Genomic DNA, 62,712 nt, shown 5'->3' with positions numbered 1-62,712 from the left:
CTTAATGATCTTCCCATGGTTAATGAAGATGCAGGTAGCCTGACCTGTTCTTTGTACATCACAGTGGTGCGTTTGATAGAGTTGATCACAGCACTGTTTGATCAGCTACAATGCTGGGACTAGTCTCTCAGGCTCTGATTGGTTCCAGTTCTACCTGAGAGGACAGAAATATTAGGTTGCACTTATGCAGCATGCCAGAGTCTTGCTTTCAGTATTGAGAACACCGTTTAATCTGTTTATGCTTAAGCATTTCCTTGCAACTGTATGCAGATTTTCAAACACTGCGTGCGTCACAAAACTAAATTCCTTAATATCAGGAAGGGCAGACTAAGAAATGCTGCACTGGAACACTTAGAGTACCTATCTGTGCAAGTTAAAACCCTCAAAAACCTGGGTGTCACCTTTCACTGTGATTGCACTTTAAAAACCAGTAATTAAAAAAGAAATATTGCAAAAATACACTGAGAAATATATCCAAAATCTGTGATATTCAGCTGATAGCAGAAAAATGTATGCAGGATACATGGAGCATATTTTACCTGTGCTCACTACGTGTGCTCTGTAGATGAGTTTAAAGACCTTCAAATGCTTTCATGGTCTTGCTCCATTCTACATCAGTGAGTAGAAAATTAGATCTGCTCATGCAGGACTAGCGATGTGCTCCTGCGATCTACCAATGGTGACGTAGACACACTGGCAGTCTCACTTTGAGCAGCAAAACTGCACAGTCTTCTGCTCATGAGCTCTGGAGTTCCTTTCCTAGCAACCAGAGGGCTCTTGATGATCTAGGCACTTTTAAGAGGTGGGTGAAGATTTGTTTAGATTAGCTTTTAATTAACCTGTCACTTCCACACATTTTACTGCTGTGTTTTATTCCTTGTTTTATATTTGAGCTTTTCATTCATATTGTATTTCCTTTTTTGGACATGGTTCTTTTATTTTGTCTTAATTTATTTACTCGAATTTTATTTCTACTTTATAAAGCACTTTGTAATGTTACCCTTATATTACGCTATATAAATAAAAACACTATATAAATAAAAACACTATATAAATAAAAGCGCTATATAAATAAAGTTTGCAGAGTGTTGCTCATCATTTCTTCGCTGTTGCATTTACCCACATTTGCCCATCATCAAATATCCCCATGATGCACAAACAACAAGGTCTGTAAGCTCCTTGATCTTGCGATTTCATGCATCACATCCTAACCAATATTTGCCTTGAGAGCGCTCTCTTAGGTTCTCCTCTCTCTCTCTCTCTCTCTCTCTCTCTCTCTCTCTCTCTCTCTCTCTCTCTCTCTTATACACACTCTTCTTGCAGCATGTTTGTGTGCAGAGGGAATGATTCATCCTGTCTGGGTCTGCATGCTAAAAGGAGTCTTAAATGTCTCCTACACGCCTCTCATACACTCTCATCCTTTCTGCATGCGATGGTCTACCGGCTTGGCGCAGGGCCAAGGCCCCCTGTCTCAAACTTTATGGCAGACATTCATAACTAATCCTTCTCATCACACCCTGTCCCTCCGGCTTCCGTCTTCCTCACAGTAGAAGAGAATCTACCACAAAACAAAAGTAGGTCTTCAGGATCCTGCCGTCAGTAAGATAAGAAGAAAACCTTCGTGCTGACAAATTTAGGCAAGCAAGATGATCACTCTTAATATAGTATTATGGATTTGATGGGAAGGAGAGCAAGGAGATCATAACTCCAGCAGGGAGGCACTCTAAAACATCAAATGGCTACACCCCCAATCTGTGGGTGGCTAGCAAAGTTTCCCTGCAGGCTTGTTGGGGCCACATAGGCAAATACGCTTCTCATGCTCCTATCTGTCCGCCACACTTCCATTGTTACGGGGCGTCTAATATCTCCACGGCTTCTGCTTGTTTGAAGAGCTGCGCTGATTAGAGGCCCTCTTTGTGGGTGGCTCTCACAATTTATTCAGCCGCCCCAAATAATCTCAATGGCCAACTAACTTTCCCCTTCAGGATGAAGGCTGCCATGTAACGGACGATTAGGAATTCTCTTCCCCTTATCTGTCTAATTACACGGCAGTCAGCTGTGTTGGCTGGCTGCCTTTTAACGATAGAGATCGAAATGGTCAGTGGTTGTGACCTCAGCTCAGTTTACTTGTCAGTTGTCGGTAGTCCGTTGGGTTCCACACTTCTCTTTATCCTGTAAAGCACTTTGGGCTGTGTGTATGAAAGGTGCTATACAAATAAAGATTATTATTATTAAGATGTAGCATAATAAAAGCATTCGTTGGAATGTGCCTTACACAGCAGTTCACTTATAATGTCATGAGAGGAAGGTGCATATACTCTATTACATTTCCTTCACTGTTAATAAAATGTCAGCATTATTTGTACATGGGTTAAATAATGTTTAATTTAGGATGTTTTTATTGCTCTCATGTCTAATTAATAGTCTACAATATCCCTTAAGCTTCTTCTACTACACTGGCACGCTGAATCCGCTTTACATCAAATCTATGTTTTAGGCATATCGCTTCTTATGCAGACAGTATGCTCACTAGGTCCAGTTGCAGTCAGTACTGATGCAGTGTAGTGGCACAGACCAATACCCTGGAAAAAGGTCACCCGATAGATAGTGTGTCAAACCAAATTATGGTCCTGCAGTTTTGGGCATGTCCACAGTGTGCTACTCATCTGTCTCCCTTGGGCCTTCTTTGCTTGACCAACGGACAATGAATGAGAAGCCAGAAAAGGCCCCAGCGGACTAAGGCCCTTGGTTGTGGAGGTTTAAAAAAAAGCATTTTGCAGTGTGTAAAGTATTTGTTAAATGTATATGTAAAATTTATTTTAAAGTAACCCTTAAAGGGCATAAGGTAACATCCTTAAGAAGAGTCTGAGACCTAAACTAAGGTGGGTTTCCAGGAAAAAAAGAGATATTTCTAGCTGTGATTTCCCATTCCCATTACCAACATTTGAACTACCATCTTTTCTTTTCCATATGTATACCATATACTGAATCTTTGAAGCATGTGATTTTGCATATGTATGCATATGTGTAGCAGAGTGAAAATCATATCTGCTTGTCTAAGGTGGTGATTTGCATGTGGTAGAGGGGCCTGGGAGGGGTCCCTCCGCACGCCGCCTGCAGGTTTAATCATTGGCTTGCTGTTCAGGTGCCCCGTTATCACCCCATGATTAACAGTCTGTGTATTTAGCCTAGCGCTGTGGACAGAATTGGCCAGAATACGGGACCTCGTTTATCAGGGGCTTGATTATTAAAGATATGACCTCAAAGGGGCTTGTGTCAACAGCAGGTGCTAGCCATGCGGCTACTGTAGAGGCCCTCCGCATTTGCGACCTTTGTGCTTTCGGACAAAATCAGTGCTAGCATCATACTGAAAACCTGATGATGCCAGTGGAATCGGAGCAACTTCGGTTCATTAAGAAACTTTAGAATACATAAACACAAATACAAGGTTGACTTTGTATTTAATGGATGTTAATGTTGTATACAACCCTATTGGTGTAAAAGTGCAGAGACTCCTTCTAGTAGTTTTATTTTGACAGCTCTTAGTCTTAAAAGTAGGCCTATATGTTTTTGGATTAGTTTTATTTAGAATACAATAAGAAAACCTTGTACATCATTGCCTATTCATCTATGAAAAATGACTTACACACTGTCTATAAAAAAAAGCGTCTGATTCTGTTGACACAACAGCATCTTCAGGACAGAGAACACACTCAACATTCATAATGCAATTAGGCAGAGCAAACATTTATTTCTTTTCAAACAGGGCCCAGTGATGAGTCCATCTGTTTAGCAGGTCATTTCCTCACTTGTTTTGTTTTTTCTCTTCACTCTACTGTCTACACACACTCGTGTATTCTTACTACCAATATTTACTTCTGCCCGTGTGCAATTATACGCATCACAATGCATCTGCTCAGTCAACGTGGTGCATTTTCAAATATTTGACTATTCAACTCTTACCAGCATCCTCTCTGCTTGCATGTTAAGAGATTTTTTTCCCATCCTGCAAACACTTCTTCACAAATTCTTATTGCCTTTTATTGACCATGGCCAAAAAACCTCATGAAATTCAGTTTCTAACCAAGCCATGCTCTAATGTTTTTTGTATGGCCTCTCTTATTTTCTCTCTCTCTCTCTCTCTCTCTCTCTCTCTCTCTCTCTTTCTCTCTCTTACTCACTCTCTCTTGCTCTCTCTCCTTTTTTCTCTCTGTCTCATTATATCAATACCTCCTTTGCTGCCTCCCTGTGTGAATGAGGAATGGGCACAGAGGCCTCGGGTGGAGCAGAGAGGGGGTGGAGCAGCAAACAGGCTTGAATGGTTTCTGGGTGGGGGTTGGTGAGGTACTGGGGGAGATGGACGTCTGAAGTGTCATGGTAGTTGCTGCTCTACATAAGTATTTGAGAGCCCTTCTTCAGTTCTGCTCTATAGAACGGGTCCGATCTTCCCTGCATCAGTGCCTTACTCAACCGTCTAATTTCTTGTGACAAATTAGGCATCGTTACTTAACATAAATCATCCTGGAAAAATTAAGAATTAAAAGTAGCTTCACAAAACTCTTTATCTTCCTCTTAAAGTGTCCTGTCTCTTAATGTGCACTCATGCACTCTCCCTCGCTGTTCAGATTGGACCAGCTTGCATATTCCGTTCGCTCAATTAGATCCCTTCTGTTTGGAGTGGAATCTGGAGACCTAGAGGCCTCTCCCATCTCAATGTCGAGAGATAAGTCTACTGTTATGCAAATAGCACCCTTTAAAAACTATTAAGTTTTTTGTTCCTAAAACTTTAATTTAATTTTTTTTAAGCATGAGCTGGATGTTTTTTTTGTTTGTTTGCATTTTTAATTAAAAGTGGGAGTGATACACCCCCACCCCCCCCTCCCACCCAGATATTGTTTATTCACCAGGAATAATACAGAGAAAAGCCTAAATGTCTGCAGGGCATTTGTGCTAGACAGAGTCACATTTGCCTTTTCTCAGGTCTGTAGTGTCGGGGTCAGGGGTTAGGTCATGGGACGTTTGTGGGGGGAGAGGCTGCGGTTGGCTGGAGTCTGTGTGTCAGCATACGGGGTGGCGTTGTACACAGCACAGGTGACTGAACCTCAACTCAACTGTCAGGTCTTCACCTCTGCTCTCAATATAAGAAACCTATTAGTCTCTCATTCTCTATCAATAATGTGAGAGTGAGAGTATAGTAAATCAATACATAGACAAAAGCATCCAGTGTACATTACAGTTATAGTCCCATTCCCCTTTTATGTGTTACTCCATTAGACCCAGCTTAAGTAAGTGCAGCTAACTGATACAAAGGAATGCATGTTTAGACGTTTGCCCTCAGCTCTGTTGACACTTGAGACAAGAAGTAAACCGTTGAGTAAAGAAGCAAACTGAAGGTGTTGTCATGAGGGCACTCATTTTGTGGAACAGGATGTGTGAATTATTTGCGATATACTAAATTTATGAGCACAGCAAATAATGATATTATAGTATATTGCACAAATTGACAAATAACGAATAATAAAGAATATTATATAATCTATGTGTTTCTGGTATAATCTTTCATAAACATTTGCCAAGTCATAAAAAAGGACCAAAAACCCATCCAAACAAACTAAAAGGGTCCTGACCAAGCTATGCTCGTTGAAGGGGCCATCTCTAGGTGAGACCGTTGTACTTTCATGGGTGTCTGAAACATGTTCGCAATTTAATCTGTAGATTATTCAGGATGTTTGTCTCAAACAGGATATACTGAATGTGCATAAATATACCCCAAGCTTTGTTTTTGTCAGTTTCTTTACGCAGAATTACAACTGCATCTAACTACATAGAATCCTGACTTCCCAAAGAAAGTCGGACATGATGCGGCATGTCTTGCATTTTGGCTGCCTACCAGAAACCATTAACTCTCCACCTCCTGTCATTTATGTCAGCTATGTTCCTTATGGCGACATGCTATCAAAATATCTGTGAATCTCATGCCACGCTCCGATACTGATTCATTCTTTCATCATACTGCGGATTATTATCAACAACAAACCTCTATTTGCGTGTGTGGGGAAAATAGCAGGCAGTGTTTGGGGAAGCCAGCCTGTTTCCTGACGTGTGGTAGCAGCCCTCCAACAGTCACTGCGAGCGTGGCCCGCCAGAGTCTGAGGCCATGTTTAGAGTCAGTTGTACTCGCTACTCAGATATGGATCTCAAACAAAACAGGACGTTTGATGCAACTGCCTGTACTTGTTCTCTGAGTGGCTCCATGCCACCTACACTGGGCACTTCTCCTTTCTGTGGGACACACAGCACACAACACAATACACCAATACACAAATGAGCTGCATTTTAGCATTACACTTACATTATTCTCATTTTATTATGAAGTACATTTACATTGTGCCTTTCTCAAACCCAAGTTTTACAGACAGAAATTATATTTTACAATCAAATCACACATACCGATGCCTACAGCAGTGCTTGTAAAGCAGTGACATAGAGTTTTTCTGAGAGTTATATTTTCCATTAAGGCCACGAAATGATCTCTTGGTCTTTTCATGCTGTGGTATTTTTTCCTGTCCTTTCTTGCATTTTATGTAGGTGCTCATAGACTTTATTGTGAGTGTGGGTTTTCTGTGTCCTGTCTTTGTTAGCACACTGCTTAATTCAGTGCCTGTACACACTCTTAAGGTCCTGTCCTCTTTGCTAGAAGCATCGGTGCTGGCAGATGGTGGCAGGCAGCGGGAGAAAGACCTCCCGCCGCCCGCCCCCATTCACCCCCAGCACTGGCGTAGCGGCATGCGCACCGCCCTAAAAAAAATCCCAATATCCCCGGTACAGGGGCCCAGGGATTCAGAGTGTAAAACTTTGTGGGGGCCCACAGAATGGTGGCCAAGTTTTTTCCCCCCTTGCACCCCTCAAAGCACGTGGACCTAATTCCTCCACCTTCTCTTGGTCCTCAGCGGCAGCTCTTTACAGAAGTTCACCTTTTGGCAGGCCCTCTCCCTTTTATTTCTCTCTCCAGCTTTCCTCATTCAGGCCCCCGATCGCGTACACAATAGACGGGGCCGAGGGGCCCCTCTCGTGGGCTTTGACCAGGCTGAGAAATCACATCCTGTCAAATGGAGACCAAAGAGCTGGTCGCTGCATGATGATATGTGGAACATGGAGGGCCCATCTGTCTGTTTCTGGAGAGAGGTGAGGATGTGAGCAGGAGTCGCTTTAAATAAAAATAAGTTAAATTGAAAAATTTGATGAAAATATACAAGACTCATAATGACTGCTGGAGATAAAGGCAGCAGATTCACTGCAAGTCTTAAGTCTTTCCACCAGTATGTGAACATACCTCTCTTCACAATACGTGTTATCAGATGCACACGGTTTTAATTGATTTTCAACCAAGCTCTGATGCTTGTATGCATTTGATATATTCACTTTTAATAGGAGAGTGAAAGAAGTCAGGGTGATGTCAGGATGGATCTTCATACACATACATTTTTCCACATCTCTTCAATTGCTCCAACATCCAAGTTCAGTTTTAGGACAATCTCTCTCTCTCTCTCTCTCTCTCTCTCTCTCTCTCTCTTTCTCTGTCTTCTTCTGCTTCTTCTTCTTCTCCCAGTGTGGCCCAGACACCATACCGTCTGGAAGCTGTCCGCCCCATGTCCCCTTTTAAAAGCTTGGAGGAACTGCAGGGTAATGGCCATTGTGTGCTCTCATTGATCCCTGACTGGCCATATTGTGGCCCAGCAGGGTTTCAAAGGCACAAAAGCAGCAAGCTGCAATTGTCCTGCACTCCCAAATGAAGAAGTCCGTCGTCCTCCCGAGGACAGACTCTGGAAATGTCAGCAGTGAGAGGCTCTGTGGGAGGGAGGTTAAGGGGCAAACGGTTAATTATTAATGCACCAATACAGTTCGCCAACAGGAGCTGAACTCCCTGCTAATTTAGACAAAAGACAATGGAATGCCCATAGACTTACACAGATGTTAGGGCTATTAGGGCATCTGTACTTTCATAACGTTTTTGGCTCTACCTATACAAAGTACTGTGCTCTTTTGTGAAGTTTCGTGTAAAAGTGCGAAGAACTCATCAATAATGTTCAAATATGATCTAAAAGCTGGTGATTTGTGTTTAAATGGACTAAGAGTGACAGAAAGGCACGCACTTCCATTACCACAACTTTACTGCAGTTGTTTGAACACAGGCAGTACCAACACAGTACACTGGTGCCATTTTGAACCATTTTATAGGATACCATTTTATAGCATACCATTTAATAGCATGGGAAGTACAGTTCATTGTTGTACCTTGGTTGTGTTTAGTGGTCCATGAAATCAGAGTCGGCCTCTCGGTGGAGCTGTCATAGAGTTCCTTCTTTTTTAGCTAAGAATTCATTGCCCTCACTATGAATTCAGCAGCAGCGCAAGGTCACCTAAACAATCCAAGAACTTCTCAAGCGTTCAGGAAATGGTTTGCCATCTCTCGGCCCATTAATGAGCACGCATCCTTACGGCTTATCACTCACTGGCATCGTCCCCTGGACATTTATCTCTTCCTCATTAGCTGTTCAGTTGGCAGTCTACTAATAAAATTACTGACAATGTATTGGTGTATAAAGTACTGTTAGTCATATATTAGGATGATTATTATTCAAGAGTTAGCGGTTAAAATATATTTAACGGTCTAACGTAAGTTTGAACATCTACCGGCATGGTTTGGTTGAGTTGCTGCATGAGTGCATACCTATAGTTACAGTGGTGCAGGCGGTGTGGTAGCGCTCTCTCCATCCCATAACTCAGCCCAGGGATTCTCCTTCATCTTTCCTCTCCTTAATGAACTTGCTCTCTCCACCAGCCTAATCCCCCATTCATATGAAGGGTCATTTGGTGCAGATGCACCTTCAGCCCTTTCCAAAGTTTAATTAAACACCCCCCCCCCACTACCCCCAACCCACCCTCACTTTAAGCCAGACAGCCCTGTCCCTGCAGGCCTGCTCTTCACAATGGACCAAGCCATTCATTCAGCGCATTGTAGAACTTAATGGCGTCCTTGTTTGATTTGAATCCGTCCGTTCACTCTTTCGTGGAGAGAATGCCAGGCTTTCTCATGGTCCAGCAGGGCAGGGAGGTTTAATGAGTATGCCATGCAAAAGTCTGTCCCAACAATGCACGCCACAGCAACACTCTGGTGTCACAGAGCCATAGGATACAAGCAGCTTTCCCAATGGAGGAAGCCCATTATACAAAGAACCCACATGCGACTCCACTGCCTGGTTAATGTGGACTACATAAGCACATAGAAAACATGTCCTCATTAATATTTTGGTTTTGGGCAACAAAATTTCAGTTTTAAGCGATTTATTTGGTTGATTGAACGAGTCCCTAATTCTACTCTAAGGTAATAATTCAGAGCACACTGCTCATTTATTACCATCTAAATGAACCAGTTGGTGTGGGACATTTTGCAACCTTTGTAATCTTCTTGTCTCATGCCTTAAGTTAAGCAAATCCTGGCCTTTCACTGATTATCACAGCACACATAAGACAAAAGTCAAAAGAAGGAAAAGCCCTCAAAAGAATAAATGCTCTTTTTCTTTTGCGTCAATTCCATCTCTTATCTTTCCTTACCAGTGCAAGGCAGCACACAGAAGAGATCATACTCTTCACTGCCTTGTGACTGCCCATGCTGTTTGGTTGTGTTTGTTGTGGGTCACTAGATTCCTCCTGCATTGTTTGTCTCTCTATTCTCCCCTTAACTAGATTCAGCATGTTTGTTTTCCAGGGTTGACGTGTAGCGATTGTCGGGTGAAAAGCCCCGGTTGGGTCTCAGGGGGCTTGGATTGACCGCTCAGGCCAGCTAGCATATGGAAAAAAGACTGGCAATCAAATTACCTTTATCTTTATCTTTTCTCCCTCTGGTGAAATGAAGCGGCCTTTCGGACACCAGAGCTCGGAAGAGACCAGCTCAGCCAATAATGGACCCAGATTCCATAGGTGCTAATTGGTAAATGAAATAATTGGATCATCTTTCGCTCATCTATCAAAGGTTGCTTGGAATAAGGTTGAAAGCTGTGAACTGTGGAATGCCCCAGGGTGACCAGGTCCTTTTCAAATGCCCCCTCTGTCTCTCCAAAGGGGAAAGAATAATCCAATCATTTTTATGCCTTTATGAACAGTCCTGAATAAGCTTGTAATCTACAAAAGTGTTTGATCCACAACCTCTTTTCTCACCTTTATCTTAACCCTATTAACCAAGCCCAGCAGCAAGCCTGCCAACACCGGCAGCACTGCCACAAATAGTGACAGATAAAAACCATGACAGAAAAGAATACCATGGGCTGTTTGAATTAGAAAGTCTCTATTTTGGGGCAGTCACAGTTCTTGCATACGTGATGCCTTCCTTTCTTTAATCCTCTCTTTTCTGCCTTTTATTATTATTTTTTTTGGGGGTGGGGGTGGGGGGGGGGGGTGGACCTTGGGATCAAATGTGAAAGGTGAATGGCCATAAGCCATGGGTGGCCAATTAGGAAGGGTGAGGCGAAAAGTCTCTTTGTGCGGTTGTCCCCTACCTAGCATGCTTTTGCATTTTGTCCATCCATCTCTACACTGCCCATAACCCAATTACTTCACAATGCTTGAGTCAGGCCTACCATCTCCTATTTGGAAAAGTCATAGTCTTTCCTGCCGCACCTCAGAAAGACACTGTTTACACCTGCCATTGTCCTGATCTAAAATGATTATCATACTGGAAAAGTGTTCATTTTTGACACTCACTATTGAGAAATATTTTTATTTTGCAAGAATTTTTATTTTGAATCTTACATTTTCATAAGGTGTATATATATATATATATATATATATATATATATATATATATATATATATATATATATATATATATATATACATACAGTGCTGCTTGAATGTTTGTGACTGTGGTTTAGATTTTTCTGTTGTTTTACCATAATTCTCTTGGTAAAACACCTGTTTTTGTATATGAAATGTCAGGTTTGTTAGGTTTGCTAGCAGAGTAGACCACATGAAATATGATCCACAGCTGTACAGATAAGTAAATAAATTAGGTAAAGGACTCGGGTGAAACACATGTGGGTGCTCAAGTAATAAAGCAGACCGATCAAATGAGACATCCTTGGGAAAAGATTTGAGCCACACTGGTCAAAGGGGAGAGGAAACCATACAAACCCCTGTAATGTCAAGATATAAAGCACACAGATCAACAATTCTTTGAAGAAAGGAGAACTCTAAGGACATCAGGAAGAAGGTGGTGACAGCCCCTCAGTCTGGGGAAAACTACAAAATCATATCCAAAAGATTACAGCTCCATCCATCCACTGCAAGACAAATCATTTACAAATAGAGGGCACTCAGCATCACCGCAACTCTGCCCAGAATTGGATGGACATCAAAATGTACACCAAGAAGCACCAGGAAATAATTATTTAGTTAAAGGCCAACCAACACATCACACACACATCACCTTTAGAGAGTTGTAGACATCGCTGGCAGCATCTGTGATATATGTACATGCATCTATAATCAGGAGAGATGGACTATTCCATCAATAGACATGGAATTGATGAGAGTATTGTTTGTAGGAAGCCTCTGCTCGCAAGAAAGAACAAAGTTGCCCATTTGGACAGATGAGTCCAAAATTAAATAATTTCACTACAATCACAGGCACCATGTTTGGAGAAAAGTCAACACTGCATATAAAGAGATGCACCTCCTCGCAACAGAGAAGCATGGTGGTGGAAATGTGAAGGAAATGTGAAGGAAGCGTTTCTGCTTCCGGACCTAGACTGCTCCATGTTATCCATCAATTCCCAGGCCAATCAACAAATTCTTGATCAGAATCAGTCAGGGAGATTATCCAAATAATCTTATGAAATGATTTGTGTGATTTCTAAAGCAGACCTTTTTTTTTTAGAATGTTTGGGTGGTTCACAAACAAACTTTCAAGCAGGACAAAAAATGAGAACATGTGAAAATGTGTTTAGAATAGTGTAGTAGAGGTTTTGTCCATGCTCAGTGGGACTGGGGACAGTATCCCCAAGCCCCGGGTCTTTGTGCTGAAATGGCAGTGGGCTTGACTTTGAAGGAGTGAAGTTGGGATGGTACAAAGCTTCCACATGGTTAACCATATCTGCACCAAAGGAACTGATTAGCATGAGAAAAACGATCTGGTATTACTGAACAGCTATAGCTCTGCGGTGGATGGTCTTCTGAAACTAGTGAAGAAACTCTACGGTCTGAGGCAATATGTACTGGTATTTGGAATAAAATGCCGTGAAGAGACACGAACATCACCAGATACAAACACACACAGATTGTTTTAATTTGTTTCTTAACATTTCCTTTCCTTTCCAAATATAAATTTTGTTAAAACATTTTAGTAAAGAGAAAAGGAAAATAAAAAGAAATAAATATATAAATGAGTCATTAACAAAGAGCAACCTGGTTGTGTAAATCTTTATAAGCATGATAGAACACGTTACTATTTAAAGTGTATACACTGACAAAGCAATCTCGAATGTTATCAATCTAAAACTGCATAACAAACCAGTTTTCTCTTTCTTAGAATCTCTTGACCACCTCACTCCAAACCCTGAAACAGCAGGATGATTCGTCATTGTTTGGGTTCACAACACCAAATGAGGCATGTGAGGGAAAGAACACCAACTCGTTTGGGTTGTTCGCAAGTGGAGCCTCATTGGAAGCCCTTCTGATAAGGTATATTTAAGGCCACACAGAAGTGTTTATTCCAGTATTTGTGTTTCTTTTGCTCAGTGTTTTGCCTCTGCATTCTTAAAACCTAAAAAAGTGCTTTTGATTACAGGGGCTCCAGGCTCTGGAATTATCTACCTCAACGTTTGAGATCAAACATCAAATGTTTAGACCTAGTGCTTTAAAAAACTATACCAAAACGCACTTATTGAATATTGCATTAAATTAAGATTTCTGTTCTACCACTTTGTCTTTTGTTTTACTGTATTACTGTTATATTTCTATTTTTTTTTACTGTTAAGCACTTTTATTACACTTAAAAAAATCTCTTTAAATTTGTACATTTTATAAAAAGGTGTAAAATAACAACAATAATAACAACAACTACAACAACAACAATAATAATAATACTAACACTAATACTAATAATTGTTTTCTTATTTTTATTAAACTGTTCATGTTGGAATGTGACATGCAGCCCAGAAGCTGTCCCACCTGACCACGGCTGGTGTATTTCTATCTGTTGCGTGACCCAGGAAATGTCCCAGCATGTCCATTTTCCCACTTAACACCTCTTTCTCCTTCTCTTTCAATGCGGCTTGAGGTCTTATTGAGGTTGCATGGTGAGCAGTCACTTCATAGCGCCTGCTGGGGAGTACATTAACAGGCCAAAATCCACAGCGACTCCAATAAGGATTCCCCAATCACTGCTGAGAGTTGCCAGCGCCCTAAGTCCTTTAGAGAAGGATTTAAAAGCCCAACTTGCACTGTGTGCTGCAGCCCACAGATTAGCGCAGTGCAAGGCCTGCTGCTCCAGCCCCTGGCCAGCCCCGTGTTCCGGTCAGGGCTGGGGTGAGGGGCCCTCCTTTGTCCCAGCAGAGGCCTCTCTCTGCTGGAGGAGCAGCAAGGTCTTTGTGTGCTCCTGGGCTGGAGAAAGGGCCGTAGAGATAATAAGAGCTGTGGATTACAGGGCTGAAGGCCTTCAGGCCTCAGTGCTCGGGAAAGACAACGATAATTATGCTGCTGTTTGGAGTGAAAAAGCTGCACATAGGCTCAGCCAGAGGGCAAGAGGTCGCGGGGTTGACCCGAGCGTGTGGCTCAGGTGACCCTGACAGTAGGCTGTAGAATGGGTTTACAGCACTCAAGAGCCCTGAGCACCGCATGCCCACGGTACCATTGACATTAATGACATCAGGGCACCAGGGGTCAACACTGAGCATTTCAAATGATTTTGTTCTTCAACATATTTGTGTTGCTCTTATGTGTGATTAAAACACAGGATCTGATGTTTTGCAGTATAGGTCTGTGCGATATAGTAACAATACTGTATGAAGACTTTTGGTGTAGCAAACACAACCACGCATGTTTGATACGGTGCTTGTAATGACTTCAAATGTGGTATTTGAGACATCACATTAAATCACATGAGATCAGCTCATTTAGTGGGAGTAAATTCTGGAATTAAAAAAAGGAACCTTTACACTAAATGTTAAATACTAGAACTGCAGCAGGGATAGAACTGAGCAGAAAACTGAGCAGAGTGGAGGGGAAAAAATCTTTGGTCCATAGCATGACGTTCTGAAAGTATGAGCATGTATGACTTCTGAAAGCTCTTAACACTCATACCGGGTGATGCACTGGAGTAATTAAGCTCTTTGCTCTCAGATTATAATTCACACTGGCAGATTGAGGGGATGTCAGGGTCTCTTTGAGCTTGGGGATGTCACAGATGCCCTGGCACCTCATTTATTTTCATCAGGACCAATGGGCCTTGCAGCATTGTGTATCTACCTCCAACTGAGCCAATACACTTTGCCTAGCAACATGTAGGCCTGCAGGGCAAATACTGGACTACGACCTCTAGCAAACATGCGTGCACACACACACACACACACACACACACACACACACACACACACACACACACACAGATTTAATAAACGCAGCAACTCTAACTACACAGGACAGACCTAATATTTTTATAAGCGTATCTCTCTCCCTCCCTCGTTCTCTCATTCTATTTTTTTCTGCCTTTTTCTCATTCTCTCCTTCTCTCACTCTCTCTCTCTGTCCTATTCATTCATTGCAACCCAAATCACTTTATCTCCCTCGCGCTCTCAAATAACGGTAGTTAATGAGAGGCGTCATGCTCGACAATGCTGAATAATACAGTCCTTTGACCCCGCACTACCTTTACTCACAGACTGCCTGGCCTTTTCATGATGGCTGCCCTCCCCTATAGGACAGCTGCAGCAGGCCAAGACAACCATAGCAAATCCTGAAGAAAGCTCAATCAGAGGGGCTGTGAAAGAGGCCAAACTGGATTTCCCTACCAGCCAATCATACGTTTCCCCCAGGCCCCTGCATACACAAACACTCACTCAGTCACACACACACACATGCACGCAAACACACGCATGGCCATTGTCACCCTCCGCTATGAGTGTGTGTCACCATTCTCTCCATTCTGTGCCACGCAGCAGGGTTCTTGTATTGGGGTTTGGTGTAATTTGAGGTTGTGGCCCCTTCTGTCCAAGTGGCACATGCCCGCCCAGCCGAGGGCACGACGCCGGCTGGATGGCTCTCTGCAGGGAGGGACGGCAGCATTCCTCAAAGCTCTCCATGGTGGGCTGTTTATGTTATCAGTTTTGATGCTGTTCAGATCTGACCACTGTGAAAGGTGGATGTGGCCTGTGTCAGCTCAGTACATGTGAAGGAAGAAATGAGAAATCACGTCAAGGAAACAGCGAAGGCAAAAGGACCAATAAAGCCCAGCGAAATAATGCAACACAATAGAACTTCCTGACAGCTTCAATCATCTTAACTCCCATGAATCCTGGGTTTCAATCCTTGTCTCAAGTTTTGATGGAGTGTCAGAGTAGCACTGCCACAAATGGAGCGGCAGTACAATAAAGTCCGCGGTTAAACCATTCTGCATTGTAATGCATCAGAACAGCACAGAATGCAAAGGCACTTTTCATCTCAAAGCTGCTGATTTCTGAGACACTCCCTCACAAGTCACCCCAAACCAAGACTCTTCAACATCAATGCGCTGAACCCCAGCAATGACCAGACGCTCCGGGCTGTGAATGGACACCAGTCTATTGTTTCGGTATCAGTGCGGTAGGGGGCAGGCCGGGCAAACCCCTTGGAGAGCTCAACACAAGGGCTGCTGCTGGTGACCAGAACGAAGAGGGCCAGAGAAGGTGGGTCCACCGCCCGGGTCCGGACACTCCCCTCTCTATCTGTTCCTGCCTGGTTGCATTGTGTGCAGGGGGCCTCGCACCGGGACAGCACAATGGCGTTCCTGGGTTCGGTCTGTTTTGAGCGCCATGGAAGGGTGTTCGGAGTGAGGGCCGCCCCGGCTCCTTCTCTTGTTGTGGGAGAAGGTGGCGGTGGCTTTGTGGTGGGGGTCGTCTGCGTGACGGATGGGCTTCGGGTCACCAGTGCTTTTGTGGATGGCGGTGTGTGCATGAATAGGGACGTGTTGCCTCTCTCCCTATGTGCCCCCCTGAAACTTAAGGTTGGGGGTGCGATGGGCACGAGGTGGGGTACGTGGGGATTCGATTAAGGCCCTGCAAAAGGGGCAAGAATACAATGACTGAATGTCTAAAGCAGTCATTCAGCTCTGCTGCAGGTTGTAGTCCCTAAAGCCTGATGACAAAAGTGAATATTTAGAAACTCACAGAATAAAATTTTTTTTAAAGATTTTATAATCTTTAAACATATGTAAACTTTTGCGGATAGAAAACCAACTTAACATGATTTTAATTTGTTATTTTGCTTAGTCTGTGTCACTTTTTCATCCTCTTGTTCTTTTCTGTCGTTTTGGTTGGTAGTTTGTTAAATATTTTTACTATAGTCCCACAATGTCTCAAAATTTACTTTGTAAATTGTCCCATGAAAACATTCTGAATATACGGGTCTTTGGCACAATAGGAATATTATTATTACTGTTTGTCAAGTATGAGGTAGTACAGTCAAAGAGTGCAGATACAGACAAACTGTTTTGTTCTTCTAAATGCTTGTTTGATTATATGTCCTATCGGTTTCTAAATTCTGATCTAAAAGTTCAAGTCTCCATATTTACCAAAACACCTCCCAACTTGGGAGAGCAATGTTTGGCAGAGATATGGACAGGCAGCAGTAATGAGATAACATTCATTTGAATGCATACATAAAGGAGCATTCACAGATGAATGAGATAAGCTCCCTATTGCTTAATAAAGGAATGGTTCTCTTACTCTTGTTCCTGGTGCATAAGTCAATGGGAGAACACACTGGCATGCATACTAATAATGAATCCACATCCCTGGGGCCCAACACTTTTGTTCTGGCGGCCCGGGCCACTGTTTGAGCCTCAGAGGTCTCTCTCTTTGACGGGAAATGAAACCATCAGAACCGCGGCGGCCCTGTGGGCATGACGGCGAGCAGGGCAGGTTTGCTTGAGCTTGACGGGCAGACGATTAGCATTTCCCCTTGTCGGCCTTTGTGGGGCGGTGAAGGGAAAGTATGCCTGCCGTTCGAGGGAGAGCAATTCACTGTCCCCTCCCCGAGGGTACATGGATGTCACAGTGACTCCTGACTGGGCCTGGCAGACTTCAGAGCAGAGGCTGGAATGAAGCTCCATGTTACTTCTATTGATGCCAATGACAGGAAATCTGGTTCTGAAGGAAAACTGAAAATTCACAGAGAAGAACGTCCCAAGTCATGGCACTCCACTGTATAAGGAGATGTCAGTAATGTTGAATATGGAACAGTCACAGAATACATATGCCTGAAATAAAATATTTGTGAAAGGTAAAAGCATTCCAACTACTGACATGCTTTGTTTCTGTTCACATGTGTAAATATTGTATTACCTGCAAATTACCTGCAGCTTTACACTTATTCATCAAATTATCTCAACAGATTAAAAAAAAGGTCTTGCTCACTTTATAAATGAAATACATTTGCAACTTGAGAGAAAAATGGTGCCTGTTGATGGGTGGAGGTTTGCAGTGCAAGTATCCTTGCTGGGGTTTGATGGGCAGGTGATTAGCATTTGCCTCGTGTTGTCTTTTGTGTGATGGGCAAAGGAAGGTATGTTTGCTGTTAGGAGGAGTGAAAGTGTAGCGCACACTGACTGTCCCTCTGTGGGGGGCGGTTGCCTGTCACAATGACTCCTTACTGAGCTTATAGACTCCAGAAAACAATGTTTTTAGGTTCCCAGGGATCATGGAATATGTGTGTTGGCTCAGGACCAAAGGAGCTTAATGTGAGAGGAAGTAGGTACACTCCCAAGGGAATGTCAGATGCTCACTTGCCTTCAGCTAGACATTCCTGAGGTACAGGGCAGAAGACAGTTGCAAGATTAAGGAAAGACTCTTCTACAAGATTAGGGAAACACTTGGTAAACCGTGCTTTGTATATGCAGACTTCCAGAATACTGTATATTCAGATCTTGCCAGACAGCTAATGTTTTTAATAATTCTGACTTGCATATCTTGCTTAATAACAGTATCACGATTTTATTGCTTTTTATTTATGTATCTAAAAACTCTACAATTAAGCTTTGCCCCTAAGCTAAATTCCTTTTAATGGTATCTGAACATTTGTAAATTAATATCATTTGCACATTTTTCTCATGGAAGTATACAAACATACATACATATTACATATACATACAGAGATAGATGGAGCACAAATAAAGAAAAGAAAATGGAAAGAGAGAACAATCTAACGAGAAAGGAAATATCAAAACTCTATTACACATGGTACACATGGTGCATCAAACAAAACCACCTTAAATCAGGCAACTGGGAAGAGGCAAAAACCTTGAACACTTTTGCCTTTTCCAGTGTAAGCATAGAATCTGAATCTGTATTGTTATGTCCATGTTTATGTCGATACAGTTATCACTTAATTAAGCTGTCAAACATCAATCATTTGCAAATATTTTGCGAACTTCAGTACAAATATCACAAAAAAAGGTATCACTATGGATCTGCGTTATTATTTCAGCATCTACGCGATGCTGAAGAGGCGTTCTATTATGTTTATATTTTTTCTTAACACAGAGCGTCACCTGGTGGACACATTGGATTTGTTCATTACATTATAATGCAGTAGATGGCAGTGTTAGACACACCACCAACTTTTGTAATATCGGCCTTGGCGTTACAGTCACAGGCCACTTTTATTAAACGTTGTGTTACAACTGCATTTTAAACGTGTACAGTTAAGGACTGTAGCCCATTTAAAGGCTACAGTAAAATCTGTTTTAAACCCTGTAAATCAACACTTGCTAGTTTCTGATCTCCACTGCTGATCAGATGTTATTTGTATGGGTGAGCATTGTCAATCCTGCAGTCACAGACATGACATCATATGATAGTGGGTTTTGAGTGTGCTGAGCACCGCAGGGCTTAGGGATTTCTGTTTATTTCTTTCTTTGCTTTGCATGTCAGTGTTGAAGAGTTCTGTATGCTTTTTAAAAATATCCAGCCATCATTCAGTGCTCGGAAAATGACCACTGATAAAGAAAGTGAGAGGGCTGTTAGCATTGTGTATGCAAACTGATTAGCATGAACTTTGGATTTCACTGTGCCTACAATTACAATTGCTCGTAATATTACATGGGGCAGCATGGTTTTAGGTTTGTGTCACAGATTTCTGTTTAGTGGTAAGAAAAATCATTTTAACATGATCTAACTTTTAATTAGATCAATAAAAGTACATTAGTGAAACAGTCATAAAAAATGCATAGCTGTGAAGAAATATTCACAGCTTTTTACTTTTCACCATAGTGGAAATGTGACAACTTAATTTTTGTCTAATAGGCTGTGTGAGTGGTGTCCTGGGTGCTCTCAGAGGCTGGCGAGTGAACCGTTTATTTCCTCCTTGTTGAATACAGTGTGAAGGCAGAGGAGGACTGCACAAAGGAGAGAATGTGCTCTGTGCTTTTCTATTATTTACTTTTAAGGCTCTTTTGTGTCTCTAAGTGTGGTGGGTAAATAGGGCTCGGGTGGGAGTGATAGAACACGCCGGCCGCAGGAAGTCTGCTTTGGAGCTTTTTGGCTGTTCCTCTGTACCTCCATGGCAACTTGGTGAGAGAGAGAGAGAGAGAGAGAGAGAGAGAGAGAGAGAGAGAGAGAGAGAGAGAGAGAGAGAGAGAGGAACGGTAGAGGTAGAGGAACAGAGAGAATATGTCTGATGCATCTCACTTTGTCTGTGTGTGTGTGTGTGTGTGTGTGTGTGTGTGTGTGTGTGTGTGTGTGTGTGTGTGTGTGTGTGTGTGTTCACAGATGAGTCTGTAATTCCTTCAGAGTGTAAATGCTGATTGATGTTTCTTAATTTGAATACAAGATGCAAGTATGTAGGTCATAGGTTCTGTTAAACAAACGCAATCTAATAGCATTGAGAACAAAACGCAACAATATGATATAAATGTATGGCATCATGAAATTGTAGCTTTGAACTACTTATAGTCCATTTAAAGCAGGCACTTTTAAAAAGCATCATTAAAGTGGTAGAACCATTATAAACAACATAGGTTGAAAGAAACAAAGAAAGAAAAAGAAAACTGTTTTGCTGAAACCAACTCAGTGACCAGTAGGGTGTAAAACGCCATCCATTAGAAGAGCCAATGGCGTGGAAGGTCTGAGAAACTAGTCCCATTATGTTTGCCTCTGGTGAGTGCACGTTTACACCCACAGTAGCGTGTTGCCTTCTCAGCTCACAGTGATAGATGCAGTGCCTGTTCTTGAGGGACGAAGCCAAAGTTCTCATAATGATACTCAACTTCATGAACTTGTCAGGATAATAAATGGGGTCTGTTTGTTTCTACCAGTACTGACTCAAGTTGGGGAGGTGTAACTCTGCCATGTGCACACCCCATAAATTATTTGTTTTCCACAGAGATCAGTAAAAAAAAAAAGTGTGGGTAAAGATATTACTCATACATCACAGACATTTGCTGGGCTATAGTGTTTCTTACAGCAGGAAAATGTTGAGTGAGCTGATGCTTTGTGAACTCTGCAGACTGAGGGAATGCTCTCTGCAGCAAGGCTGGAAAACAGAGCTGGCAGTGCAACTGGCAGTGCAGTTTGAGGTGAGATCTCTGGACTGTTACAGATAACTGTGTCTTTGGAAAGAGACACCAGGATTTCCTCTAACAGCCTTTACCGACTCTGCTTTTCATGTGGTCTTCCGAAAGCTTTGTGGATGTCAGAAATAATATAGACATGTAAAATGACATGACCAAATAGGAATGACCAAAACACACACAGGCAGACCAAATCACTGCATCAACAGAAGAATGAAGTCATCTTTCTTTTATTTAAGCGTAAGAAACTTGCAACTGTATGACAGGCAAATTATTTCCAAAACATTAAAAAAAGTGAGTAGGAGTGTCACGCATCAGTCACCATTCAGCCATCCATGAACCAATAACCATCCACACTCATCCAACCCCTGTCCTGATTTCTAGTAATTCTGTTCACATGTCTCTCATTTCTCATTCTCATACTAAGTTCCGCAGGTACCTCACTCCAGTACCACCTGCCAAAGCTGCTCGTTTCTACTCATTATTGCCCACATATTTCTAGTATTCACCTTACTTACTTGTTTTATTAAAACCCCGTTCTGTATTCACATTCGTGTTTCGCTCTGTGATTGCCAGGTTCTGAGATTACACCCTCTTTTCCTTTTTTTCATTTTCATGTTGTTAAGTGTGAAATGACTTACAACACATACCTGCTTCCACAAATGTGTTAATTATTGAGTCACTAGAATCAGACAACAGGGAAAACAAGGTCTTTCTGTGAGATTTCTGTAATGTAACAGGTGAGTAGGAGAGTAATATGAGGAATATGTTGAATAACTATTTTTACTATAGCAGCAAATGTAAAGACGTGAAGTGTGAGCTCTGAGTTTTACTGCTCTAAGATCTCCTTTTAATTTTTCCTGACAGTGGTGCACTGAGTGCCTCATCTTTGATTTATGGAATGGGGCAGTTTTCATTCCTGCATTTTTGCTTAACATATCGAATATTCTGTCCCATCGCACCCAGGGTTTATCGTCTCACCACACATTTACACTAAATCTGTTTTAACAGTGTAGGTGTGTTGCACATCTCTCCTAATATGGCCATCCCACTTACTTCCTTGAAATTAAATGGATCAAGTTACTTCATTGAAATTAAATGCCTTTTTCATTTTCTTCAAACACATTGAATATATCACATGGGGAAAAAACATTTTTTGTCAGACAGACAGAAAATATTTGACAGAATTGACCTACTGTTCCAACAAATAAATCAACAAATACAACAATAAAAAGAAGATAACCTTGTAATATTACGACTTACTCAAGTGGAACTTTGACACTCTTTTCAACGGGACAGGATAGGAATATAAAGTGTAAGACATGAGATATAGGCCTACAGATATTTTGCAATCGGATTATCTTCAAAGAATTTATACACAATACTGACATCCCCAAAAAAGTATTTAAGTCAATGCAGAGCACTGCCGAAAATGCCTATATAGAGTATCTACTCTGGTCTGCAAAATAGCCATTTGGGATTCAGACAGGAATCCTAACTCTAGGGCATACGGTTCCCTTGCGTGGTAAATTTCAAACAGCCGATTCGCAGCATTCCCAGAAAGCTTCAGTTGAGTTACGCGATGAACAGTTTGTTCCCTGAATATGCAAATGGAATTAAGGAGCGTTTTGTGAAAACGTTCCCACCGGTCGAGCACTCTGTAACCGTGCACAAGACCGGCCTCATTATCGATGAAGATCAAGTCTCCATCAGTACTTTTGAGCAGGTTGTTAGTCGCCCTATCCATAGCGCGCGCGTCCCACTGCAAACTGAAAACGTGACTCACGATTCTGTCAAAGTTCGCCGTTAAATAGTCAAAAAGAACAAGGTCGGTCCACTGCATAAGTTCTCTGAGGTCATTCAGTGTCGCGTTCTGAAAGGTGTGTGATAGATACACACCATTCCCCGTCTCTTTCCGGAAATGTGGTGGGATGGAAACCCCGGTCACGCCGGGTATCCACTGCGTAAGAGAGACTATCGCGTTTGGAGTCCAGTGTAAAGTTCCGATGCTCTCCCTAACCGTTGCCCACTGATGGCTCGAAAGGTCCAGTTTAGACAGAGCCAAAGGTGGCAGGTTAGAAATCCCAAGCAGTGTGGCCAGGTAATACGACAGTGTTTCTCCCAGCACCTGGTCTGCGTCTATGCCATACCGCACGCACGCCTTGGTACCGTCGGCGAAGGTGGCGATGCGGTTCGTGAGCCTACCGCATCCCGCCTCTAGAAACACGACCTGCGCGCCCTGAACTTTCTCTCTCCAGCTGAGCGAACGCTTCTCGTCGAAAACCGGCGACAAAAGGTTTTCAAGCCAAGCACCCCAGATGATTTTGTGCGCCATCACTCTGTCAGATCCGACTGTCGAACTCTTACTGAAAGTTTTTTCGCCGGTTTCGCCCACGCTCGGTCCGTTCGTGGTTCGGTTATGGACGTTAATAATGTGCATAGCAGACACAGGTAAAAGTCTAGGGGCTCTGTTTCCACCCGGTGTCTGTCCAGTGACCGACAAAAAGCTTCCCGTCCAGTTTACTTTTGGAGATAACACACAGGCGACCGCGCACAGGAGGAGTCCGGCGGACAGGTTCACCTTAGTCCTCATGATACGGAATAAAAATAGCAGTCGTTATATAAACCGCCGAAGTTGATATTATGTATCCATCTCTTAATGATTCTTTACAGGGAGGATAACACGCTAAAACTTGAAGCACGAGCCTCGCTGCGCGTTCTTCTTTTCACAGTGATGTCTGCTGCAGTGGGCTACGGCGCTGCTTTAGAGTACATGTCAGTGGACAAGTCAAGTCGCCCACCAGCCAATTGCCTCGGTAGAATAATCAAAGCGGTCGATGTAGAACTGTCCACGACGAAATCAAACCCCATATATATATATATATAAATAGGCAGCTCATACGTGTACAGAAGCTGTGAGTTTGGTGCTTTCCTTTCCTACTTTTATTGGCAAGCATCAACTCTTGCATGTCAGGCCGCCTGTGTTGTCATGCAAGTAGGCACTTTTACACTCGGCCAGACAGACAGCTGTCTAGGTCAGGTTTCACTGCTGTCTGGCAGGAGCAGGAGGAAGCAGTGTTACAAATGCTCTGCTTTATGGCCATCACACACACACACACACACACACACACACACACACACACACGGACTGCAGATAGGAACAGTGGGTGTGCTTGGTTATTTAGATGGGTGGGTTATTGAACTGATCATGCTCAGTGAGTCAACTTCCGCATCTTTTTTCTTCGGTTATTGAATGCATGCAGGCTACTGTGCTTTAAATACAGCCCAGCTCACGTCTCCCTGTCCCTCTGAGTGTCAGTATGTCCTTGTCAAAACTTTCTCTCTCAGGATACACAAGTCTGCGGAGGGCTTTGAGGGGAACATTTATAAATATTTCAGACAGATAACTTGGGTCCCAAGACTACCCTTAATATGACAGGATGTAGAAATAGGACATATAAGACGTACTGTATATGTGTTAGATGATCGAGAGGCATATCGGTATTAAAGACACAGACATGTTTTAAAGACATGTTAAATCTGCATCTAAATGTACCTAAGCTGACCTATCATCTAGTGCTAGTAACATCTAGTATCATCATCTATAATTCAAACAAATGAATGCCTATTCCAGTAGTATGACAGATACACAACATCTTTCGAATGCATGGCATGCATTATAAATCATTAACATATCAAATTAAGCAATAAAATGTAGGCATATTTTTATTAACACCAAATGCAAACATTTGTAGAAACAGAAATAAATGTTGATCATAACCCATACTTCAAAAACACTTTAGCTTTTTAAAAAAGTACAGCTGTTGTACATTCAAAATGTGCCGGATGAGTTGCAGAAAAGAAACGTCTTTTCCATCTTTTCTTTTTTTTGGCGCTGAATAGCTGGAGCGTGAAAGAGCTTACATCATGGAAACTTGGTATCCATGGTGATTCAAAACAAACGAGTGGGATGTTTTAGTGCTTAGTCTGATATACGGTGGCTGCGCAGAAAATAAACAATACACTTCTGCACGTGTAAAAATGGAAAACATTTCTGTGCTTTTATTTAAACTGGAATTTGGTAATCGTTGTCACTTCGGGCTGAATGAGACAGAGTGATTTTAGTATTTAAAACTGTAACTATGCAAATGGGTAAATTGTTGATTACCTTTATGAAAGCCTTATTGAGGAATATCCTTTATGTATCATGTCATGAGTAGATTCGTAAAATAATAGAATGAGACAAATAAAACATATTGAGTTAGTTGCTGTTGTGTCAAAACCCATCATTTGATACATAAACTGTTTTATGAGAATATGTATTTTGAGTGCAAACTTTCTAATGATTATCAGGTCACTGATTGGTCAGTCTGACAGCAGAGCAGATGTGTCTGAAGGGGTTAAAGGTCGCCTTTGTCTCAAAGCTCGAAAGAGCCCTTACGTCATACCAGCACTTCTACAGAAAGACTTTCAGAAGCTGTGCAGAATGGGTGATTTTTAGACAGTAAATTGAGAGTGCTGGTTGTGGAGAGAGTGAGACAGAAGGGGGGGGGGGTACAAAGAGAGAGAGCGAGAGAGGAGGGAGGGAGAGAAAAAGGGGAGTTAGAGAGAGTGCGCGAGAGAGAACTGACTACATAGAAATAAAGAAAGGAAAGTGGGGAGTGTTAGCACAGGAGGGTCTGGGGCAGATAAATAGATCCCTGATTGTTAGAAACGGTAATCTTGGCAAAAGCATGGTGTGTTTTGTAGGAAACAACGGCTCCTGGATGTACCAGCAAGTCTGTCTGCTGCCTCTTCTCCTCAGTGTGCTTAGGCACTGCTGCTCAGAAACTGCCTGGCCACGTGGTAAGAGCAAGATTCCTCCACAGCACAGCACTGTGCTACCTTACACTGAACTCTGCACCATTTTACACCAGTTTTGTGATCTTTAATATCTCCAGCAGAGGAATGTATGATGTAGGCATTCCCGGGTTCAGGGTCATCTTGGGCTTTTTCAGCTCTAGAATTTCTCATGAAAGTTTTTATGTCTGCACTTGTGAACTGCACATGCAAACAGGAGCCGGTGTACACAGGAGTCAGCCCTGCTCCTTTACCATGACTGCATCTGCCACTGATGCCAAGGGGATCAAAGCTTCCTGAAGGAGCCCTGCTGTCACACCAGCTCTTCTACACAAAGACTTTCCAAACCTGTGCAAAATTGCTGTTTTTTATTTTCTACTGTAGGCTGAGAGTGCTGATTGAGAGTGATTAATATGCTCTCAAATCTGGAGCAGTGGTTGGAGGACTGGGGGGGGGATGTTGAGGGGGGTTGTTGGACATAGATCAGGGTAAAGTATTATGTTCCATGTTATTGCTACATCAGGACGGATGAAAACATCTCCTGCTCTGTGAGTCCTTCTCTCCAGATGGGTAAATCAGCTAAACAATACAAGAGAAGATGACTGGGAATGCTCTTTAGCAATGAAGTCAAGAAAGCTGATAATCCCCCCTCTCCACATCAGTCTAGGAGATGCTTCCTCCACTTTCCTCTTGAGGCACATAAAAAACTTGAAGTTTTCTTTCCTAATGGTAAAGTTGGAAGACAAACCGAGTTTTGATCGTTCTTTATAGATCATAGTAACGTCAGGGGAAGCTGTTTAATTTATGATATTCTTCATTTAGATACAGGTATAAAAATCCAGGACATAGCAGCATTTTCATATATAAACAAAACATGCATACTTACTGTATATGAGCAAGAATCATTATGAGACTTTAGATTTTCATTTGTTTCTTCATCGATAAGTAATATTTAAACAATAGAGCTTGTGTGGTATGCATGTGTAAAATTACAGCTTGATTGTATGAGCTACAATGTTGGACAGTGTGTAGGCCTTATACGTGTTTCTAGACGTACATTGAGTACCTTCGTGCTAATGAATTCAACAACTGAATCTGACCTGTTTGGGCCAGACCTCACAAAGGCCACAATGCAAACCACATTATAAGATGACTCATAACGGTAACGGTAGAGTTCTCAAATGTTCCAACTTCATTTCCATACAGTCATTACAGATTAGGAATTAGTATATACTACTGTTAATATTGTATCTTATTTTTGAATAATATATATTAAACAAATATCTAAACTCACAGTGTAAAATGCACACATTCAGTACTTTCGTGCTAATGGATTCAGGCACTGAATCGAACCTGTTTAGGCCAGACTTCACTAAGTGCAATGTGTAAACCACATTACAAGATGACTCATAACAGTAACGGCAGTGTTCCAATGCTCCACCTTAATTTGCATACAACCATTACTGAATGGCATTAGGAATTAGTTTATACTACTGTTAATATTTCATCTTATTTTTAAATATTAAATATTAAACAAATATCTTGGTGCACTGTGTAATATTATTGGAATAATACATTTTCTAATATTCTACAGCATAGATGCCTTGTGTGTGTCTGCTCTAGGGTCTGGAGCCCAGGAGGATAATTGCCCGGGCCCTCGCTGGAATGCCATGTGTCGCTCGTGCTGTGAATATCAGCAGATCCGTTGCACATGTCCGTCTCAGAGAACACGGGTCGGCTACGCCGTGCCCTGCTGCCAAAACGCCATGCACCACTGTGACCCTTGCATCATCCACCAGGGTAAGGTTGACCTCCAACCCCAGGCCCCATGTCTTCCACGGTAGCGCCGTTTCCCAGGAGTCCGGCTCCAACGCGATTGCGCCTGGCGTTGGTCCAAGCTGATTTTAAATCCTGTGCAACCAAAAGCCAAATCCGGAGAGGGATTAATGTAACTGCCAGACTGTGATGTGGTCTGACTCATACACGAAACCGCTGAACATTGGCACACGCCATGTCTCTGTTCCTGCTCTCAGGGTGCACTGTGTTTGATAATTGTAAGAGATGCAATAACGGTACATGGAAGGCAAAGGATGACTTCTACATCAACCAAAGTTACTGCACAGAGTGCCGTCAGGGCTGGTCCGGAGGAGACTGTCTTAGTAAGTGCTCATTTTGCCACAGGAAGTGTTTTTTACTTCATCAAAGCTTGAAACACTTGTAAAATCCTTTGCATTTAAATAAATTAAAAACTAAAAGACATTTTCTTAAAAAAAGTCAGAAATTGTGTTTGTGCGTCTGTGTCCACTTTGGTGTTTTCTGTCTAGCATGTGGAGAAGTTATAAAGAGGTCTCAAGGGCATGTGACACTAGAGAGTTATCCAATCAATGCCAAATGTGAATGGACACTGCAGGTCAGCAGAGGGTTGACCCTGGAACTCAGGCAATTCCTTTATTATTATTATTATTATTATTATTATTATTATTGTTATTATTATTATCATTAATAGTAGTAGTATTATTAGTATTATTATTAGAATAATATTTAAAACTATATTTTATACAAAAATATTTAATATTTTTGTATAAAACAATTTTTACAGCTCCTCATTTTATTTGTTTTACAGATTCACAATGCTCAGTTTGGAGTCTGATCACAGTTGTCGCTATGACTATGTACAGGTCCGAGACGGCGACAGCCTTAGCTCACGTGTGATTGGCAGATACTGCGGGAATGACATCCCTTCACCAATCAGAAGCTCAGGAGACGCGCTGCATATTCAATTTGTATCGGATGGCTATAACAATTATGATGGTTTCTCTGCCACATTTCAGGAACACTCAGGTGCAGTTTACAAATGCAGGTGCCTGTGTGCCTGGGTCAAATGGCAGAGTGTGTTTATATCAGATAACTCACTGGACCTGCGTGACTTTGTGCCCACAGCATGCAGCTCGAACCCCTGTATGAATGGTGGCATGTGTTCACTAGACCCAATGAAGACTTTCCACTGTGTTTGCAGGGAGGGCTTCACAGGCTTGCGCTGTGAGGACAGTGAGTCTTAAATTTAGTGTGTGTGTGTGTGGAAGGAGGGACACAGCACAATAGTTGTGCAAGTGTGAAGTTACAGTTTGAGATGATGAAACAGAGGAGTGCATCCTCTTTACATACATGTAAGCGCTGTGCACACCGTATGTATGCAAACCTGTGCGGCCCATAACTGTTACCGTCTTCTTCCTAAGAGCAAGCCCAGTCTGGCTGTGCTGACCCTGGGAGGCCTGCTCACGGTGACCGCTTCCTGCAGTACGAGGATGAACACATTGCTACTTCGGTTCAGTACCTCTGCTATAAACCCTACAAACTCAGGGGCGCCCCCCGGAGGACGTGCCTGTCCAACAGCAGCTGGAGTGGGACGGCTCCCACATGCGTCAGGGGTACACCACACTAGAAGTGTTTTGGAGCAATTAAAACATGTCTGTATGCGCTGTCACCCGCTGATTCTTGCATTTCACTCTTCCGTGAAAAACAGAGAAGGAACCGGCCAGGAAAGTCTGTTTGCCTCCACCACAACTCCATCATGGCTACTCCACAAACGATATTGGCCCAGATGGGGCAATCAAGAGCATGAAATTCTTCTGCAATATTCCTTATGTTCTGCAAGGAAGCACAAACAGAACGTGCCAGGAAAACGGCACCTGGACAGGCATCCGGCCACAGTGCATCAGAGGTACAGTATGTGCTTCTGGAGATGAGGGCACATCTATCTTCCTCGCACACTGCGTGACCACATCCACTAATGCGAGACCAGTCATGTTGCAGTACGATTGTTTTGCTGCTGTGTTTCAGCATGTCGCGAGCTAAAGATTTCAAAACTAGTGCGTCAGACGGTGATGAAGCATCAACATCCTCCCAGGTATAACACATTTTTAAGACAGGGCTCATAAAGTCGTTTCGAATTTGCGATATTAAAAGTCACGGGCTGACATTAACATTTCTCTCTTGCTACAGAAAGAGTCCATTACATAGGCTGTACTCTTTGACCCAGCTGAGCCCTGATGACGAAGTCGGATCTAGTAGTGTGGCCTCTGCACTGGGTGAATTACCTCCAGGTTTTCACCATCGACACACTGTTATTGAGTACGAGTGTGCCTCTCCTCTCTACCAGCCTTCTGGAAGCACACGCAGAATCTGCCTGAAGACCGGAAAGTGGAGTGGACGCCATGTCTCCTGTTCACCAGGTGGGGGCAGCACACACACATTCATAAAAAAAACAGGAACTGGTCCAGCTTTGTTTTGACATAAAATAGCACTATGTCACGTCGCAGGCATAGCACCAGGACATGAATTCCATTTTGAATTTTGTATCCAGGAAAGTGGAATAGGTTTTATGCTTGACATACCTGATATGAAATTCTCCTGTTTCTTTTGCAGTTTGTGGTAAGCTCTCAGAAAATCCCCTGACCCTGTCACAAACAAGCTGGCCGTGGCATGCAGCCATATTCCACCGCCTCCCTGACTACAACAGCCCTGTCACAGGGGCGGGCAGCAGACGTGGAGACACCTTCTCTGCAGCCGACTACAGACGTTTAGTGGAGGGGAGCACCGAGCAGACGTGGCAGCTGGCCTGTAGTGGAGCTCTGGTTAGCCAGCACGCTATACTGGTACCTGCACACTGTGTCACCGAGCCTGGCCAGAGAGCACCGGTCCACACATCTGATCTGGGAGTGGTGCTGGGCAAACATGACATCAGGGACCTGACAGACGGCAAGATGCTCCAACACTTACAGGTAGGAAAGTGCACTCTCTTTGCACTCTAAACCAGGAAGACCATATAAAGTGCAAGACCTCTAAGATAGATGACGGGGAGAACTTCTCCTTAAAGCCCCACCCCGTTCGGTCCTGACGCCATTCTCTCCCACACAGGTGTCTGAGATCCTGCCGCACCCCAGCTACGATCCTAACACGTTCGACTCAGACGTGGCTGTGCTGAAGCTGGTGGGCAAGGCGAGGATTAGTGAGTCCATCTCCCCCATTTGCTTGCCACGTGTGCGGGGAGGAGAGGTGACCGCCAAACACGCCTATATCACTGGCTGGCCTGCAGGAGGCCAGCATGACCCGAACCCGGACACAGATTCTGGAACGGCTCGTACGGGTGTGATTGAATTATCTGATGTGGCTCTGTGTGAAAGGCAGTATGCCCAGCAAGGAGTTCCCATTAGCGTCACTGACAACATGCTATGCGGAAGGCAACATCCAATCAGCCCCACCATCGTCTGTCCTACCAGAACAGGGGGAATAGTTCTTTTATCTTCTGATGGCCAGATGAGTTTAACATCTTTTCCAGACCAGAGGAGAGAAACAGAAGACACTGTTCCTAGGCCTAGCTGGGAACTGCTGGGCCTTATGAGGTTTGGATACAATCTGCAGAGTTGTGAACCAGGCCGGTTCACTGTCTACACACGAGTGGCCAACTTTTTAAACTGGATTGAGCGGAACATTAAGTAGGATTTTATATTAAATGTGTACTGATTAAACAGTTCAGATTTTATTTTAAATGTGTCCTGACTAAACAGTTCGGTTTTTGGAGGAATGATGGAAAAACTCTTAGAGTTTACATGTTCATGATTTATGATTTTGTAAATTATGATTTACAGGTGGCTATTTGAGATTTTGAGGTACATCTAGGCAATGAAAAGTCATTAACCCAGCTACACCAAGACAAATCACACCTCTTTCTGCTTACAGTGGTATTTCAAAAAATCTTTCAGTATAGGCTAAAATACTGGACAAAACAAAACTTGGATGGGGATCATTAAAGAATGAACTTGAAAGGTTTCCTGAATACATAATACATGTTTCCCAATCCTGCATTTGAGTTTGCATGATCTTGTTTAACCAGTATGCACGTAGTACTACTAGCATACACGGAAACCTTAAGCATTTGCAAACAATGTTGCACGTGTGTTAATTAACAAGACTAGGCAGGCCTACTTTTGCTGGACTACCAACGGTTGCATACCATTAGTCACACAAGTGTCAACCACATTTAATCAAAAGGGAGGCTGTCATTTATGTCCAAAACGTATATACATTATAAGTCCTTGAGAAGCATTTTAGACTCTTGGATAATGCCCTGCATCTTGTAGAGATGCTGTGGCATAAAATGTGTCATCTTCTATTATGTTTTATTATTATATGTGATAATGTCTAATTTCCTGAATATAGGTCGTGCATTTGAGTCTGCATTATCTTATCAAGCAAATATGCATGTGGTTTCAGCATCAAAGAGCATTTGTAAATAACGAAGTGACATGTTGGTAAACAAGACTAGGCAAGCCTAGTTTTGCAGAACTACTAAACGGTTGCAGACTGTTTATCACAAGTGTCAGGGAAATTTCAACAACAGGGAGTTCATTTATATTACATTCAAAAGATTATTTTTTTTCATATTAAAAGTCACTGTGAAATAATTTCTCTCTGGGATAATGACCTGCACTTTAAAAGAGCCACAGCACATATGTGGTGTTATTTTGATTCATGAGTCATTTTATGTGGCCCTAATAATAGACAAAATGCTTGACACTGAACATGAAAATGCTTTCAGATTTCAGTTGGTTTTATATTTTGGAAGTCATTGTTTACATGTTGCTCTATTCTTTGAAATTGTGGCACAAAAAATCAGACAAAATAAGACCAGAAATTAAAAAAATTAATTATAATCAAATTATAATCACAAACAGAATGACAATCCGGTGCTTGCAAATGTTTAGTATGGAAGTAGTTTTATAAATCACATGGAGACCTAACAGCGTAGTCTAGTGAGGAGTAGGTGAGGGTTCAGATCCAGTTCTTGTACAACCACACCAGAAGGAACAGGCAAACGACCAGTCAATCAAACAGCTCTGAGGGTACGTCACCAGGAGACGAGATCAGACTAAAGAATCCAGACGAGTGAGACAGAGCCGGTGGTCTGTGTACAGAACGGGTCAAAGGCCAAAAAGACAGACAGAATAACGGTACTGCGCATGTAATCAATACTTCACAATGGAGGAGGTAACGGTGATGGGTATTAATGGACAGGTGAACAGGTGTAGGCTTTTATTATTCAGGGGAGGCGGATCTCTGGAATGTGGAGTTATTGGTTAAGCCGGAGTGATTGACAGAAGGGTGTGTGGCTGCAGAATGACGGGAGGTGGAGTCCATTCCATTCTAGGACATGTGACAGTAAGTGTATATATTTTATACACACACACACACACACACACACACACACACACACACACACACACACACACACACATACACACGATCGCCTCAGTCCACAGCAGCAGTATTTCATGTTGACTTTGACTTTCCTTATGCAACATTTCCTTATGAATGTAAGTACAAATGCATCCATATTCAAATACATCCCTTACAACATATTTCAATAATACTGAAAGGCTGCACACCAATGTGATGCTCTATCTAACCTCTCTACAACTTAATTAAAGGTTGTCATAACCTTTAAATTAAAGGTTGTCAGTCTTGGTGGGCAGAAGAAGAGTTGAATACAGGTTAATAATAAAAGTGTGAATGAAATAAATCACCAGGTAATCCCAGAGCAGAGTCAGAAAACAGGCTCTGTACAAAACCAGAGGTGACAAACCACCAGTCAGGCAGAAGCAGCAAGGGACAGGCAAAAGAGGCAAAGTGGAAAAGCAGACATAGATACAGTAGGGAGAGGTAAGTGCAACAACAAAAACACAAGACAAGGGCAGAAACAAAAGCAAAAGCTCATGGCACACATTGCTGTGGGAACCACAATCCCAGAGGGAGGAATTGTGAGAGAACCTCCCCTAACCTGTAGCTCCAAAACAAGGAATTGGACAATGACCAGAACGGAGGACTGGACAGGGCACAGGGCAGGAGATTGGACTAGACTAAGGACCAGAAATGAGACACAGGCACAGGAGACAAAGGAAACAAAGGGGCTAGACACTGGCGCAAATTCAAGGAAATGGACAGGTGGTCTGACTGGGAACTGCACTGGTGTCCTGACAGGGAACTGAAGAAATGATTGAGGTATTAGTACTGGGAAATACGCAATTGGCCAGGGAAGAGAGTGAGCAAAAGATGATACATGGTAAGGGCACAAGTGCAATACTCTCCCCATAGCAGGGTGTAGGGGCAACCCTGGGGAGCAGGCGCCATCTACCATGACCTAGAAATGGAAATGTGAACAAATGGAGCCCTTGTATCAAAAATTGTCCAGTTCCAGCTGCTTAGTTAACCAATTAATTAACCAGCTAGTATGACATGTTACTAGGACATTTTAAAGGTAGGGTTAGGACATGCATTCAATTATCAATTAAGGAAACAGTATAAAACTACAAGCTTAAGTAGAGTGTAATTAAATAGTGAATGTTCCTTCATGTTTGCACTGTGAGAATCACTACATAATCATTCAAACGATGTGCTTGAAGTTAGTGAGATGCTGGATTTGCAGGCTTTAGCTTGTTCTCGAGTGCCCACTCTCATACATCCTTTCACGTGTCAGGACTTGCAGTTCCTAAGGACTACCACTGGGCCGTGTATTCATGCTCACTGGTGCTGTACAGGACTCTGGGCCAGGTTTCCCAGTTTGCTGATCTTCAAATAGCTCTGTAATGACCAACTGTTTTCTCCCAATACGCCTGACTGAACTTCAACTCCCTTCATAAGGTGTAGCAGAGGAAGCAGAGAAAGCATTTGCAAAATACTATATGAGAGGATGTCAGTGGAACGTACATACTGCATTACTGTAAACATGGTGATGTTTCCTCCTTGACAATGATCCCCTCCCCCAAAATGGTGAGCATGCATAAAGCATACGTCATTCAGTGATCTGCTCGGCTTGGACGATCAAGACTTATAGGAAGTGTTTCTGTTATTCCCACTCACCTATCCTACTTCCATTACTAACAGCAATTCAAAAACAGCATAAGGAAATTATAGGGAAATTAGCAAAAAGAAACAAAGACTCCTTAATTGAATCATTGTACCACTGTTCTGAGCACTGTAGCAGTGCTACACAAACAAAAATCACATTTTCTTTTTCATCAGGCAGAATACAAAGACGAACCATTCAATCATTCAATCGATTCATAGTGAACCACACTGGGTATGTGTGATGCGGGGAGTTGAACTGACTGACACCCTGCTTGCATGTTATCTGCATTGCCTCTCCTTGACTATGCACTCACTTTGTGCTGGATTAGAAAAGCTTAGGACAGATTAGTTAATTATAGATGCCTGTCTGCTGAGCGTGGATGCTGGAGTCAGGTGGATATTTGGGTGTTGTGCCGGCCAGCCAGTAAAGGGAACAGCTGGTGACAGTCATGAACCTGTGTCTGACTTTACGTCCTGCTTGCTCCCTGCATGTGCACATAAAGATACACACACATTCTACCCAATTCTCTGAGCACTTTCAGGAACTGAGATGCTGCACGGAGATGATGACTCAGTGGAATCGGGAGTTAGCGCCAGCATCAGGTCTCCATGGTACCGAGTTAATAATAAATATGTTTCACCGTGTTGTGCTCTTTACAACAGGCGGTCAGTTTGTTTATTATTTTAATCTGTCCCCGTTCAGGCCACGGTAGCTAGAACTAATGACCCATCACGCATGGTTGGACCACACCTGGAGTTCAAATTGCATGGATAGACCTAATTTGGCCTACAATGTTTAATTTTCAGTCTGTCAGCCAACACTGAACAAGTTGAGTGACTTGTAGTGAAAATAATAGTTAAATTGTAGCAGTACAAATATCTTAACCACATGATGCATTGCTCTTTAATGCTGTGTGTCGTTTCAGAGGTCACAGCAATAGACGCTGACAATGAGAGTGCTGGAGTGTTGTGTGGGGAGTGAGTGATGGAGAGAGACAGAGAGGACTAGCTGAAGGTTGCTACTTACTCTTAATCTGGCTACTTCACTCCTCCCTCCCTCCCTCTCCTGTTTCTCCTCGGGGGAGTCCTAAGCATTCACTGCTCGCCCACGTTAAGGTTCAATAAGACCACTCAGCTGATTGATGAACATTTTAATTAACATATTCTAATTTAAATGTTTGGCCTGTTGATCTGAGGAGGTCCTGACCGGCCCGCTGCAGGGCTATACTTCCCCAGTTAACCTTCACCGAGGTTGGAGTGAATATGGATATCATACTCAGATTTCTGATGATCTGGATCGGATCCCCTAATGGGTAAACTGTGATCTTGTCCTCCTTTTTTCCAAAGGTTTTGTTACAGACTCTTCAACTTGAAAACAACAGCACTGCAACAGGTAATGTGCAACATATAACTGCACCTGCGTTTGCAAAACTTTCTTTTTTTTTACTTCAGTATTGAGTAGCTGCTGTTCTTTACATAAAAAAAATCTTAACAGATATTTGCAAGGTTGAAGAGAAAAGTCTGTTATGATTTGTTTGCAGTGTTTGCACTTTGCTTAGGGGGATTTTCATTTTAATTAAACATTACAAATAATACAGTGATTTCTGATGAGCACTGTTCAGAAATTCACTTTCTTATTTTCCTGTGTGGAATGAAATGTTATCAGAGGCTAAAAATAGACAACAGATAAGATTCCTCAGACTGCAAGCATGAGCTTTGCGTCCTGACTCATGCAGACAAGCTACATCCAGCAATGCCCTAGATTCAAACGATCCAATGAGATACAGAGGGAGGCTTGAATTGTAATTCGGATTAGCATAATGTTTCCTCACCTGCATGTTTATCACTCCTAATTATTATATTCTAAGCAAATCTGTTTTAAGATAAAACAACATGACCTGAGGTATTTGCTGTTCCAATTATTTACATCCATTTCATTCAGTTTTAAAACCACTTGGATTGCTTATTACAAGGCCTATATACATTCAAATATGGTTTACATTAATAACAATGCCTTTAAGTAGCTAGACCCTTACACCTTGGTGGTATTCTGTGTGATTGCGCATAGTTAATGTTTGAATACAGAAAATTACTGTAACTTCTTAACAGGATTGTATCTCATTAGGGCTGCTGTATAGTGTCAGGCACTCTGGTTTCCTGACCAGCACCTAGCTCATAAATGCTAAGTTCAAGTCTGAATGCGAACTGCTTCAACCTCAAAGCATTTTCATTAAAATAACATTAGATGCTATTTTGAAAAATAAGACATATACTCTTCTAAATTCTTGTACTTGTCTGATTGTTATCAGAGTTCTGGATATGAATTTAAGATAAGATGAGATAATCCTTTTTTAGTCCCACACCGGGGAAACTCGCAATTTTATCATTTTAACATTCTACTCGTCTCTCTTGCAGGAAGAGCTTTATTGGCCATGTCTGACTTCTTATAGCTTCTGAAACTGACCAGGTTTCATATCCCTGCCAGTTCCCATCCAGCCCTCACACACTACACCCACCAATCACAGCATTCATTCGCTTCCCTGAATCCAATCACCAGTTTATTAAATAATCACCTACGCTTGTCCCTGATTTATCTTCGCTCTATTTAATCCCCACAGGTGCCTGAGTTCAGTGCTTCACATTGATGGTCCACAGCCATCATTTAGAGACTTTGCCAAGTTTGCTTCTTTGAACATTTGGTGACTGTCTTGCATTTCGCAAATAAAAAGCTTTTCGAGTTCCTCACTCCTCTTTCATGGTGCCACACCTGGATTTTAACGTATATCAATAGAACACAGATAATTTATTTTAGATCAACTTGATAATCAAAAGAAATCACAGAGTAGCACAAATTGTCCCACATTGTTGCTCCATGCATGTGTTTAATTACCAAATGCACTGAAGTTGTGTAATCAAGCAAGATGAAAGCGTGTGCGTCAGGGATGGGTTAATACGTCCAAGACATTTAAAACCAGACCACAGTGAACACAATTGTTTCTGTGTTGTCGATTCATGCATCATTCTTACCTTTAACGGATTGCATGAGGCTTGCATAGACATCAAGACAGCTTGTGAAAACATGACCTGATAGTTTAGGGCCACTGGAAGCTATGACCTTATCAGGAAGTCCATTCTCACGACTTATCAAAGATTTAACAAGTCCTGGCCTGCCCCTTACTTATACATCTAGGACAAGGGATAACAGAAGATGAACTTGCAACTTATTGTGTGAATGTGATCAATTATTATGCAGAATCAGATGTGTAAATCAGATGTGTATTTTGTTTGTGGTCATTTTATGATAGTGTGTTGATAATTTGGCCAAAAATGTGTTGTTTTACATGTGGCACTTTTAGAGCTTTGATAGTTTCAATATGCATTAGATTCCATAAACTGAAGCAGGTTATACAATTCTAAAGTCTATGATACAGTATACAACTCACACATTTCCATGACTTTGTACCATGCCCTGCTGTTTGTACCATTCCCTGCTGTTCTCCGACTTCCCTGCCAGTGTCACCAACATGCAGAAGCAGGTGGAGGTGAGCTTACATGAGCCAGACATTGAAGACCCGCTTCCTCCACCCGAGCCAATGTGTGGAGGTGTTTGTGACAGATTCATGAAGAACTTGCTTTTAACACTCACAGTTCTTGGTAAGTCTTCTTTCTCTGGTGTAAGGAAGAAGTGTACTGAACACCCTCGTATTACAAACTGACACCATCCTTACTTATCAATGTGGTAATGTCTGTCAATGAGCAACAAAGACTTTCAGTGTATCATGTTCTGGAAATTTAATACCTTTCCACATCTTCTGCACAAGTGCCATGAACTTTTATATGTTCATTTATTGCTGTGTATACATTACTTTATTCAAGAAAATGGGAATCACTTTACAGAATTAAATGATTTAAAGTTAATTAAACAGTGGGTATTATTACATTTGAATAATTTTATTAAAATATGTCTTATTAACATATATATATATATATATATATATATATATATATATATATATATATATATATATATATATATATATATATATATGTTAATATATATAATAATATAATAATATATATAGTAATTATTACAACTATTATTATATTTACAATTTATATGTTTATATGTTTAAATATCTCTCTCTCTCTCTCTCTCTCTCTCTCTCACACACACACACACACACACACACACACACACACACACACACATATATATATATATATATATATATATATATATATATATATATATATATATATATATATATATATATATATATATATAGTACTGAAAATTTCAGTACTGACTGATGGTGAAAAAGTGAAATAAGAAAAAAGCCAGGATTGGGAATCTTAATCTAAATCTGAACATCTGAATGTGTAATAACTACATATTAATTTATTTTAAGGTACTTATGACCTAGTTACAAATTAGTTAACCTCTCATGTGTAACTAATGGTTTACTAGTGTGTAAACCACTCATAAACTCTTTAGAAGGGTAGTTTTACTGTAATTTAGTACCAAAACGTGTACAGACTAGGCAAGGCATGCCATGGCATGTTTGTCTGTATGGCACTTTTCCACAGCAGCAACTAAAATGCTTCTCATAGTATAATGAAATAATAAGACTTATTATACCCAGAAATCTATGACCTCAAGGAAGGTTTTTGTCTTTAAAAATCTAAAAAGAAAAATTAACATTAATTACATGCAATTGATTTAAATGGAAAAAGAAGAAATGTAATAATGAAATCATAAAAAAATACATTAAAAGATGTTAAAGTAAAGAGCTACCAAGACAAGACAGGACAAACTATAAGAAAAATGTTTTTAACCTCGATTTAGAGCTCATTTTAATTAATCTACAGACTTTATGTGTAATAGATCTGACCGAATGGCCTTTTCTGATACATGTGCCACTGTAAAGCTCATGTATGACTTTTTTTTAAAGAATAGGCTATAGTGTTGGGAATAGGCTATAGTGTTGGGAGTAGGCTACAGTGGTGGGTATAGGCTATAGTGTTGGGTATGTCATTCATATTGTACAAGTTGGGCTGTGCACCCGACAGCTTTAAGGCAGTAAAAAATACACAGTAATAACGTGTTTTAGTCTTTATTGTAAAATATGCTTTATTGCAAAATTGTAAAATTTGCTTTATTGCAAAATATGTACAGCTGGGCAGAAAGAATGCTATTGAGTGAAACAGGCTCTACAGGATTGGTGTATTAGATACTTTCTATATGACAAGGCCTCTGAGATGAGTACATGTGCTTTTGTTGGTGAACAGGCAGTCTGTTCTCATTTCATCACCCCACTAGATGGCATTAAGAGGTCATTAGAGGTAATGACACTGTTTTAGCATTAAGAGGTCACAAGGGATGATAGCATTGTTTAAGAATTGGGTCTTATCTGAGATCTGAGCCTCTACATGGCATGGAGAAGTGAGCATCAAATAATTGGATCGTGTAATATTTATAAAATACACCACTCTCGCATTCCCTTTCACACAGCTAGAAGAGCTCAGATGAAATAAATGTTCAGGGCAACCTGTTATAGAATCAACATAGATACCTAAAAACAAAACAATGTCAGGGTTCAGCCAGGTTGAATATTTTTCTGTAAGTATAAGGCAGATTATAGTATAAGTATATAGCATAAAGTAGATATAAGATGATGGCCATGTTTTTACACGCAGAATGTATTTTCAAGAGCACTAACTTCCTAAATAATACATTGTAAATTTTTTTGCATGAGAACGTTTCTGCTCTTTTGTGTGTTTACATGTCTAGCTGATGCTATCTGATGTCTTGCTTCCTTCAGGGGTGGTTTTAGGCTCCGTTTCTGGAGTCCTGCTACGATATGCATCTCCACTCCCACCTGACATCATCATGATCATTGGCTTTCCTGGTGAAATTCTCATGAGAATGTTAAAAATGCTGATTTTGCCTCTGATCATCTCCAGTTTAATCACAGGTATTGCATGCAGGGGAGGACGTTATGTACCCTCTCTCACACACACATTACTGTGTGTTATTATTAAATTCAATCATTAGTGTTCATGCTATTATGTAATAATTATGTATGTTCACATGTGTATGTGTTTATGTATATGTGTGTATGTGTGTCCCTTTTCTCATCTGCTGCTTCTTTCTAATGTTTTTAGTTATTTAATGATTTATTTTAAATTGTTGTGATTTATTCTAATCCTTTTTAGTTTTATGTTGCTTAATCCCTTGTAAAGTGTCCTTGTGTGTCTTGAAAGGCGCTTATAAATAAAATTCTATTATTATTATTATTATTATTATTAATTATAAAGTAATACAGAATTTACATTGAGTGAAAATGAGTGACGTAGCAATTTAAGTTTCTTCCAATTTAAATAATATAATAGTATAATAATTGTACTTTTTATCTACTCTTTCCATTACAGGTCTGGCAGGGTTAGATGCCAAATCTAGTGGTCGCCTTGGCACAAGAGCCATGGTGTATTATATGTCTACAACCATCATTGCTGCCATCCTGGGTGTGATTCTGGTGCTGATAATCCACCCTGGCAACCCCAAGCTGAAAGCCAACTTGGGAGAAGGGAAAAAAAATGATGACGTGTCCAGTTTAGACGCCTTCTTAGATCTAATCAGAAACCTTTTTCCAGAGAATCTGGTGCAGGCATGCTTTCAACAGGTGGGTGTCACTCATTGGGGATTGTCATAATGTATAATATATAATAAGTTATTATTACCATTGTTATTAATAATAATATTATTATTATTGCTCATCTCCACCACAGATCCAAACTGTATCAAATAAGATGGAAGTATCTCCGACTCCACAACTGCACCATCGGTTTGGCCGAAATATCTCCAGGGGGGCAGGGAGATATGTCATCAAGAAATCTCTCGAGTTCAAGGGTGGCATGAATGTGTTAGGTGGCTATACCATTATGATTACATCATGCATAATGCTACGCAGAGACTATATTTGACATTATGTCTTTGAGTAGACACCACCAGAACACGAGATCTTGGTCGGTGTTTGAAAAGTACTTTTAGGAAGACAAAGGTCTGTGCACAATCACTTCACATCAGTGTATTTGGAATTAGTAAGAAAGCCTTGGCTCCTCTGTACAGGTCTCATTGGCTTCTTTGTGGCATTTGGAATCTGCATGGGAAAGATGGGTGAGCAAGCCAAGCTGATGCTGGACTTCTTCAACATCCTCAACGAAATCGTCATGAGGCTTGTCAACACCATCATGTGGTCAGCATTGAAGGCCTGAATTTTACTCTCCTAAACTTCAAGCATTTCTATTCATTCATTTAAAATCTTATAAGTAACTGGTCAGTAGCTACTATGAGTTATTCAGTAACTACTTTAAATATATGAAACAAAACGATCCACACTGCTTAGAGTTCTTCCAAAGTAGCATCATTAAATTCAGCTAGTCAAAAACAAAAAAAACATTAGTATGATAACTTCAGTAATTCGTTATTATTTTACAAAACTTAGTTAAACATCTTCTTATTCTGGTAGTTCTATGTAGCATTTGTGATCCTAAAAAAGCATTTGTGATCTTCGTTGTAGGTATTCCCCCGTGGGAATAGCATGCCTGATCTGTGGGAAGATCATTTCTATTAATGATCTGGAAACAGTGGCCAGACAGCTCGGGATGTACATGGTCACTGTCATCGTGGGCCTCATCATCCACGGAGGCATCTTCCTCCCACTGATATATTTTGTTATCGTCCGAAAAAACCCATTCACATTTTTTATGGGAGTGTTTCAGGCATGGATCACAGCACTAGGCACTGCTTCCAGGTACACAGTTTGGACTTTAGAGATAGCACGACCTGTTCCTGGTTTTGAGCATGCCCCTCACATCTTTGTATGTGTCTCACTTAGTGCTGGTACACTACCTGTTACCTTCCGTTGCCTGGAGGATAATCTGGGTGTTGATAGGAGGGTCACCCGGTTTGTGCTTCCTGTCGGTGCGACAATCAATATGGACGGCACAGCCCTTTATGAGGCAGTGGCGGCTATCTTCATCGCACAGATGAACGGAATAGAATTACATCCTGGTCAGATTGCGACAGTCAGGTAGGTCAATGTGAGCTCTCTCTCTTGTCTGTTACTGAAAGCACGTCTGCATTTAAAACACATAACAGAAAACCAAATCAAAATGAGTTTCCACTCCCCCCCCCCCCCCCCCCCCCCAGTAAATAAAAAAAACAGGTTATGGAATAATATTATGGTGAGTTTTACTTTGAATTTTGCCTTAACTCCCAATCTGAATGGAAATTCCATGGTATTATGTGAATGATGTGTAAATGGGAAGGCAGTCTCACCAGAACCAACACACCAGCAGGTTTAACAATCATGTGGTAGAACAAGACAGAACTAATGAAACCGTGAAGAAGAAGAAAAACAAGTGACACCCAAAGAGTTGCTAAGCAACTAGCTGCTGAAGCAAGGCAAAGGAGCATAAAACACCACAGCAACAGGGTGGATATCTAAATGCACCATTTTACAGCAATCTTGTCTTACCAGATGTTACAAGATAATATTACTCAATTATGCCACAGCAAAGAAGCACATAACTTTGCTCACTTATGCAAAGATTATCTAGTAATGACAGATTAACCAAATAAAGTAGCAGTTTAAATTACATAAGAAACATTTTTTCTAAATACAGTGCCTAGCATACCCCTTAAAACCTTTTTACATTTATTCACATTACACTTAAATGTATTTTAACACAAACTTAAATGTATTTTATTGGCATTTTATGTGATGGACCAAGGTATAGTAGCAATAAACAGTGAAGTGAATAGAAAATGTTAATAAATAAAAATCTGAAGTGTGGTGTGCATTTGTATTCAGCCCCCTGTTCTCTGACAACCCTAAAAAATATCCAGTGTGACCAATTGCTTTCAGAAGTCACCTAATTAGTAAACAGAGTCTACCAGTGTGTAATGTATTCTCAGTATAACTACAGGTGTTATGTGAAGGCCTCAGAGGTTTGTTAGACACCATTAGTGATCAAATAGCATAATTAAAACCAAGAAATACCAGACAGGTCAGTGATGAAGTTGTAAAGGTGGAAACGCAAAGCAGGGTTAGGTTATAAAATCCCTATAAATCCCGAGCTATGAACATCTGATGGAGAACTGCTCAATATATCATCTGAAGATGGAAGGCGCAGGGCACAAGCGCAAAACTATGAATACGTGGCTGTCCACCTAAACTGACAGCCCAGGCATGAAGAGCGCTAGTTACAGAAGCGGCCAACAGGCCCGTGGTCACTCTGGAGAAGCTGCAGAGATCCACAGCTCAGGTGGGAGACTCTAGTTGTTGCATTCTCCACAAATCTGGCCTTTATGGAAGAATGGCATGAAGAACGACATTTGTGACAGTAAGCCATATAAATTCCCATTTGTTCAATTGAAGTCTCATGATGTAGTGATGCTTTAAGTAGGGACAGGGATGCTGATTTGATGAGATGATGGATGGAGAAGAAGGTTGGAGCTAAATACAGTGAAATCCTGGAGGAAAACCTGTCAGAAGCTGAAAAATACTTGGAACTGGGTGGAGGACACTGACCCTAAACATACAGCCAGAGTTACAATGGAATGGTTTAGATAAAAGCATATTCATGTCTTGGAATAGCCCAGTGAAAGTCCACACCTAAATCCAATTGAGAATCTGTGGCTTTCTGTTCACCTATGTTCTCCATCCAATCTGACTGAGATTGAACTACACTATATTGCCAAAAGTATTTACTCACCCGTTCAAATGATCCGAATCAGGTATTCATATCACTTCAATGGTCACAAGTGTATATTAAGCACCTAGGCATGCAGACTGTTTTTACAAACATTTGTGAAAGAATGGGTCGCTCTCAAGAGCTCAGTGAATTCCAGTGTGGAACTGTGATAGGATGCCACCTGTGCAATAAATCCAGTTCTGAAATGTCTTTGCTCCTAAACTTCATATGGCCTTCAGATTAGCTCAATAACAGTGTGCAGAAAGCATCATGAAATGGGTTTCCATGGTCGAGCAGCTGCATCTAAGCCATACATCACCAAGTGCAATGCAAAGCGTCGGATGCAGTGGTATAAAGCACACCGTTACTGGAATCTAGAGCAGTGGAGGCACGTTCTCTGGAGTGACAAATTGTGCTTCTCCATCTGGCAATCTGATGGATGAGTGTGGGTTTGGTGGTTACCAGGGGACTGGTACTTGTCTAACTGCATTGTGACAAGTCAGATTATGGTGTGGGGTTGTTTTTCAGGAGCTGGGCTTGGCCCCTTAGTTCCAGCATACCAAGACATTTTGGATGATTCCATGCTCCCAACTTTGTGGGAACAGTTTGGAGCTGGCCCCTTCCTCTTCCAACATGACCAGTGCTCAAAGTAAGGTCCATAAAGACATAGATGGCAGAGTCTGGTGTGGATGAACTTGACTGGCCTGCACAGAGTCCTGACCTCTAACCAATAGACCACCTTTGGGATGAATCAGAACGGAGACTGAGAGCCAGGCCTTCTCTTCCAAAATCTGTATATGACCTCACAAAAAGCGATTCTAGAAGAATGGTCAAAAATCGCCATAAACACACTCCTAAACTTTGTGGACCACCTTCCCAGAAGCGATTAAGCTGTTCTAGATGCAGATGCTGAATACAAATGCACAACACACTTTCCAGATTTTCATTTGTAAAAAAAAAATTTTAAACCACGTATCATGTTCTGTTCATTCACAATTACTTGTTACTTTATGTTGATCTATAAAATAAAATTCCAATAAAAAACAAAAAAACTTTTGTGGGTGTAACATGAGTTTATGTGGAAAAGTTCAAGGGGTATGAAAACTTTTGCAAGGCTTACAAGTTAGAGACTATATTATGGTCCAACGAGGAGGGTGAATGGTGCCCCTAGAACTAGATGAAAAACTTAGGAAGTCAACATGCAAAGGAATTTGTTTCATGAATGATATTTCTATAACAAGCCAAAATTTTAAAATTTTTTCTGTCCTTCATAACCTGCTTCACAGATCATGCCACATTCATACACCTCAATATGAGCCCAAAGCTTTAAAATCAAAATAGAGACTCTTCTTCAAATGGGGACCTAATACTAAAATGAATTACAGATATATCAAATTGGCTTTGATGAACAAGTGTCTAACTGTGAGCCAATCAGCCAGTCCTGTTGTCACTTTCACTGTCTACCCTGTATTAATTTAATCATAACCTTAATGGGATCATTGCTGCACACTACCGTCATTATATGTGTACTTGTTATGCAGGTACTGTTTGTTTCCCCTGCCCAGTGGTGTTAATTGTTGTTTAATAGTCCGGTTTGACATCTCTAAATAAACATAGTGAAGAAAACAAACAACAAATCTAAACAAATGACAAAGTACAGACTGGCTGCATGAGAACCCAAGGATGAAATTAGTGTATAAGGGAAAGCTGATAAGCAAGTAAGGAGTTCCAGGTACTTGGGTGAGGTAGACCGCTGGATTCTTGCTGCCAAGGGTGTGGAGACAGTTGAAGCAAGGAGAGGCTGACTAGCTGGCTGGGTGCAGTTCGTTATACAAACCCCTCACCCAGAATCTGCTCCCGTGGAGACTCCACCCTGCCCCGAAGGGCAACCGTGATCAGGAGGGGATCCAATATATCTTTGGCAAGGACCCAAACATTATTTTTCATAGCGTAACTCTCTACGTCAGCCAAATAATGCCACTGTCCCCTGTCCTTCTTGAGTATAGGATGCTTGTTAACACACAAACTGGATGTCCATCGATGCTGAGAGCAGGCAAAAGCGTCCTGCAGATTGCCAGGATTAAAAGAGAGACATGGAATGAGGGAGAAACTAATACTGTGGAGGTTTATAGGTTACTGGAGTAATCATACAGATAATCCAATGGGCTGATGAAACATGGTGATAACTTGTTCAAGTTCTTGGTGGACATAACCTCTCTTGACATGTATTCTGGCATGTATTCTGGAGTATCTTTATGGTGGCAATAAATCTAGATCTTCTGTCATCTGAGAGGCTTCTCCAGATGTAGATGACTAGAAATGTAGACGGGTGGACCCATAAACCAAAACCATTGTCCATGCCTGCATTGTCTTCATCGGCTAAAATACAAAGGAACAGTGGTGCCTGGTATCCCAGATGTGTCCAAAATGGAATTTGGGTCACATCCAGGCCAGGTGAGAAGCACAGCCTCCATGATGAAAATGGAAAATAACTGTGGAAACATTGTCTTGGTTCCTGATTCAGACTCTTCGCCTGGCCATTATTCTCAAAATCCTGAAGTGAGACCTGATATGTGTCTCCCTATCCAACACCATGTATTGAAGGACTCTGATAGGCAGTAGGGGATCCTATGAGAGGGATCAGACAACATCCTTTGTAAAAGACATCTATCACCAATATGGCTTTGTCACCTTATGAGGCTAGGATGTGGCAGTGACAAAGTCCATCAGTAGGTGCTTTCAAGGTTGTTGAGGCATTAGCAGAAGTTGAAGTGGGTAGCTTTCTGGGGGTTTTGGACTGGTCATAAACTGAACAAAAACAGACAAACCTCTGGACATTTGCATGAAGACTGGGTCATCGGTAAGAATAACAAAGTAAGTGGCAGTCCTAGTAACTCCAGGATTATCAGTGGCAGTAGATTTGTGTGTCTATTTACCAAGTATGACCTCTGGAACATCATCCTTGTTGGATGACTTGTCACTTTGTTCGGGGTCACCTGCTACTAATTCAGAGATCACTTGGTCAATGTATAAGACAACTAGATTGACCAAACAGGTGGGCTTGATTCAGAAATTTTGACATTTCTTTGATGTCATATATCACTGGCCATATATTACATGAAGAGTTAATAAGGCATACTTCAAAACCCAATAAAAACTCCTTTAATTTAACCTGCTCCACTGAACATAGTATAGTTGAGAAGCTCAATAAGATGCATTCCGGGAGCTCGTGATTTTGCTATAGATGTAAAGCAGAAGTTGACAGAGATCGGTTTTATTGCCAAATAGGGTGCAGTCATGGTTTGGTGGTTGAAGAACCGGTCTTGTGGCCAGAGGGTTGTGGGTTTGATTCCCAGGCCCTAGGCCATGACTGCAATCCCCTTGAGCAAGGCACTTAACCACAACGCCTCCCCAGTCCCCCCAGCTAGGGCTACACACTGCTCAGGGCATGTGTGCACCACAACCCACTAGTGAGCACTAGTGTGTGTGTTCTCACCGCACAGATGGGTAAATGTGGAGGACCAATTTGGCAATATGGTGATGTAACTTAACAAATGAAACCATACTGCTGCAAGGTGGAGGTACTGATACTAAAACAAATGCTAATTTTATCACATTGGCCATGATAGCGGCTAACAACTGCATTGCTCAAAATTGGAAAACTGTAAGATATCAATTTCGTTAATATGGCTATAGCTAGAGTTCTAAGCATACCATATGTAAAATCTGAAAAGATTCTTTATTACTTAAAAAAAAGCTCAAAGCATTCCAAAAAAACTGGGGAAAATTTGTCATTTGGTTATCTGGGCCTACTAATCCACAAAATGAAAAACAACAACCTAAGCAAGTTCTTTTTGGGGGTGGGGGGAGAGGGGGGTAATGAATTGTGTGTGTGTGTGGAGGAGGGGAATGGGGTGCAAAGACAATCACAAACCCCAGTCCCCAGTCTCTTGGGACAGAATGGCAAAGTGGACATTGGGTTTAATTTTAGGGTTATATTTTCATGTACACAGTTGAAGTACTGTCATAAAGGCTGTAATGCAGGCATGTGTGGGCATGCCAGAAAAACTGTTTGGTCTTTTCATAACTGGCGGCAAAGGCACTGATCCCATGCAAAGTAGTGAAACTACAAAAAGAGGTACACACCCTCTGTTGCAATTCTGGATAAGAAGGCCTCTCCCACACTTCCTCTTTCCTCTTGGCTTTGGGAATATCTGCCACCCTGTTGAAGGATATTTCAGTCCTCCAAAAGAGTGGAGAACGTTGCAACCAGCAGACACTCAAATCCTCGGTTTTGTCCAAAGGAACAAGTTTACAGAACAATAATTTCAGATATCTATCTATCTCAAAATGCATTTCAAAACATAGCTATATGTAACCATATAATTATATATATATAATTTAATGATTTAAATGTCCTATTCAAGACCATTTTCACACAAGTAACTGTTGATACATCAAAAGCATCCCTCTGCTATTGTTCTAGTAGGCAACTCACCACAGAATGTAATGTCTTCATGAACACTACTGCCCCAAATGTACCAAGTTCCTCAATGACTGTCAGCATATACACAATCTGAAATCTGAAATTTTGTCACTTTACTGTTATTTACCAAATCTTTGACTTATCCTTAAAACCAGATGATGCAGTGGGATGGGCCCAAAGACATTCCCTGGGTCAAGAAGCAGGTTTGTTGTGGTGAGGTTTGAATGGTCCAGAATGCCCCATTGAGCAATGTTCCTCCAGACCATAACCCTCCGAGTCAACAGCATACTGGATTATGCTCTTGTGACACTTGGAATCCAATAGCTTGTACACCATGTTAACAGGAGATCCATGAATCTCCAAAGGCAGGGGAACACCCTCAGGATCAAGACTGCTCAGGGAACCTGCAATATATGGCTTTAGAAGTGGTACATGAAATTACAGAGAGATGTGTTAAGCATTTGGTATATTTGCCCTGTATGTGACCTCATTGATCTGCCTATCCATCAGGAAACCACTTAGGTAGAAGGACGTTGACTTAGCACAACCATTGACGTGTAGGTCACAGATAAAGAGCCAGACTTGGTCACCAGGTTGATAAGATGAAGTTGGAACACAGCAATGATCAACCTGCTTCTTAAATCTTGGTCTTGGTGGAATTTCTTCAATCACTCAACTTCATACACAAAACTACAGCTCGCATCAACATGAGTCTCAGTGACCATCCATTCCCAAAGTACAAATGGAGGCAAATAACCCAAAACACACTGGATGTGTGTCAGGCCACTATATGAGTGTAGCAGAGACTACAGAGCTCTTAGTCCACAGACAAAAGATGACCGAGCAAATTTATGGTCCTTGCAGAAAACTCATATTTTTCATAATTCTGGCATGCTCATTCAGCCTGAAAATGGTAAGCTGTGGTTAAGCTCATAGTCACTCATGACTATGTTTGAGCTCATTTGAGTAGCAGACTGAATTGTATCATCTTGGAAATCCAATCCACAACTGTGAGAATGGCAGGGTTACCATGGAACAGCAGTAGGTCGCTGATGAAACGGATTGCAATGTGAGACCAGGGTTGCTCAGCAGGGAGACCAGTTTCCACCTGCAGGGATCTGGGAATCTTGAACTGGGCACAGACTTCCAGCAATACTGACAGACAACATAGGAAAGGAATGCCCTGACCAGCCAATGACACCACTCCTCAAGTACCAACTTAATAACCAGGAGTTCTCGGTTCCACATGTCATAGTTCCTTTCAGCTGGAGACAGATTCTTACTATTAAAGTTAATGGGAAACATCAAGAGGATGTCTCTTCTGCAGTAGATGACCAGGTGAGCTGGCATGGAGAATCCTTAAAGAAGGAAGCACGTAGCACTACTATCATGCCATACGTCTGAGTTTATATTCAGTAGCAGAGGTGTCAATTCCAGGTTCAGAAAGTAAAAGTCCTCACCAGGATTTTGCTCAGGCTTCCTGGATTGAGTTGATTCCACTAATTTTACCTGGATTGCACTAATTAGATAATCTAGCAAGCTTGAGCAAAATCCTGGTGAGGACGTTTACTTTCTGAACCTGGAATTGACACCTCTGTTCAGTAGTAATACGACAAACCAAAGAAGCTCTGAAGATCTTTGATCCTTCATGGAGAATGTGACCACTCCGGCATGGCCTGCAACATACACTCCCCCATGGTTACACCTTCAGTTGAGATGATGTACCCTAGGAAAGAGACAAAGGAGAGATAGAATTGGTCATTATCAGACTTGTTACATAATCACTACTGGCCATGGAGACCACTGTCGTCTATTTATCACATTCCCAGATCTACACCACATTATGCTTTTCCAATGTACTTTTTGGTAATACGACTGCTCCAGTGAGCTGAGAACATTGTACAATCCTGTGAGGCTCAATAAGTTACATTCTAGGCACTACAAGTTCAGTCCAAAGACGTAAAAATGAAAAATGTCACATCTGGGAAATGTTCGTGAATTAAAAGGTTTCGGGAAGGATGTAGAGAGATTCATAATGACTATGACTAGTATGAAGATTAGCCTTAAACCTAGATTAACCTTTTTAGGATATAATCCTTACAACTAGAAAGTGGGGTATTAATGCTAACAGAAATACTAGATTTATAAAATACAACACATGCAATGCTCAAAAGTGCAGGACTGTGTCACCATGATCCTTATTGTGGATAAATGAACTCTAAGAAAATCTCAAATCTGAATAGATGCTTTATTACTTGGAAAAAAGCTCAAGGCATTCCAAATAATGTTGCAAAACTTTATCACTTTCTTAATATTTAGGATGTCTTTGACTTAACCTTAATTAAATTACTGCTATACACTGCTACCATTTAAATGTTATCTGTTTACATGTTATATATTAACATTTAACAGGGGATTTCCTGGTTCAGTGTTATCAAATTAAATTTTCTTTAATATCTTTGTAAACTCTTTGTTTATACCATCAAATATATTGAGGAAAAAGGAAACCCACCAAGAGAAACAGCAAGATGTGTAGAGCCAGAATACATAGAGATAGTTCAATGCTCCATGACGAACTGAGAACGGAATGACTCTATATGGAAAAGCCGATTAGCAGGTAAGGAGATCCTCGTCTTAGTAGTTGGGCGAGGCAGACCGCTGGATTCTGCTGCCAAGGGTGTGGAGGCAATTGAATCAGGGACAAGATGACTAGCTGACTGGGTGGAGTAAGTTACACTAGCCCCTTTCTGTGAATCAGATCTTGAGGTGATCCAACCCTGCCCAACTAGGCAACCATGATCATAGTCCTTGGCAGGGACCCAAGAATGGTCCCCCATAATATAACTCTCAGAATCAACAGCCAGTAGAGAATCCTGCAGGAGGGATCAGTGAACATTCTTTGCAGAACAAAGCCACCACCAAAATGGTCACTTTCTGGTTCTAGGAGGTCTGTAACAAAGACCACTCATAGGTGTATTCAGGATCACTGAGGCACTGGCAGTTTTTTTTTGCCCAAGGTTCTTGGATTGGGAACAACTTAAACAGTAAATGAAAATTAAATGAAAACAATCTGGATATTTGCATGAAGGTTGAGTCACCAGAAATCAACACAAAGTAACTGGTCAGTCAAAAAAAAAATCCAGGATTATTAATGGTGATAGAGGTGTATGACAAGTGAAATTCACTTAGTACAACCTCTGGAACATGCACTTTGTTGAGTAGCTTATCACTTGTTCCTTGATCACCTGTTATCTTCTGTTCAATGTATCCAAGAACTGCAGCTCCCAAACAGGTGGGCTATTGCTTGGTATTGCTTGGAGGTGGAGGATTCTGGGTTATACATTGTAAACAGATCATCCACTGTACTGTTTTTGGTCTGGGGTTGTAAGACATGGTAAGCTGGAAGAATAATGTAGGATGTATTGGGCCCTTCTGATTTACTCTCAATTGTAATGGTCTGTTTAAACACAAAAGAGATCAAGGGCCCTCCTAAAGTGCCAGCTTGCCAGGATCCAGGAGTGCGAGGAGCTTTCATGTCTTAATTCTTTTCATCTGGAGACAGTTTCTTACTAATAAAGGTAATGGAAATTTTTTCACGAGAACCGCCATGGCCCAAGGTCAGAACAGCACAAGAAGAGAGAGAGAGAATTTATGCTTGAAGAAGGTGAATGTCTCTTCTCCAGCACTGGCATGGAGAACATTAAAGGAGGTGCATGAGCAGTGATACTACCATGCTGATGTTGCAGGTGAATCTTCAGTATACGTTGGAAAACCAATAGGATGATTCCTTTTCGACCTGGGTTGTACTAGTGGCCACTTCTGGATGATCTGCACCACCTAACTAGCCACCATGTTTACACCTTCAGCAGAGATAATATAGCAAAGGAGAGATGGAAACGGCACTTCGCATACTGAACTACAGGTTATGCTGCAGTAATCTTGCAAACACATCACTCATATGAGCTATGTGTTCATCCAGGATGTGAAAAAAATACCAAGATGGTGGCAATGTAAACAGTCACAGAGTATCTTGACAAATTACTGGAACACAGCCAGGGCATTAGCCAGGCCATAGGGCATTACCCAATAATTATAGCAGCCATTAATGACAAGTTCAAGTTCCATTAATCACCTTCACAGATCTACACTAGGTTGTACATAATCCTTTGTTGAAGATATGTACACCACACAGTTGCTCCAAAGGCAGCGAATAATGGAATTTCTGTGTTGTCTGGTTGAGTTATCAATAGTCATTCCTTAGTTTCAAATCTCCATCCTTCATAGACAAAGAGAAAAATCCTGAAAAATACAAATTAGATAGCTGGGCTAATGAACCTCTGCCTGGGCACCTATTTATGTGTTCCTGTAGCAGTACTTTCCTTGACAGAGGATATGTTGATCTGGACATAAAATCCTTCCTTGACAGAGGATATTCTGAATTTGAGGAGAGTGGCCCAGGTAACAAGTACATGGCACAATAACATGGCCAGTGCAAAAGACTGGTGCCTGATATTGTGCACATACTAAGTAAAACATGATAAGGGCGTCTTTCATGATTCGAACTGATTGAACCACTGAGGTAAGAAAAGTGAGTGATCAGTTTCTGATTGCTTATCTAGTTTTACGTCTGCACTTCCTTTCCTTATGCCCTGCCATCGAGGAAATGTTCATACATTATGGGATAATTTGGTATGGTGCTCATAAAAATGGGTCTCTTTGTCTTTATCATTTCAACATGGCCAATGCCGAATGCACGATCTCCCGATTGACAAAACAAAATTTATAATATTTTAAAGACATTTTGAGAAAATTGGTAGCATTGTGAGTGATGAAGACTGTACACTGCAGCTGAAATTGTCTACATTCATCAGGCTCCCCATTAATCTTCTCTAGTTTGTATAGTTTAGATTTGTGGGAAAGAACAGGTGGTTGACTCATATGGCCCTGATTTATAGACAGAAGTGGCTCCATAGCCAGCCAGATGTTGGATTGGATGTACCAGTTGGATGAGTTGGTTGGTTTGACGAGCCTGTTGTGCAAGATGTAATAGTCCCATTTGCTTTTGCTGTGAATGGAAATAAGATTCCAAACTTGCTCGCTCCAGCTGTGAATCAGGCTTGTTAGCCGCAGTGTCCGTTATCATAGGGTGCATAGGGCAGGGTGGCAAAGAGGACACATTAGCAGGTTTATTAACGAGACAGCTGAAGAAAACACACCACACAAAACTATTAAGACATCGAAGAATAATTATCAGCAATCAAGTAGTTGAATAAACAAACAAAAAAAAAACGGTAGTAAAATCAAAACAAGTCAAGCTAAGTAACTCCTACACTAAAACAAGGCAAAGAGTTCAAACAAACACACCATGGATACAGGGCGATAAAGACATCTCGTCAAACAGAGAGGCGTAGACTGGCAGAACAAGAACACTGGGAAAAGCTCAAATGAGGAAACCGAAGGTAGAAAGATTGCATATGGGGAAGCTGATTAGCAGGTAACCAGGTGAGTTCCAGGTGTTCATACTCTGGGAAGGTGGAGCACTGGAGCCTCATGGTGCCAAGGTGTCGAGGCGGTGAGGAGGTTGGCAGAGCTCATTACAGGAAATGACAAATTTAAATGACGTCACTGCCAGCCCAACCTACATGACAGAACTGGCAGTGTAACTGGCAATGTTTCGGTCTGGTTTTTGTTTTTTGTTTGTCATTGAGAGTTATGAATGCCAGAACTTTTATTCTCCCTGTTGTTGTCTGATTTGTTAGTATTTGGTTGTTCAGCTGTAAATCTACAAGACTCAAATTATTTATGACATTGTGTCATTTTTAAGCACGCTTGATCCAAATAAAAGTAGCTTTTACTACATAATTCATTGCATTCATTAACGTCAAACATTAGACAAAACTGTTCTGACACTGAAATCTGTTTAACATAAAAAATAATAATTCAAATGTGAACGGTTTTGTAGTATTTTTGCCAAAACTACCAAGTTGCACAAAAGTACCAAAAAGAGAAATTCATGATGCATTTCCTGCCGTAGCCTAACAGCTACTCTAGCCAGTGTGGGAGCTGCCAGCATCCCCAGTGCCGGACTGGTCACCATGCTGCTGATCTTGACAGCTGTAGGACTGCCAACCCAAGACATCAGTTTGTTGGTAGCAGTTGACTGGCTACTGTGAGTAAAACTAAACCCTTCACTGTACCTCCTGTGTTCAGTTTTCAAGCAATAGGCAGTATGTGTTGTCATCGTATTTGGATTTGATTCTTAAAGGCAGATCATAGGTCAGAGCTGAGAGGAAAGACATGTGGTTAACTCAAAAGGTAAGGCCAATAACTTAATGTTACTGCACCACATTTTCCCATTTCTCCACCCCAATCCGATAGGGATCGTTTCCGGACATCGGTCAATGTCATTGGAGATTCATATGGAGCAGGCATTGTGTACCACCTGTCCAAACATGAGCTTGATGAATTGGATGCCCAGCAGATGAAGGCAGATGAATTTGAGATAACCAAGACACGATCCTTCTGTAAGAATAACACCAACCATGGTGTATACAGATCACGCAACTCCGGGCCTATCCTGATAGATGATTGCAAGGTACACATTACTCTTACAGATATAGAAACTTGTATGTAAATATAGACATTTCAATTTTTGCTGACATGTGTCAACTGTAATGGGACAGGAGCATTTCTTTTAACCTTCCACCAGTGTTTTATTTATTCATTTTTATGTTCTTATGTTTGTATTTGGTCAATCCTGAAATTGATACCTAATTTGGTATCAAAAAAGATGGAAACCCATAAATGTGGCCTTTTTTGCATACTATGGATTGTACTGGGTGAAATAGCAATTTTTGTTTCAACAATATTATATTCAGGTATATGTGTCACCAAATGTCTTTGGTAATACAACTGTATCATGATAGATCCCCTAATGTCTGTCATTTGGAGGTAGCTGCTCTAAGAGCATTTAGACAGAAATGCCAAGCTGGTTTTGGCTTTTGAGAAATATTTATGCAAAGACTGATATTTCATCACATTCTAGAGTTGCTGTTGTTTTGTTTTGTTTTATTTTTAGTTTTTGTATGTGTGTGTGTGTGTGTGTGTGTGTGTGTGTGTGTGTGTGTGTGTGTGTGTGTGTGTGTGTGTGTGTGTATAAAATATTTGGTGAAGGAGTTGAAATTGGGTCAAGTGCTTAATTTGTAGATTTATTGTTATATGTGTTTTAATTTGCACTTTCCTTCATGGTGAAGTAGAAATAACTGACTTTTGCAAGAGTATAGGCCAGAGATCATTCTATTCTATCATTCCAGAGATCAAGTCCACTCCATAATAGTGAGCATGGCACCTTACCCCAGCCCCTTTAAATCATTTTCTTTATGCAGAATCTCCATACAGCAAGCATTCTAATGCGTCCATTCACCACACACCTCCTTACACTTCAACATTTCACCATATATTACATGCAGTTTGCAAATGTATCATTTTCCTTCAGGGTTTCAGCGGGTTTAGAAATCAGAATAATGTACAAGGAAAAGAAACAGTATTCAATGGAAATGGCTCCGCTCCAAATCATAATCAGTGTAGTGTAGCTGCAGCAGTAAATTCTTTTTTACTGTGCCTTGGTCCATTAGTTAGTTATCCCTGATAATTGCTTTCAGGTAACCATGGCCCCAAATGGCTCCCCTGCAGAGTGTCCTCATATTGAAGATGAACCTTGGATACAAGAGTAACACAACACAGATCCAGCTCCGTCTTGTCCAGAGTGCCACAGGCATTTCCTTCCTGGTGAAATGAAACCAGAAAATGCAAACTTTGCACTCCCAGTACTTACCAAAGCATCAAACAACTGTTCACATGGACAGTCATGGACAATTGTATGATGAACGTTGTCATCTTGACATGGCAGAGAATATAGTGCCAAGCCCCTTCTCCTCGTTTAGCCTAGAAGAGGACAGAGAGGATTCTTTCAGCACTACCTGTGGGTGAAAACCCTCTCTGAAAAATAAACACACAAACATGAGCTCAGTACGTGACCTCCTAAGTCCAGGTCGATGATGGAGCTTTGTGTTAGCGTAGTGGACAGGTGAGTGCATCGGAAAGCGTGCTGTGATCAGGTGGCCTTGTATGCTATTTCATCTTTTCCATTTATTATTAAAAAATGTAGTCATGGATTACTCAACAACACAAGACGTTATGAAACATGCTTATGAAACATACTTTCCATAGTTAGTGTTAAAGACCTCTGAGATACATTTTAGCATTCCCAAACTTGTTGCTTTATGTCTTTTCACTAAATCAGAAAGCTTCCAAAGTCCATGATGCAATCTGGCCTCTAGCGTTTTTCTTGCTGCACACAGAGTTGCACACACATTCATCCACTGACTTAGCTTACGTGGATTAACTTTTAAAGGCCACACTCAAGATCAGCCTCTTACCACGACAGCTTACCAGTGCGTCAGGAGGTGCCGAAATGATTTTTTATTTTTAGCCACAGACCGACGCAAGCACCACGGAATCATTTGCAGAGTACTTTCATGAAGGCTGACAGTGTAACTGTACTGTAACTGGTGTCCTCTACATGAGCACAGACTTTGACCGTTTGCAGCTGCTCTTGGCTCTAAAATAACTGTAAAAAATATGAACAAAGCAATAGTAATTTACAGTTATCTATTCTTTACTGTCAGTGTGCATTTGTGGGTCCTTGTTGTTAATGGTGGTGATCAGGCAGTGCCCAGTGTTCGAATGAATCCATAGGAAATTCAAACAACCATCGCTTATTTCTTAGATATGAAATTCAGCTTAATGGATTTTGCAGTATTGGGACAATGGTGTAATGTAAGGCTCATAGTGCTGCCTGCTACTGTATTGATACTGTATTTAAAGCAAAAAACAAGAGAAACTAGATTTGCATTTCCTGAAGGAAATACTATATGGCTTCAAAAGGTGTGCCCTAGAGTGTAATTTGAGTCGAGTTTAGTGTTAAGCTGTGTATGGTGTGTGGTAATGTATGCGTTGTGTATGAAGTTGTGTAGTGTGTATGGTGTATATGTTGTATATGGTGTGTATTGTGTATGAAGGTGTGTTGTGTGTATGATGTGATGATATTGTAGTGTGTACGGTGTGTGCATGTATGTGTGTGAGAGAGAGAGAGTGATTGTGTGTGAATGATGGTGTGTATAAGGCATGAATGAATGTGAGTGTATGGGTGTACAACGGTATGTGCAGTGTTTATGAAGATAAACACTTGAAGAATGTGTATACAGCGTGTGTATAGTGTCTGTCTGTGTGCCTGTTTAGTTGAAGAACACCTCTTTGGGTATGTGTCTGTTTGGGTGTGGTATGTGAGAGTGTGTGTGAATGAATGTGTGTATATGTCATGAAAGAAGATGAGTGCGAGTGTGTATGAAAATGTGTACAGTGAGTGTATTGAATGCATAGTGTGTGTCTGTGTTTGTGTGTTTGTGTACTTTAACAACACCTTAGGTATGCGTCTGTGTGGTACATGAATGAAGGTGTGCATCTGGCATGGAAGAAGGTGTCTGGTTGTGTGTGTGTGAGTGATGCGTGTCAGAGACAGAGATGAATGTGTGTGTGTGGGGGAGGGGAGCTGCTGGTTGTGAGAGGGTTAGAGTGTAATGTGTGTAGTCTCTAGAGTGTATTACGTTGTGTATGGTGCGTGGGAATATATGTGGGGTGCATGATGGTGTGTAGTGTGATGTGTATGAAGGCGTGCAGTGTGTATTTGTGTGTATGACAACACCTCCTTAGGTATGTGTGTGTCTGTGCAGTTGGTATGAGAGAGACGTGTGTGTGTGTGTGTGTGTGTGTGTGTGTGTGTGTGTGTGTGTGTGTGTGTGTGTGTGTGTATTCGTGTGGAGTGGGTATGAGAGAGATGTGTGTGTGGTCTGTGCACAAGAGATGTATGTATGTGTGTCTGTGGGGAGTGTTTAGGAGAGAGATGTATTTATGTGCCCTTGTGTGTGTGTGTGGTGTGGGTATGAGAGAGATGTTTCTGTGTGTGTGTGTGTGTGTGTGTGTGTGTGTGTGTGTGTGTGTGTGTGTGTGTGTGTGAGACTGTGTGTGACTGTGTGAAGTGGGTATGAGAGAAATATATGTACTGTATGTGGGCCTGCGTGTGTGGGGGGAGGGGGGAGAGACATTCAAAAATAACTGTCACTCTGTCACTTCTTCTCTGAGTGGAGAAGTCTTGTTTAATCTGATTTGCACCCTCTGAACAAACAGTCGTAGTTCGGAACATATTTAACTTATTATCACTTAACCGAAGAGTTGTATGAAAGAGGAACCCTTGCTGATGATTTTGGTGTGATTGTGTGTGGTTTGACCCAATATGACAAGTTAAACACGGAGGCAAATTGTGATAAAGCCAATTCTGATTTTGAGAAATTTACATGGGAGCCAATGGGGCTTAGATTAGATATCTCGGCGTGCCAGAAAGGACAAGTTTCTCTACCATTTAAAATTTTAATAGAGCTTCTAGGTGACGGTGTAAAGATTTTACAGCAGTTTGATCATTTTACATGACAGCACACACTAGCAGTTATAATTTGAAATTCTGAACATTCCGCTATTCATTCCTATGGGGGTTTTCAAAATTTTTAACGTAAGTTTATTAAAAACTACAAATCCTATCGAAAAATACATAGCACCATACACAGCGTTGGAGCCCTTTAAAACACAGTTTGAACGGAGTCTTACGTTACGCGGTTTGGGCTGTATTAAATGCACAAAAAAATTATTTAAAAAAAATAAAAATACATTTCAAGCCCTATAATAAGATGCAGTGGGATAACAATATAGCAAGCCCTATAAAAAACCCAGCATTTAAGACTCTGTATTCAATAATTACCATAGCAAAGAATTACTATATTACACGGTTTTACTTTTTATAATAAAGTGCCTCTTTGCACTTGTATATATGTCACTCAATAGATTTACTAAGGTTTTATGTGAGAACATTAGTTATTTTTTCTGTGACTGTTTTTTTTTTTTGTTGTTGTTGTTGTTGCTTTTTACTATTTTGGCATTCTAGTAGTCATCCTAATGTCTGTGATTTTAAAACATAAGTAAAACATATATTCAGACCTATTCACAAAATGTTTGTGTCATTTTATTGGAAATGTTTTGTGCTTTTACTGCATGTAGTATAGTTCTCTTCTATATGCATACAGTTATTTCAGAGGAATTTATCAACATTTGCAATATTTTAGTAGAAAATGATCAGGAAGAAAAGGAAAAATCTTGATCAGGAAGAAAAATGAAATATATATTCTTTTGAGCCATGTTGGTGTTGAATATATATTGTGAAATATTTTTGTTGAAGACTATAACATTAGGAAAAAATGTTAATATTTTATATACACATAAATGAATGCACAATACATAACTGTGTCGGTTATAGACATATTTTTCTATGGATGCCTAAGACAAAGTGATAAATTTTAAATAAAGGCAACATGTCTATATTTCCTTTCACTTTTATTTTTATATAAGATTAAACATGCATCTGGATCATGTGTGTGTGTGTGTGTGTATGTGTGTGTAACAAAGAATGTTACAGAAGAATGTGATGTGAAAAACAAACTTATTATCTCGTTATAAATTAATACATATTTTTATTACCAATTATTTTCAAGTCCCAAGACAAAAAGGTTTATAAAACAGCTGTATTATTTTATAATAAAACAGTGTATAAGGGCTCCCAAATGATGTAAGGTAGCTAAGAGATTTGTATCCTATTAACTGTGTCCTATCCATATTCAAATCTTGAAAAAGCTTGAAAAATCTAGGAGTCCAGTAGAATACAACTGGTCTTGCTGTCTTGGCAGGAAAGTTCTGTTCTCTCGGTTTACAGCTCTGTGCCAATGAACATTATGGAGATTATTAAACACCTGAAAGACTTGATCTGAAATGCATCCTGCCTCACACAGTACATAGTACTTACAGAAAGGGTATTTACAAATGCTTTGTGTAATTTTCTAACATTTTAACTGTTACCTAAGTTGAAATTTGAAGATCAAGCAAACCAACCAAACACAAAATCAACAGCTAAAGTGCAAGTTCATGCCTGTGATTAAATCAAATAAAAGCTGTAGCCGATAAACATAAACGTTTTTCAGTGACGGTTTCACCATTATTCGTTTTGTCTATGAAGTGATCAGAAAAGTTCACTGTCAGGAGAGTGCATTAAGGCCTGGACACTGTACAGTGCACCAGAAGAAAGGTCAGCTCAATCACTTTGGTTTGTAGCAATCCTGTGCATGGTGGCCAATGCTCAGAATCTATAAATCCATTGTTCTATGATGGACACTTCATTTTCAGTCTTTTTCGTGTTACATCAGATATTCCTTTTCTTGAGGCTCTTCTAGAGAAATGATAGCGAAGTCTCCATCATTCTGCACCTTTTCTGTGCTCATGAGTGTCACCATCTCCTGTTCTTTCTCCTCAAATGGGAGTGTTACTGCTTGTCCGTACTCCTCTGGGTTCCCTCTGGGTGTAATGTCCAGACTCCCCCTCTTATGCCTATACCACCTAAACAAAATAAATAAAATTATTATAGGCTACTTACTTATATATCATCCAAAAAGAAACTTCAGAAAATGACAATGTTCCTGTATTTTTGTCTCTGTCTTTTATGTAAACTCTAAGGTATTTTTTAATCATTTGCAGAAAACAGAAGTGTCTAATTATTTTATATAGTAAAATAAGTACTTGTCTTTAGTGGCAATTCCAACGAGTATACAGAGAATGGCTCCAAGAGTCAGGCAGAACGCAAAGATAATCAGCCACCCTAGAAAAGGAGAAGCAGATGACAGAGTTAAATACCAGTATTTACAATGTTTATAAAGATTGAGTGAAATAGTTCAGAGTGACGCCTGAGGTGTTGTTACATAATCTTACCAGGTGTGCCCGTTTCTGCAAGCAAAAATGTAGTGGTACTTGGAAAGTTCCGGACACGGGAGGGTTCTGCAGAGAGAGTACATGATCAATGATCAAACTTTAGTTCCAAATTTTTCCAGACAGAAATCTAGTGCACTGGACTTGTTTTGCATGATACATATGCCTATATTATTATCATAATTATCACGACAATATTATATATATATATATATATATATATATATATATATATATATATATATATATATATATATAATATTGTGTGTTTGAATGGATTCTAATGCGGTATAAGTTGATTTCTAAATGATATAAGTATATTTTGCATTATGAACTGGTGACTCTATGATGGAATACCTCGAGTTGGTTCTGGCACTGGAATTTCATCTCCTAATTTCCGATTTGAGATGTGCACCTCTACTAGCTCCACCCCAGACCCAGGCTCCTCTTCAGTGGTCACTGTCAGGGAGGTAGAGGGGCTGAAGCTTGTCTCAGTGGGGATTTCAAAATGCCTACTGAGTTTTTCATGGGCTGTTTCTGGGATCATGCCTGAACTTTCCATGTTCAGATGCTCTGCCTTGTAAATTTCTTTGGTTCTGAGTTCTGCTTGAGTGACTATTTCATGAACCCATACATCAGGGAAGGTAGAGGGGCTTTTACTGGTGTCCTCTTCCATGTTCATGTCCTCTGTCTTGTCAGTGGTTCCTGTGGTTGTGACTTCTGTTAGAGTGTTTATCTCACTAACCACAAAGTCAGTGAAGGTAGTCGGCACAAGGTTTCCAGTGGTAGGTTCTGTCCAATCATGAGAGTGTGGGGTCATAGTCGTAGTGGCTGTTTGGTAATTATCTTGTGATTTTTCATTTTTGACAGGCAATGTTGTCCCTTTAACGTCGACAATAAAACCATCAGCCATCACTTCCTCCAAAACATCTTCATCTTGATCAGGCTTTGCAGCTGCATGAAAAGAATATTGCATGACGGTTATGGT

At 41.1% G+C, this 62,712-nt stretch overlaps 4 protein-coding genes across 8 annotated transcripts in view; 2 read left to right on the top strand and 2 right to left on the bottom strand.

Moving 5' to 3' along the window:
• Positions 1-21,047: 21,047 nt before the first annotated feature.
• Positions 21,048-23,614, bottom strand: fjx1 (four-jointed box kinase 1). Its single transcript, XM_076997558.1, has one exon. It carries the CDS (start codon positions 23,409-23,411, stop codon positions 22,224-22,226), a length of 1,188 nt encoding a protein of 395 aa, XP_076853673.1. The 5' UTR covers positions 23,412-23,614; the 3' UTR covers positions 21,048-22,223.
• A 1,781-nt stretch (positions 23,615-25,395) lies between these two features.
• Positions 25,396-32,089, top strand: pamr1a (peptidase domain containing associated with muscle regeneration 1a). Of its 5 annotated transcripts, XM_076997555.1 has the most exons (12): positions 25,397-25,663; positions 27,281-27,457; positions 27,691-27,816; positions 27,982-28,096; positions 28,281-28,498; positions 28,598-28,705; positions 28,894-29,085; positions 29,181-29,378; positions 29,498-29,564; positions 29,660-29,889; positions 30,083-30,438; positions 30,575-32,087. In XM_076997555.1, exons 1-12 carry the CDS (start codon positions 25,552-25,554, stop codon positions 31,154-31,156), a joined length of 2,481 nt encoding a protein of 826 aa, XP_076853670.1. In that variant the 5' UTR covers positions 25,397-25,551; the 3' UTR covers positions 31,157-32,087. The 5 variants fall into 5 exon arrangements, with proteins under 5 accessions (XP_076853669.1, XP_076853668.1, XP_076853670.1 ...); XM_076997554.1 differs by having other exon boundaries at positions 25,396-25,663; positions 27,982-28,067; positions 28,336-28,705; positions 30,575-32,089; XM_076997553.1 differs by having other exon boundaries at positions 25,396-25,663; positions 28,281-28,705; positions 30,575-32,088.
• A 5,996-nt stretch (positions 32,090-38,085) lies between these two features.
• Positions 38,086-56,905, top strand: slc1a2a (solute carrier family 1 member 2a). Its single transcript, XM_076997550.1, has 10 exons — positions 38,086-38,215; positions 40,384-40,536; positions 40,994-41,244; positions 41,351-41,489; positions 41,691-41,817; positions 42,142-42,375; positions 42,460-42,654; positions 54,841-54,975; positions 55,185-55,401; positions 56,468-56,905. Exons 1-10 carry the CDS (start codon positions 38,086-38,088, stop codon positions 56,537-56,539), a joined length of 1,653 nt encoding a protein of 550 aa, XP_076853665.1. The 3' UTR covers positions 56,540-56,905.
• A 3,517-nt stretch (positions 56,906-60,422) lies between these two features.
• Positions 60,423-62,712, bottom strand: part of cd44a (CD44 molecule (IN blood group) a) — a 4,609-nt gene continuing 2,319 nt past the window's right edge. The window contains exons 5-8 of the mRNA XM_076997552.1: positions 62,082-62,678; positions 61,728-61,793; positions 61,539-61,617; positions 60,423-61,358 (exon numbers count right to left, since the gene is read on the bottom strand). Of these exons, the coding sequence (XP_076853667.1) occupies positions 61,160-61,358; positions 61,539-61,617; positions 61,728-61,793; positions 62,082-62,678 (941 nt within the window). The 3' untranslated portion in view covers positions 60,423-61,159. The remainder of the gene's footprint in view (positions 61,359-61,538; positions 61,618-61,727; positions 61,794-62,081; positions 62,679-62,712) is intronic.

This window comes from Brachyhypopomus gauderio, chromosome 1, assembly GCF_052324685.1.
Source record: "Brachyhypopomus gauderio isolate BG-103 chromosome 1, BGAUD_0.2, whole genome shotgun sequence".
Lineage (NCBI taxonomy): Eukaryota > Metazoa > Chordata > Actinopteri > Gymnotiformes > Hypopomidae > Brachyhypopomus > Brachyhypopomus gauderio.
The sequence above is the reverse complement of the archived record's forward strand: the minus strand, read 5'-3'. Positions and strand labels throughout refer to the sequence as shown.

Bases quoted from the DNA above. Each gene is read 5' to 3' on its own strand.
- slc1a2a (XM_076997550.1), top strand. From the start codon at position 38,086: ATGCAGAAGCAGGTGGAGGTGAGCTTACATGAGCCAGACATTGAAGAC. The intron at 40,537-40,993 runs GTATTGCATGCA...TTTCCATTACAG, and splicing joins CATCTCCAGTTTAATCACAG to GTCTGGCAGGGTTAGATGCC. The intron at 41,490-41,690 runs GTGGCTATACCA...TCCTCTGTACAG, and splicing joins GGGTGGCATGAATGTGTTAG to GTCTCATTGGCTTCTTTGTG.
- fjx1 (XM_076997558.1), bottom strand. From the start codon at position 23,411: ATGAGGACTAAGGTGAACCTGTCCGCCGGACTCCTCCTGTGCGCGGTC.
- pamr1a (XM_076997553.1), top strand. From the start codon at position 25,552: ATGGTGTGTTTTGTAGGAAACAACGGCTCCTGGATGTACCAGCAAGTC. The intron at 28,706-28,893 runs GTGAGTCTTAAA...CTTCTTCCTAAG, and splicing joins AGGCTTGCGCTGTGAGGACA to AGCAAGCCCAGTCTGGCTGT. The intron at 29,086-29,180 runs GTACACCACACT...CGTGAAAAACAG, and splicing joins GGCTCCCACATGCGTCAGGG to AGAAGGAACCGGCCAGGAAA.